The sequence below is a fragment of the Musca autumnalis genome, unplaced genomic scaffold (assembly GCF_047663935.1).
Source record: "Musca autumnalis isolate F117 unplaced genomic scaffold, ASM4766393v1 scaffold_3, whole genome shotgun sequence".
Lineage (NCBI taxonomy): Eukaryota > Metazoa > Arthropoda > Insecta > Diptera > Muscidae > Musca > Musca autumnalis.
The window spans coordinates 170,499,075-170,571,163 of NW_027411866.1; positions in this window are offsets into that span (position 1 = coordinate 170,499,075).

The following is a 72,089-nucleotide window of genomic DNA, read 5'->3' on the forward strand; positions in this document are numbered from 1 at the left end:
AATTTTATGGTTAGGTCCGGTTGAACTTAACGCCTTTGATTTGTGTTATTATACCCTCAGCCTTTAGGCTATGAAGGGTATATACACTTTCATACGGGCAAACTGTGCCTCATCGAAATAATGGTTTTAAACCCCAAGTATGTTTGGACGAAATGTGTTTCAGACAATTTGGAGTCGATTGAGCAATGTCCGTCCGTCTGTCTGTCTGTCTGTCTGGCTGGCTGGAGCGCACGATAACTCTCGAAGGGATGAACCGATTCGGTTCAAATTTTGGCTTTCGTAATATTTTGTCCAAACTTAGTTTAAGTTCGAAGATGAGCTATATCGGTCCACTCCTTCCGGTACCTCCCCCACAAAAGTTCGAAAATGTTCGGAAAATTTGTACGCACGATAACTCTTGAAGGGTGTAACCGATTTGGTCCATACTTTGCCCATCGTGGAGCGTGTACCAGACTTAGATCAGGTTTTAATATGGACTCAATCGGTCCACTGCGTCGGGTACCTCCCACACAAAATTTTGGAAAAGTTCAGTTTAGGAACATCTCTCGAATCGCTTTGATTTTTGCTTTAGCAACTTGTATTCACTGCCCTCCATACGACGGTATAAGTTTCATCAGGGGCAAGTCCATACTTCCTGAGAAAATAGCCTGAAAGTTGCAAAAAACCCCTATGACACCGTGTGAGGAGGTTGGAGGGCAAAATAACTCTCGAACAGGTCTGCCGATTCGGTCCAAAGTTTGTCCTTAGCAATATTTTGTCCAAACCTAGTTTAAGTTCGAAGATAAGCCATATTGGTCCCCTCCTTCAGGTACCTCCCCCACAAAAGTTCAAAAATGTTCGGAAAAATTGTGCGTACGATAACCCTTGAAGAGAGTGGCCGAATTGGTCCATACTTTACACATCCTAATATATCTACCAGATATAGATCAGGTTTAAATATGGACTATATTTGTCCACTCCATCCGGTACCTCCCACTCAAAATTTCGGATACATGTTCACTTTAAGACCTGCTTTCGAGTCACTTTGATTTTTGTTGAAGCAAATTGCATTGCTGCCTCAATTGCGATGGTAAAAGTTGTTTCAGGGGCAAGTTCATACTTCTTGAGCAAACATCCCTGAAGTTCTAAAAAACCGCTATGGTACCATATGTAGTGGCTGGAGATCCATTCTTTTTAGTATCTCCTCCGCAAAACTTTTGATATTAAATCCTAATCAACATTTTTGTCAGTTCAAACGCCCAAAATTCTTAAAACTCCCTAAATACATGCGTTTTTTGGAAAAAAAATTATTTCAATATACACAGGCTGAGGGTATATCTCTGTCGGCAAAGCCGACTGATACTTTTTTACTTGTTTTTGCTAACAATTACGTTTTATATTTGTTTGCTAATGTTCTGACTTATTTCTGAGATTACGCGTCTTCCGGAAAATCGTTGATCTCCTTACCATGAGTTTTTCATTTCAGCTCTATACTTTTACCCAAATTAATTGTACCAAATTCAATGACATTCAGCAATTTTCCTAGCACGCCATTACCTCAAACCTACATACAAACATAGATTCCACCTACGAATTTTTAAAACCTCGTCCTTACATAAATTTCACACAGCAGTGAAACTTATGCTAAATTCTATAATTGTGGCACTGTTCAATGATAACAAATACAGTGCTTTTCTTGTACTTATAAGACGGATTTTGAAACCACCATATAATTTGGACATTGGATAACTCAAAACCAAATGTTGTCAATAGTAGGTTATATTTATTTGGAATTGTTAGTTTATGGTATGTGTTTATTTACAAACCTTTTGCCTTTTTTATTTGTAAATAATAAGTAGGTATTTTATGTTTTCAAATTTCAAGTGTTTAGTTTTATTTAGTGTGGTAATTCAATGGATGTTATGTGTGAGTGTGTATGTACAATGTGTGTTGATTTTAGCTAGGCTTTATAATGCAATTTAGGTTTTTAACTAGCACAATGTAAGGTAAGTTTAAATTCACAATTTTTAGGTTATTTTAAGTAGATGTAAGTTTTAGTTAATTTTAGGCAAATTTTACACAGTGCAATATTAGGTTTAAGTAGCAAAATTCTAATTATTTATTTAATTGTATTTATTGTTTTGTGTATATTTTAACATCAATGTTTAACTTTGTGTTTGTTAATATAACAAAATGTAACTTGTTTGTTTTTTTGTATGTAACTATTTCTTCTTAGTTTTTAACAAAGTGTTTATGTTTCAAATTTTTAACTTGTAAGTATGTATGTAACTTGAGCGAGGAGATGCACGGTCGAACGCTTTAAAAGATCACTGACGAACTGAGCTGATGCTGCTCTTGGTACTGCTTTTAAAGTTGATCATTTCCAGGATTCATTGGAAGGAGAGCCATAGGTTAATAGCTAGCGGCCGCAGGTTATTTGTATGTGTGTAAATATGTACAAATGTACATACTACGGACCGCTAGCCCAAAATTCATCAAAACAAAGCTACAGTGCTTGCAATAAGTATGGTCCTAGACCATACAGTATGAGTTTCAAAAACTTCTAATGAACGTTGTGGCACTTGTATCATATTTCTGCTTTATTCGTTCACCCAATATCAGTGGTATCACTTTTCGTATACTTATAATACGAATGCATTACTAAAGAACTTCCTTATATAAAAAAAAAAACATTTTTATACCCTCAGCCTTTAGGCTAAAGAGGGTATTTACACTTTGATACGGCCAAAAATGTGCCTCATCGAAATAATGGTTTTAGACCCCAAGTATGTTTGTACGATATCCGTTTCAGACAATTTTGAGTCGATCTAGCAATGTCCGTCCGTCTGTCTGTCTGTCTGGCTGGCTGGTGCGCACGATAACTCTCGAACGGATCAATCGATTCTGTTCAAATTTTGGGTATCAAAATATTTTGTCCAGATTTGATTTAAGTTCGAAGATGGGCCATATCGGTCCACTCCTTCAGGTACCTCCCCCACAAAAGTTCAAAAATGTTCGGAAAAATTGTCCTCACGATAACTCTTGAAGGGAGTAACCGAATTAGTCCATACTTTGCACATCGTGACATTTCTACCAGACATAGATGAGGTTCCAATATGGACCCTATTGGTTCACTCTTTCGGGTACCTCGCACACAAAATTTTGCTTAAGTGCAGTTTAAGGCCTGCTCTCGAATCGCTTTGATTTTTGTTGCAGCCACTTGTATTCACTACCCCCATTACGACGATATAATTTTTTTCAGGAGCAAGTCCATATATCCTCAGAAATCAGCACGAAAACTGCAAACAACCCATATAATACCATGTGTCGTAGTTGGAGTGCACGATAACTCATGAACGGATCAACATATTTGGTTAAAATTTTGGGTCTTTCAATATTTTTTCCAAACTTAGTTTAAATTCGAAGATAGACCATATCGGTCCACTCCTTCCGGTACCTCCCCCACAAAGGTTCACAAATTTTCGCCAAGATTGTGGGCATGATAACTCTAGTAGGGAATAACCGAATTGAGCCAAACTTTGCTATTGGTAATATTACTTTCAGGCATAGATCGAGTTCTAATATGGACTATATCGGTCCACTCATTTGAGTACCTCCCACACAATATTTGGAAAAAGTATAGTTTAACAACTCCTCTCTGATCTTATTAATTTGTGACGCAGCAGGTTGCACTTGCGGCCGCTGTTACGACGTTGTAATTTTGTTCGTGGGAAAGTCCATACTTCCTGAGATAATGATCCAAAAAGGTCCAGAAAATCCTACCGGCACCATCTAAACTGGCTAATGTGTAAAATAACCCTTTAAAAGAGAAATCGATTTAGCTCAAACTTTGTAAATTGAAAAGTAAAATTGTAATATATTTAAATTCAGAAAATTAAGTACAACATATTTAATTATATAGTCTGTAAGGAAAATATCCATAGACTAATAAAGAAAAAAAATATTTCCTACAGATTTGTATTAGATCCGAATACGTACTACATCGGATCACTCCTATGGGTACACCCTACCCAAAGTTTGGAAAAAATGCACTCGTCTTGGATCATTCTTAATTTTGTTGCAACATGTAGTTTTTGCGGCCCTTTCCATCCTGGAAAATTTTCCCAACAGCTAAAAAAACCTACAGAAGTATTGTATTAACTTTTTTTCTTCGGGTTCGTGGCTGAGGGTATATCTCTGTCGGCTCAGCTGACTGATACTTTCTTACTTGTTATGGATTAAACTTTATGTACGTAAACATTAAAATCAAAGTTGCTGGAAACATCATCTCTGATCTCCACTTTCTACTATCATAAATCAATATTTTATTTACTTTTTGCCACATTCCCTTTTTATACCCTCAGCATTTATGCTAACGAGGGTATATACACTTTCATACGGGCAAAATGTGCCTCATCGAAATAATGGTTTTAGACCCCAAGTATGTTTGCACGAAATGTGTTTCAGACAATTTGGAGTCGATTGAGCAATGTCCGTCTGTCTGTCTTTCTGGCTGGCTGGAGCGCACGATAACTCTCGAACGGATGAACCGATTTGGTTCAAATTTTGGTATTCGTAATATTTTGGCCAGACTTAGTTTAAGTTCGAAGATGGGTTATATCGGTCCACTCCTTCTGGTACCTCCCCCACAAAAGTTCGAAAATGTTCGGAAAATTTGTGCGCACGATAACTCTTGCAGGGAGTAACCGATTTGGACCATACTTTGCCCATCGTGAAATGTGCACCAGACTTAGATAAGCTTTCAATATGAACACAATCAGTCCACTCCTTCGGGTACCTTCCACAAAAAATTTCTGAAAAGTTCAGTTTAGGGCCATCTCTCGAATCGCTTTGATTTTTGTTGTAGCAACTTTTATTCACCGCCCCCATACGACTGTACAAGTTTCATCAGGGGCAAGTCCATACTTCCTGAGAAAATAGCCTGAAAGTTGCAAAAAACCTCTATGACACCGTGTGAGGTGGTTGGAGCGCAAAATAACTCTCTAACGGATCTGCCGCTTCGGTCTAAAATTTGGCCTTTGTAATATTTTGTCCAAACATAGTTTGTTTTGGGAAGATAAGCCATATCTGTCCACTCCTTCAGGTACCTCCCTCACAAAAGTTAAAAAATTTTCGGAAAATTGTTCGTACGGTACCTCTTTATGGTAGTGGCCGAATTGGTCCATACTTTACACATCCTAATATATCTACCAGATATAGATCAGGTTAAAATATGGACTATATTTGTCCACTCCATCCGGTACCTCCCACACAAAATTTCGGATAAGTTCACTTTAAGACCTGCTATCGAATCACTTTGATTTTTGTTGAAGCAACTTGCATTCGCTCCCTCAATTACGATGGCAAACGTTTTTTCATTGGCAAGTTCATACTTTTTGAGCAAACATCCCGAAGGGTGTAAAAACCCCCTATGGCACCATATGTAGTGGCTGGAGATCTACTTCCATAATGGTCAATGTAGATCCATTCCTTTTAGTATTTCCTTCGCAAAATTTTTATCTCTAATCCTAATGAACATTTTTGTCGGTTCAAATGCCCAAAATTTTTAAAAACCCCTAAATATATATGTTTTTTTGGGAAAAAATTATTTCAATATACACAGGCTGAGGGTATATCTCTGTTGACAAGGCCGACTGATACTTTTTTACTTGTTCTTTGGGAGTTTTACTATGGTCCCTTTTGTCCACGCTACTGGTAGTTGTTCTAATCAGGGCTTCGGAGTCGGAGTTGGAGTTGGAGTCGGAGTCTAGCAAATTTTGCTGGAGTCGGAGTCGTGAAAAAAAGCTCGACTCCGACTCCGAGCAACAATCTGCTCTACATTTATCAAAATTTGTCAAATCAATTTAATTTATTTGAATGACCATAGTTAAAAAAAAAACTCTTAATCTCTATTTTGACTACAAAATGCATATCGGAGGCATTTTTGGGTCAATTGATTGGAATAATGTTTGCATGCTCCAAATATACTTGGGTAAGATCTTTTAGAAGATTTACAGGCAGAAACAATATTTTCTTTAGCCTTATTTCGATAGGACTTACCGTTTTCAAGCAAAATCATGAAAACATAAAAAAACCTAAAAATGTGAACTTGAAGTAACCTTAACCACGAAAGTGTGTGTTAAGGGGAAATAGGCTATTTTGGTCTTCTATCACGATGCGGTGGTAAAATTTCGTTAATTTTCCATAATTCAAAAAATTACAAAGAGTGTTACCGGACAGTAATTATGGTAATTTGATATTTCGAGTCTCATTGGGTACCTACATAGTCAAATTCGGAAAATTGTAAATATACTCGTATGTTGGTGTTTAGGTAGAGAAACCTTGTAACGATACCGTCCGATTGCAGTTGCTTTGAAGGGGTTTGCTACATGTTCTGAAGTGTGATGTATACTGAAGTGCTTGTTACTTTGTATGTAGCATACAACCTACGGAGTAGAAACCGATTGATATTATTGAAGCGAGCGCACGTACTTTGGCCGGCCTGTCAGCTCGTCGGAGGGGCAGGTTCTTGCTTCATGACACTTTTTCCCGCTACATTGTAGTTATTTTATTTCATACGTGCTGCTTTATAAAGACATTAGGAAGTGGAAGATAAAAGCGGCAAATCTGTCACTGACATTCTTCATTAAGATAGACCAAGAGATGTTGAATAGCCTATCATGCCCACCCAACCAGGTCAGAAGTCTCATAAATCCCATGAATATACTTCACCTACTGACCCCCCATATTCTGATGACAAATTTAACTTGGCTTAACTAAAACCAAACAGGCATACAAACTGTATTAAACGAAATCCATAATTTATTCGATAATAATTCACAATTCATGTTTTCAGGACGTATGTCCACAATTTTAGTAACACTAGCAACATGCTAATATCATGAAAAAAAAAATAATCTAATATAATCTAGCTTATTAATAAAATTTACGTACTCTATATAGCCTAACTATTCAGATCAAATTCGCCAAATAGGCATATATGATAGATGCAGATCAAATAATTAAAAGATAATGCGACCCGCCTTAAGGCAGGTTGATTGTATTGCAATAGCAGCAGATAGAAAATACTTTGCATTCGATATCACACAAAAGATACTGAGACCGAAATATCAGAGAGAACAGAAATAAATAAAAAAATAAATAAATAAATAATGAGAATAATATCATGTACTCACAAATGTGTTTCTCCAAACGTCAAATCATACTCCACCGGCGAAAGATCTTTCGAGAGAGATGATGATGTTGTTTAACATTGGGGAGAAAATAACATTTAGTATAACACTTGTTCTACAAAACATTTGCTGCTGGATTTGGGGTTTGCGTTAGATCGTCGACTTGCCTAGAAATGAGACCATAACAATGCAAGATGCTTCAGGTAAACGGTGGGGGGAGATTATTACAAAAAAACTGTACCGTTCAATGTTTGATGTTGGTATGTAATGAATATTTATATTAATTGCATTGTGTATGGTAGTTTGTCTCTAGCCAAGTCGATATCATATTTTGCTTCTGTTTAGGCACCAAATTTAAGAAGTTACACTCACGAAAAGAAGCAAGTTTTAAATCTAGGCTTCGTTGAATCAAAACGTAAGTTTCGCACAAAGCTTAACTTAGTTAATTATGATTTAAATTTAATTATATTCTTTGAACCAGATCCAACTCGGCGTAAAGTAAAAACACACTTCCGAGAATAAACGAATTCACTTAGGTTTTGATTCACTTCTTGCCCACATATATAACTTAGAGATTGTGTAAACTAGAAATTATTGGTGTCTTTCTATTATATGCGATGTTCTGACGTCATCACTTCATATCACATTTGACGTTGATGTTCGTGGATTTTTTTTGCGAAAGCAAGTTCTTTGAATTATTTGGCGAGTAATGTCTCTACGATCCTGGACTTACTCGGACCTTCGGTAATTAAGATGATGAATATTTTACGACAAGTTATATTCTTTACAAACACATTTTCTGATCTTCTCTTTGGTAAAAAGGCAAAATTTCATATCACTGGTATTCCCACTCCGTATTGCAAAAATTCCGTTAGTTAATTCAATCATCAAATCACATGGCAATTGTTTCTTTCTTTGGCTTCGATCAACTGAAAGGTAGTAAAGGAACTGATGATAGCTTGCAGTCGTCTTGTGTGCTTGGCGATCTTCTGATTTGCACTAGGCATGCAAACCTGTTTGAGAGCAGGAATGGCAAAGTAAAACAGGCGAACAATTAGATCTCCCAGTATTTTTATGACTGCCTTTGCTTTGTCGATCCAAATTAAATGATTGAATTTGGGTGCCAATCCTAACAAAAATCAAAACCGCAAACATTATTTCTGCGTTTACACGCATTCACAAATGAAAGAACAACCACTCACCGCTTTCAACGAATTGCACCCAGGCTTAATGATTTAAGGTTATCTAATGACAAAGGCAATAACGAAGCTTAGATAATATTTCGGAAATATCCTTAATGGTCAAGTCAATGAACAGGGAATCCAGTAGTCCAATTCTAATAAAGGAATAGGTTTTCCTTTAATAAAAACTATTGACTGAAGGGACTATTTCGCTTTAACTCTCCAAGGAATATTTGCAAAAATTGTATATAGGAAAAAGTGTTAAGTAACAAAGCAAAAGTACTATATTGTACATTAAGTTTAAACTTGTTCGTAAACTGATGACTGGCAAAATGGCCGAGCTAATTGCAAATTAAAAGAAAGAAGCCTAGGATGAGCTGAACTCAAAGCCCAAATTTCCAGACGGTTCGCAAGAAGAATAAAATAGATTAAAAACAAAACACTCAGAAGTAGGAAAAATAACCAGACACTTTTCACTGAAACTTGAAGTCCATAGGGCGCATATTACTAATCTTTGAAATTCAAATTAATGTTCGAAACAGTTAAAGATGAAATACAAAAGATATGAGATGAAAAAAATAACAGATACATGATAACAGATATCCTGGCAAGTGCACCTCTACATGTATTCTGCATTGTCAACGAAAAAAAAAAACGAACAACTATGTTTTTGTATTCTCCCAATGTAATGTATCTTGAAGGTTCAAACTGAAATGACTGTAATTTGTGAATTTTATTTTATCTATTTTCGGAGTCGACTCCGGAGTTGGAGTCGGAGTCGAGAAAAAAATTGGACTGGAGTCGGAGTCTGCCCAAAAATGGCTCTACTCCGTAGCCTTGGTTCTAATAACCATGCTTTTTGTATATGCGGCGCTAGTATTTCTGCCGATGCTTGAGAGTTTGTTTGTAAGAGTTCAGGTAGAATGCCGTCTTCTCCAGGAGCTTTGTTTGCTTTTAATTTGTCGATTGCGCTTTTTATTTCAGTTATGATGGGCTCTTTAACGTTTATGTTGAGGTTTATTGATTCATTTCCGTGGCTGTTCGTAGTTGTCGTCTTCAACATCGTTTACGTCTGTGATAAGCTGGTTTTTTGTATATATTTTGGTTTGCTATTTGACCAATTATTTTGTGGAGCTCTCTCATATTATTCGCTCCTGCTGCAGTCTCCGCCTCGTTTGCCAAGTAACGTAGATACCTTGTATCAGCTCTTGCTGAGCTCTTTACATCTTTCGCAGTCTCTTTGTATTGGGATATGAAGTCCGAGTTGTTATTTTGAAACCGAGCCCGAGCTCTATGGACGGATTGCGTGTCAACACCATCAAATTGATCTTCTCGCCCATTACCACCAGACCCACTTTATCAGATTCTCCTTCGACCTTCTCTTCTTTTACTGATCGTAGATTTTAACGTTAGCCTCTCGTATGGCCTTTTCCAGCAGTATATTGAAGAGATCACACGAAAGGCTGTCTCCTTTTCTGAAACCTCTTTTGGTAAAAAACTGTTCGGAGAATTTATTTCCTATTTTAACTAAGGATCGAATGCCAGTTAAAGTAATTTTACAAAGCCGTATGAGCTTTGCGGGGATACCAAAAACAGGCACAGCTTGGAATACTTTTGAATGTAGGAGTATGCCGAAGGCTGCTTTATAATCGACAAAAAAAATGGTAGGTGTCTATCGACATCTGCTGGGTCTTCTCTAGGATTTGCCGAAGTGTAAATATCTGGACAATGTTGGACTTGCCAGGTCTAAAGGTTCACCATAGGCTTTAGTAGTTCGCACAATGTCCCTGACACTATCTTGTAGGCAATAGGGAGAAGACTTATGCCCCTATAGTTGGAGCATACAGTCTTATCTCCTTTCTTGTGGACGGGACACAGGATACTCAGGTTCCAATCGTCGAGTACGCGTTCTTCCTGTCAGATGGTGCTAACTAGCTGATGCACCTTATCAGCGTGTCGCCTCCGGTATTGAATAGTTATGCTAGTAGGCCATCGGCTCCTACTGCCTAATTACCCTTCAGCAGGTTTATTGCTGTATTTACCTCATCTTGGCCGAGTGGTATCTTCGTCGTCTTCAGTACTATTGGATACCAACTGTTTGGAAAAGTGCTCTTTCCATAACCTTAGCATGTTTGATGTTTCACTCTTTGCTAGAATTTACGGTCTCGTTTTTTTAACACTCCCGCTTTTGCATCTCTCTTTTTTTCTGTTGAAAAACGTTTCTCCTCTCTTCTTTTCTCCCAATACCTCTCTCGTGCGCCACGCGTTGCAGCTGATTGTAGAGTAGCCCTATATGTCACATTTTTCTCTTCAGCAGCAGCACGACACTCCTGTTCATACCAAGGGTTCCTTAGTGGAGGTCTCTGGAATTTAAGTATGGATTTTGTGGTTGTTTGCATGGAGTGGACAATAAATTGCCATTGTGCTGATATGTTATCGGGACAAGAAGTGCTTTAATTAAGCAATCGAGCTAGTTGAGTGCTGTGGTTATCTGTTGTGATTGCAACTTACCGATGTCCAATTTCCGAGTTGTGTGTGTTCGTACCTTATTTGCTACGTTTAATCTGGTACGCACCTTTGCTGCAACAATGTGGTGGTCCGAGTCTATGTTGGCTCCTCCATCTATCACAACGTGATCAATTTTATTTCTTGTTTTTTGATCTGGAGACAACCAGGTGCACTTATGAATATTGGTACTGCTAACTACCATTTTTTTGCCGTTGCGAAGTATATCAGCCTCATTCCATTGCTCGGCGTTTCACTATGGAGACTGAATTTCCCGGCTGTTGGGCAAAATATATTCTCTTTTCTAATTTTGGCATTAAAATCGCCTAGAAAAATTTTAACGTCATGGGCCGCGCAGCGGTCATATGTATGTATCTTCTAAGCGTAAAATACATCTTTGGTCTGTTCGTCCTTGTCTTCGGTTGGAGCATGAGCTTAGATAAGCTCATGCTTTGTGTCATGGCAGCCATAATACACTACGTCACCTTTAGGTGTTGTTGTGACACCAAGCGGTTTGGTCAAGGAATATGGCAATAATTGTGAAAAATGATCGCGAGTAAAATTGACCATTGTGGGAAAAATATTAAATTTAATTTTTGGTCCCAATCCAAATTCTGGTGGCATATTCCGAGAAATTACGAACACTGAATTTGAAAACCATCTTGAATTTATGTTAATAACAAATGATGCAAAAATATCAATTAATTATATCAATAAAATAACTTGTTGAAATTTGCTACTGTTGCTACTGCAACAGTCTTTTCTTCAAGGAGCAAGTATAAATGCGTGAGTGTAGCTGGTGGGCGAGTGTGTTGTAATTAAGATCGCGAACTAAAACTGTCAGTGAAATAAAGTGTAAATCTAAGTAAAGAGTAAAGCTGTGTGCTTAGTAAAAAAGTAGTCTTGTGTGAAGTAACGTTATTAAGGCATTTTTGAATGGTAATGTAAACGAACCCTCGTTTTGTTTGGCACAAATCATATGGGGGAATAAAAGAATTCTATACGGAGTTAAGTTAAACCTAATTCTGTAACAATAGTGATATCAACATATCAATACTAAGGTAGCCAACATATACAGTAAAAATATTTGAAGTGATGGATGTGGTATGGTATCACCTGACGTGTCGTACAACTACCGAAGTGGACAATGCGGCGCATAGGGCAACTCTAAAAGCAGTAACAACGCGTAACGAACGAGATAGTTATCGGAGAAAAGCAGAAACGTTTTTCCCACAAGAAGAAGTGAAATTTAAAATCGGGAGTGTGAAAAATCGATATGTGCAGGAGCCAGAGAGAAGTCCGAAAATTCTTCCAAGCAGTGAAACATGATGGTACAGGTACATACTCTTGTGGAGACCAGCAAGGTAATCTGGTAATAGATACAGAAAGGGTGCTAGGAGCCTATGGCATACCAGGCGAGCTGTTTAAGTACGCAGTTTAATCGGCTTTGGATTAAGTAAGCAGAAAAATTCTTCGATAGTTCAGTGAAAATAGACATACGTATAAGGGGGAAATACCCAAAAAGATGAATTTTGGTGGAAAGTTAGGGTTTGCCATTAGAAGTAACGTCTTGAAAGTCCCCAGCGATCCCATGTGCGCAAACGAAGTTATTCAGGGTCAAAGGTAATTTTTTGGAGGCCTTATAAAGTTGTTATTTTTTATTTTTTCTCAAAAATGGTTAGACTTACCAGAAATGGGCCAAAGTAAAAGTTGTAGGCTTAACAATTGTCTACAAGAATGAAGTTTATGATCATTTTTTAAGGCTTTTCGATTAAAATTGATCGAGTTATAGCAAAATCGGGGCATGATATATGGGGGCTATATCCAAATCTGAACCGGTTTTTGTCACAGTTTATTATTATTATTATTATTATTATTATTATTATTATTATTATTATTATTATTATTATTATTATTATTATTATTATTATAATTATTATTATTATTATTATTATTATTATTATTATTATTATTATTATTATTATTATTATTATTATTATTATTATTATTATTATTATTATTATTCAACCAGACTTTTGAATACTCTAGACTTTACCATTCCATGACAATGTCCCTAATATATAACATTTTCTGAAAGTCTTGAATGTACACAATAAAATCAAAGACATAAATACAACAAGATAAGACATTTTTTGCTATCATTCTTCAGAGAATGGCTTTTGAATTTAACATAATGTAATTTTACAATACGGTAAAATAAAATTTTTTTTATACATTTTGTACGTATTTGACCGAATTTAACGATCCAATTGACATGGAATTCTTCTGGAATAGATGCTTGAATTCATAAATTTCGTTTCTGATATTATTACATCCTAGATTGCGATTTTAAATTACACATTGTTTCATAAACATTTTTTGTTGCATAAATTTTGTCTAGTCTTATTTCTTCCATGTTTTTCATAAAATAAAATGTTTTTCGAAACACTATATATGTAAGTATAAACTTATATAACTTTAATAAGATCACATTAAGGGAATTGCTTTGGTTGCTAGTGCTTTTTAAATATAATTTTAATGTAATTTATACCAATAAAAATGTTTCCAATAAATAAATATTCCACGTTTTTTATTTTAGTTTATATCTAACAAATTAAAGAGGAATAATATTGTTGTGGGCTGATATACGAAGCCCAAAGAATTATTATTCCTTATCAAAGCAATGTAAGTGACAGCAAGAATTGGTCCTATGTGTTAATCAAGCAGATGACAAATGAAATGCATTTTCAAAAATGTGTTTTTTCCCCTCTACAGATTCCACTTGAATGAATTGACTTCTTGCTAAATTTTTTTCTGTTTAGCAAAGATGTCACATGACCTCCAGAGTATACGTTTCAGTTTGATTACGGTCGACATATCAAACGAATGGCAAGTGAACAATGACAAATAGTGTAGCTGTAAATTGAGAAGTATCTGAGTTCATGTATGTACATCAAGCGCACCTTTGCGAATGCTTGTTTTTAGAATACAACAAAACGCAACGAGTCAAAAATGGAATTCAAATGCAACACCTTTCAGTGTTTCATTTTCTTTTATTTAAGATTTGTTGACTGTTTTCTTTAGGTTTTAAAGAGTTGAACATTATAAGAAACAAATGTAAAAAATTGTGATTTTTCTCTGTTTATTCTTCTATTGTTCGAAAGTCATAAACTTTCTTAAAATACTCATTTTGTTTTTAATTACTGTTGTCCATATTACTGCACCATCAATCTTTCTCTTCATTCTTCAATTAAAAAAAAAACATAGGAATAAAATGAAAATCTTTGATATGAAAATTTTGCTAGGTTTTTATTTTGATTAAAAAGGGTTATAACAAAGCAAGCGTAAAGTTCATTGTAATGTAAATGTTGAATTTTTAAACATAAAATTTACTATGTTTTATATAAAAACAAAAAACTTGTAATACAATTTAAAGGGTACATGTTATTATTGAGAATAATAAGAAGAATCAGTGCACAAAAAACAATAAGAGGTACCCAAATGTAAAAAGAGAAAGAATTTTCGTATCTTCTATACGAGTAAACTGTATAATGAACATTTATAGCTTTGGCCCGCGAATGAACCTTTAAAAATACACCTGATGAAGTGTCACCTTGTCTTAAATATATATTTATATATATTAGGGTGGGGCGATTTGAACACCACCACGGGCGCCTGGATTTTCTGATTATTGGGATTGTACTGAGCAAAAAAGTCCACTAGACCATATGTCTACTGTGAAAATCGAGCCCCCGGATTTTGACTTGATTTTTTTTTTCAAGGTTTTTAGGATATTTTGGCATATATGTAACAGCCAAACCACTGAGATTTTCGATCCAACACAAAGACAAAAATTGTAGCCAAGACAATAATTAAGAACTCTCTAGTACACAACAAAAGCATTTTAACGCTCCTTCAGGCAGTTATGGCCCCGTGAATGTGCACATTTTTCGGAAAATATCGATAAATTACACTGTGCTACAAAATTTGACTCGAAGTCAGTGGGTGGAAATTTCCTTTTGGAGATGAAAGCCCTTGGTGAGTGTACTAGGAACGCAAAAGGAAATTTTCAGGATATGTCAAATTTCTGAGATATGGTTTGGCCAAAATATCCTTGAAAAAAATTTCAAGTCAAAATCCGGGGGCTCGATTTTCACCGTAGACATATGGTCTAGCGGACTTTTTTGCTCAGTACAATCCCAAGAATCAGAAACTCCAGGCGCCCACTATCACTTTTTTCCTTCCATACAAATCGCCCCGGAGAGGCTTGTATAAGTTAGAAAATATTATTTTATAGGATTGGACCATGATACAACTTCAGTTTTATGGTGATTTTTTAGAATAAAAACCGCTGTAGTTTTTTTATCTTGTCGTTCCCTACTTGCCTTACATATGTATTTATATACTCATAGCTCACATCCCATTATATATTTATTCTTTTAAACTCCTATAAAGAGCATAGGGCTATTTCAATTCCAATGTTCACCAAAATGCTCATAGTTAAGTAGCGGAGAAACTACGAGAGTAACTAGAAAACTTTCTGACCTAGGCAACACTAAGTGTCACCAGGCGTCATTTGATATTTTTTTTCTCAGAATAGTTTGACATACGACCATGTGTTGGGTTATTTACAGTGACTTGAAAAAATCACTTTACCAAAAAAATAGAATTAATTTGTAAACATTTTCGTCCAAAAATTTTTTTCACAATTTTCGATGTTGATAATCACGGCAAGAGTGCATCGATCACTCTTGTATGTCGTGGCCGACACTCGCCAAAAAAAAACAAAGGTCGTGAGGGTCGCCAAAATCGTTGTGCCAGAAAAAATAAAGCCGTGCGTGAACGGATAATGCAAGATCGCCATGTTATATACCGTGAGATAGAGGCACCCTTGGGCATTTCTTCCACTAACTAAGATTTGATTTTGCATGAACACCTATCCGCAAAATGAATTTTTCTCGTTAGATCCAGCAAAATTGGACAATCGCTCAAAAAAGGCTCTTGTGGATTGGTGCTAGGAAATTGTGAATAAAAACATTCGCGGTGCTTCAAACGACGTTTATAATATCATCACAGACGACGAATTTTGGATCTATGCTTATGAGCCCGAAACAAAACACCAATCGAACGTGGGGTCTTCGTAAATGTGCCAAATTTAACGAAAGTTGTTTATGGAAGAAAAACTTCGAAGCAAATTACCGCCTGTTTCTTCGGCAAAACTGACAGTGTGGCGACTACACGGCTTGAGAAATGTAAGATGGTTAATTCTGAGCGTTAAATTACAATATGTTTGCCTGAAGTCTCCTAAGAAATTCGAAAAACGAATAAGAGAAGACGAATCGTTCTGCATCATGACAATGCGAGCTCACACACATCGACTCAAATCAGCGCCTGTTTGACCGGATAAAACGTGGAATTGATGGGTCATGCGCCGTACAGCCCTAACTGGGGATCCAGTGATCCAACCGAACACATGGTCGTGTGTTAAACTTTCCTGAGTACGCTCAGGCTAAAAGCTGTCAATGTTTCAAAACCAAAAAAAGATGTCATAGGACGCCTGGCGACACTGCGTGTTGCCTAGGCCAGATATTATTTAGTGCCCCTCGTATTATTTAAACTAAAAAAGAAACATTCTTCCATACCTTTTTGTCACAATTATCAATGACTTTAGTTCTTTATGTTCTCAGTTTAAATGGGCTTTATTTCTCGTTGGCAATTTGAAGTGTCTTTAAGAATAATATCAATATCCTATCAAACAACAACAAAAAGATAGCATAAAATTGCTTTCTACACAATTGTAAACATTTTTCAACAGTTGTTCAAACACGGCAAAATTGTATCGTTTCTTTAGCAGAACAGAACTTTGTTGAAGGGCTTCACTTCTTTTTACATAAAACGTTTCACAAAGTAGAAATATTGTTGGTTTAAACCACATTTTACCGGAACATGGATAATGGTGTACCTCAAAATGGTAAAAAAACACTCAAAAAGAAATGCAAAAATATATTTGTAAAGTTTTTGTTTCAATCTTAAAGTATCAAGGTTTTCTATACATAACACTGAAGATATCGATCAAAACGAGTAATATGGGTTGCAATCTGTAATAAATAATAGCGTAATGTTTACTAAATTAAATGATCTGAAAATGTGAAACTGATTGCTTTGACTCTAATACATAATTAAGACGTCAGAACATCACATTTGAAAATCTGTACTAAAATTTCTTTCAACAGCTGAAGTGGCAAAATCATGTTGGCATAGAAGGGAGGTAAATATTAAGTAGGTTTCTGGTACAATCGATTTACATATATTTTATACTAGTAGACATGGATCCGCGTTGCTGCTTTATCGGATATTTTCACCCACTGATGCCGTTTAGGATTTATTACCTACGGACATATACTGATAATTCTCTTTTGGAATATTTATAGCTCCATGGAAGACTAAATAACCAATTTCAGTTTTTCGGTGGGACATTGACGGTGTGATAATAAAATAACATCTTCAAAATACCGAAAATGGTGGTACCGTTCTATGGGGGCTATATGAAAGCGTGGACCTATACCGGGTAAGGCGTGGGCATGGAACCGACAAGTTTCTGAAGGAAAGTTTTATACCTTCAAAGAAGACTTAATACCAAATTTCAGCAATTACTGAGGAATATTGAGGCCACAACCTTCAATACACCGAAAATCGAAGGTACGTTCTATGGGGGCTATATGAAGGCGTGGTCCTATACCGACAAATTTTTTCTCCCCAACGAAGACTAAGTACCAAATTTCAGCCATTTCGGAGTGATATTGAGGCTAAAACCTTCAAAAACCGAAAATCGGTTGGTACTGTTCTATAGGGCCAATATAAAAACGTGGACCGATATAACCCATTTGCAATACCAAACATCCTAGGAGTAATAGAAACTGCTATACCAAATTACAAAGCTCTATCTTAGAAATTGCAAGGTGCATCCTGATTGCAACAGACGGACAGGCGGACATGGTTATATCGACTTAGAATTTGACCCTGATCAAGAATATACACACTTCATAGGGTCTCTGATGAATATTTCGATATGTTACAAACGGAATGACACATTTAATTATACCCTCTATATTATGGTGGAGGGTATAAGAAAGGGTAAAGTCGAATTCTTCCGTTTACTGAGACTTAAATGTCTTTAGTTTTTCATGGCTTGATTGATGGATTGACCATTGAACATCACCATTTAAGGAAATTTGTTAATATATCGTTTTTCGCTTGTTTTCGAGATATAACGTACTTAAAAAGTGGTCGGCACTTTGAACACCAAGAAAGAGCATTTCATTGGAGGCGCAACCAACGTTGTCCCGAAAATTATTTTGCCATCCGATGTACTCATAAGTTTAACAATTATAGCGATTGTAAAACAATAGGCTCCCGAAATTCGTCTACATTTTGTGAAAATTGCATGAAATTAGGTTCAGAAGTTTTCAAAAATAATGTATTGAAATGTGTGGGCGTGGTCATTAGTTACCAATATATAACATATTTAAAAAAAGGCGTGGTCCGGCAATTCGGTACCTAGTATACACACAACCCCATTGTCTCCGAAAATTTATGTTATAAATGATTTAATCATAGGTTTTACTTATACATATAGCGTTTAAAAGAAAGTCGTAGGGAAGGTAAACCACCTCCTCCGAAGTTCATAAAATTTACATAACAATGGCAAAAATTTAGCTTTTTCTGCAAATTTGATGGAAATCGGTTCAGTAGTATTGTAGATATAACATTTAAAAAAACAGGTGTGGTCGGGTCTTTAGGCCCCAAAGAAATACTACATTGTAAATTAAATTTTTAAACCGATGCATGAGTAATTTTTGCAAATATAGCGTTTTTTAAAAATATCGCATAGGGGAGGTACCCCGCCCCCCTCTGGAATCCAATAAAATGTGTAGCCTGTTTTCGGGGCCATCCCTGTACATTTCCTGACAATTTTAGGAAAATCGGAAATGAAAATTTAAAAAAAGTGGGCGAGGTAAAATTTTCTTTCCATAAAAACCAAAGATCGATTTTGACGAGATTTTATTTTTATTCGTAAAGATATCGGGTTTTTTAATATGGTAAAGGCAAGTACCCCGCTCCCGTCGAAATTCAAGAGAATATGCATCCTATTTCCACCGTAGGCTATACCTGTACATTCCCTGAAAATTTCAAAAAAATCGGTTCAGTAGTTTTTGTCTCGCAAATTAATTCCCAAACTGATACATTCGTAATTATTTAAAATATGGGATTTAAAAAAATAGGGCATAGGAGAAGTTCCCCGCCCCCTCCGAAACTAAATTTGTAGCCTATTTTGACCGGGGGCCATAACTGAACATTCCCTGACAATTTCAGGAAAATAAGTTTAGTAGTTTTTGTAGAAAATATAAAAATTTAAAATTTAAAAAAGTGGACGTAAAAGTGGACTTGTCAAATTTTCTTTGCAAATAAACCTAAGTCGGGTTATGGCAAACTTTTTACAAATAATCCAAATCGGTCCAGTCGTTCTCAACTGATGCCACCCAGCAAAAAATCGGATCCATTAGTCATTACGTAACCCATTACAAAATAATGTAAACAAGCTTCTTTTCCCATTACAAGTAATCTGAAAAGTAATGGGATACTTCTTAAGAAAATTACAAGGCAAACCTACTTACTTTGCTCCTCACTAAGTAATAAGGACGGAGGCACAGTGAGTGTGTGTCCGACTATAAATCCTAGGGTTGTGTGTTCAACGCTTACTGTCGGCACGCGAGTTTTTTAATTAAAAAATAACAGTTCGTGGTGCACATGTGTACTGCACATTTAAGTTCTTAAGCAACCCTTAATATTCGTGTGCGTGGCATAGTGTGTAGTGTCTTTGGCTAGAAATCAGAGGGTTCGTGTGTTCAACTCGCACAGCGAGCGAAATAAAATAAAGTAAATTAAAAGTAAGAAGTGTGATGAAATTAAAAAAAATCTCTACATTAACTGTTCTAAAAATAAAATTTTTTTTCAACTTACTTTTTAACTTCTAGTGGCCACAGAATAACTAGTTATTCTAGTGGTCATAAAATAACTACAAACTGAGTGCGACATGCCCTTGTAAAAATAATGGGGAACAAAGGGGGTTTGCGAGTAGTTACGGCTGCCAAAAATCCCTTACAAAACCCATGATTTTGGGAGGACTTTTTTTTGCTGGACACAGTTTAAAAATTTTTCTCACTTTTAGACTTTCCAAAATAAAAGGAAATGATTTGAATCATATAAAAAATGATATTGTTACGAATGTAACTGATAGGTTTAAGTTAATTTAGTTTAATTTCCGTTAATTTAAAAATTTGAATTGTAACGTAACGTTTTATTACGCAGTTATTTTATTTAAGCAACAACAACTACCATGTAGAACTCTCTTCATCATTCTAGTCGTTACATTACCTTTTGTTAATGTTCTTTTGTTTGTTTTGCCAAAATCATGTAATTATCGTTTAGTTTGTTACTTCTTTTCTTGCATTTATTTGTTGTTGTAACTACGTCATTGATCATCCCCCATGTATGTGAGTCTGGTTGTTCGCTTAGTGCGAATGTGCGTCTGTGTGTTCGTTGTACATATTCGAGGAGTTGCCAGACATTTTCTAGAGGACTCTCGAACAGGGAGACTTTGGGATATAAATACAGGGGAACTGGCAATGACGAGTGTGTTGTGTTTTAAGCGTTGAACTGAACAGATCGGTTAAATAAGAGCTGCGTGCTAACTAGAGACTTGCTGTGTGCTTTGTAATTAAAGTCGGTTCTGAATAAGTGTAATAAAGTAAATAAAGCATTGTAGAAACGTAATCTAAAACGAACCCTGTTTTATTTGGTACAAATCGTATCGGGGAATAAAACAACGTCTACACGGAGATTAGTTAAATCTAATTCCGTAACAATTGGTGTCAGCAGTGAGATTACGATCATCCTACAATGAAGTTTAAGGATCTACGAGTGGAAGACTTGAAGAAGGAGCTAAGTAAGTTGGAGTTGTGTTCTACTGGCAACAAGGCCGAACTACAAAAACGCTTGTTGGAAGAGTTCGAGCGCCGTGGAATGAACATCGATGAATATGAGTTTGACGGTAAGGAGGAAGTCGAGTTATCGGCAAAGGACGAATCCAGCGTTGAGGAAGTTTCGTCGGTAGCTGCCAGGGGAGACGATTTGAAATCAATGCTGGCTATGATGATGGTGGAAATTAGGAAAATAGAAGGAAGCTCCATGGAAATGAATAAGAAAAGCGAAGAAACTTCCAGACTTATGATGGAAATGAAGGCAGAAAATTGTAGAATGATGGAAGAAAATTCCAGAAAATTAGAGGAAAAATTAGAAGAGAACTCTAGAAAAATCTCTAAGGGCATGGAAGAGAAACTAGAGGTAAATTCTAGAACAATTAACGAGAAACTCGAGAACATCACGATGGTGATTGAAAAGAGAGTAGAAGACGTGGAGGTACAAATTAAAGAGTTGGATAAAAAGATTTTGTCTGTTGACGAGAAATTTCTGGCTCAAGATGAGAAGATTCTTGGCATAGAAAAGAAAATGTCGGAACTGGAAATTAAAGGCGGTCCAGTGAGAGCTATTCATAACACGATAAAAATCAAGCCTCCAGTGTTCGACGGCTCTACCTCTTTAGATGTGTTCAAATTACAGTTCGAGACATTGGCTGCTAGAGATTCTTGGAACGACAACGACAAGGCGGTATCACTCCTTATGGCATTGAAGGGTGATGCTGCTGACATATTACAGAGTATTCCCGCCGCTTCTAGGAACAACTATGGAGATATAATGGCTGCTCTTGAACGTAAGTACGGTAGTGAACACAAGCAAGAGATCTACCGAATGGAACTGAGGGGAAGAGTCCAGAAGCCAAATGAGACCTTACAAGACTTTGCGGCTGATATAGAGCGATTGGCGCAGTTGGCATATCCAGGAAAGACACATCCATTGGTGGACCGCATAAAGATTGAGACATTTGCAAGTGGTATTCGTGATCCAGAGATAAAATTTGCGACGTATGCGGCACCGATAGGAACATTTGAAGAAACCGTGTCATTTGCCCTGGCCCAAGAAACCGCGAGGATGCTGGTGAAACCTAAAGCTTACAACGTGAGGAGGCTGCAAGTTGAGGACAACAATTCCCAGACCGTTGTCGATCCGCTAAAGGATGCACTAATGCGTGTGAAACGAGGGGCTGGTAAAACGAGAAAGACTTGCTACAACTGTCGTAAAGCTGGACACATTGCACGAGAATGCATATTGCAACGACCAAGGCTCAGATCCACCTCACCGCCTTCAAAAAGCGACGACCAACCGGTGGCCAAGAATCTGGAAAAAGAGACATCAGGTGAATCAAATAAAATGAATTCCGTCAATCACGAGACGCCGCTGGCAGAGGATGAAAATGATGGTCCCACAATCTCTATAGCCATAGTCCAGCAGAGGAATCACAACTTAACGGTTAAAGGCTTCGTCAATGGTGTATTGCGTACCTTGACATTGGACACCGGTGCAACAAAGTCCATTATTAGACCGGATTTGGTAAAAGGGAAGGTATTGCCATTAAATGGAGTCAAATTGCGGACGGCCACAGGCGAGACTACAACGGTGCATGGAAAGGCCTACCAAAGGCTAAGTATGGGTAGGAAATCGGTAAATTTCGATTTTATAGTGGCCGATATTGTGGACGAAGTTATACTTGGTGTAGACTTCATGATTGCCTTCGATATCAACCTGGACATAAAGCACCGTGTGATGACATGGTCCAATGTGGAAATACCGATAAGTGTGGGCTACAACGAGAAAAGCAAACATCGCCCTAAGGCAGAATCCGGCGAGATCGCTGTCGATGTCCGTACGCTGAAGGTGGAAGCCGCCGACAAATGGCCCGCAGGAAAGTGGAAAAATCTCGCAACGAGGAGGAAAAAGCGAAGATGTACGTCGAGGAAAGGTCCATCGAAAAACGGCCGTACGACAAGGAAGGACAAGTCCGAGGAAGACCAGGTGGCACTTAGGAGGGTGACCGAGAAAGAAGATATAACGTCACGATACCTGGAGAGAAAAGAGCGAAAGTCCAAAGCTAATGGCGTAGAGGGTACATCTAAATCAGTTGCTACCACTACGGAAAAAGAACTGTGTCTAGTCCAGAGGAACAGGCTTAAGCGGGAGGCAGTGTTACCAATGCCCATACCACAGAGAGGGAAATGTGCCTATTCGGGACGAACAGGCTTAAGCGGGAGGCAATGTTACGAATGTAACTGATAGGTTTAAGTTAATTTAGTTTAATTTCCGTTAATTTAAAAATTTGAATTGTAACGTAACGTTTTATTACGCAGTTATTTTATTTAAGCAACAACAACTACCATGTAGAACTCTCTTCATCATTCTAGTCGTTACATTACCTTTTGTTAATGTTCTTTTGTTTGTTTTGCCAAAATCATGTAATTATCGTTTAGTTTGTTACTTCTTTTCTTGCATTTATTTGTTGTTGTAACTACGTCATTGATCATCCCCCATGTATGTGAGTCTGGTTGTTCGCTTAGTGCGAATGTGCGTCTGTGTGTTCGTTGTACATATTCGAGGAGTTGCCAGACATTTTCTAGAGGACTCTCGAACAGGGAGACTTTGGGATATAAATACAGGGGAACTGGCAATGACGAGTGTGTTGTGTTTTAAGCGTTGAACTGAACAGATCGGTTAAATAAGAGCTGCGTGCTAACTAGAGACTTGCTGTGTGCTTTGTAATTAAAGTCGGTTCTGAATAAGTGTAATAAAGTAAATAAAGCATTGTAGAAACGTAATCTAAAACGAACCCTGTTTTATTTGGTACAAATCGTATCGGGGAATAAAACAACGTCTACACGGAGATTAGTTAAATCTAATTCCGTAACAATATTTTACAAAATATTGAAGATTTTTGGATGCGATTTGGTTCAGTTGCATATGTTTTGACCATTAAATTGTAAGGCGTGTTATGTACTTTAAATTTTTTTCAAAATTTTCCGTTTTCTTATTTTTGAAAAATTAAACAATAAATAATTGCAAAGAATACCTAATTTCTTTTTCAAAAGAATAATTTAGAGACATATTTCTAAAACGTGCAATGTTGTTTCGAATGTATTGGTCACCACTGTATATAGCATAGCGTGTTTGGCCTGTGGTTAAATTATAACACTGTAGTCGTTTATTTTAGTTTATTATAGTTTCTTCGGTTTATTCTTTTTGTTAGTTTTTATTTCTTATTCTTAGCGAGGGGGTACGGTCGTTAGTGAACTGATAATGCCCACACATCAACGCAACCAACTGGTTTTTTAATTGCTGAGTATTTGGAGACTAGGTATGTTTACACTTTCTTATATATAGACTGTGGAATTTTATGCAACCCCTATTTTTGGGCTGATTCATGTCAAATTTGGGGACTGGGCAAATTTTTGGCTTCTGATTAAATTGCAATCCAAACATATCACATATGCAATATTATGCAACATAATAGGTACAAAAATGTTTGTGTGTACAATTTTTCTGTTTAAACTCCTTTTCTGACAAGTCAATAAAATAGAGAAATGTATAACCACAGCCTCAACCTTCAAAATACCAAAATCGGGAGGAATCGTTCTATGGGGGCTATATGAAGGCCTGAACCTAAACCGACAAATTTTAAATGGAAAGTTGTTTACCCCCAAGAAAGGCTTAATACCAAATTTCAGCGATTTTGGCGGGATATTGAGGCCACAAACTTCAAAATACCGGAAATCGGGATGTACCGTACTATGGGGGCTATATGAAGACGTGGACCTATACCGAGAAATTTCAGGTGGAAAGTTTTATACCCCCAAGGGAGACTTATTACCAAATTTCACCCATTTCGGAGGGATATCGATGACACAACCTTCTAAATACCAGAAATCCGGAGGTACCGTTCTATGGGGGCTATATAAAGGAGTGGACCTACACCGACAAATGTCATCTGGAAAGTTTTATACCTCCAAGGAAGACTAAATACCAATTTTCAGCCATTTCGGAAGGATATTGAGGCCACAACCCTCAAAATACCAGAAATCCGGAGGTACCGTTCAATGGGGGCTATATGAAGTCATGGGCATATATCGAGAAATTTTAGGTTAAAAGTTTTATACCCCTTACGAAGACCTAATAACACATTTCAGGAATTTCGGTGGGATTTTTAGACCACAAATCCTTGTATATAATTTTGCATATGCTCATTTATGCAAATATGAAAAAATATGTCAAATATGCACGATATGCTAAAATTTCTGGGCCTAATTCGTTTTATTTTGTGATAAAACGAGTTTCTGTCTAATCAGATTTTCTCTACGACCACCCTAACCATATGTGCATTTGCATAGGATTCCGCTGTCTACTTATATACTATGTATGTTTACTAGGGTTATGACTTTTTGACATTTTTTCTCAAAAATGATTTTCTGTAGCAGGGATGAATGAACTTTTGCCTAATAATCACTATGATATTGTTTATTCCATTGAAATATAAAAAAAGTTCACGCACAAATCGATTTTAAAAATGTAATTTTTTGAAAAAGTGTATGAAATGAAAAAACATTTTTTTTTTTCAAAAATTATTTTTTGTTGCACGAATGAATAAATACAAGACTACTAATAACTATAATAATGTTTATTTCATTCAAATATTGAAAAAGGTCATGCATAAACCACTTAGATAAAAATTTTATTTTTTGTTTTTTGTTAAAAAATTAAATCTTTAAATAAAAGCGTTTACGACACTTTTACGATTCTCAGAATTGAAGAAAAATAGTGAGAAAACTCATAACTTCAAAGCAGCGCAAAAAAAAGCGTTTGTCGTGAAGAAAATACATTTCTGTGGCCAAGTATCCGCTTAAATGTATAAAACACATTTGTATTTGAAAAAATATAAGTTCTAGGACAGAGAAGCCATTACATAGTCGATACGTCCGAAGATTTGCTTTACCACCAATGAAACCAGGTAACGTAATTTGGTGACTATGTGGGTTCGAGTCCTTGGCTTTCCTTTTTCACTTGCAAATAATTTCCGATCATCAAGCTTAACTCTAAACGAGAAAATTAATAAAAAAAATCATTAAAAATGATCTTCGCCCTAACAGGCAAAATTTCAAAAAATAAAAAACAGGCTGAGCCCGGCTGGGATTTGAACCCACGTCCTTGAAAACATATCAAAAAAATTTTGTCACGGCGTGTTAGCGTTCAAAGCCAAAACTCATAACTTCAAAGGCAGCGCAAAAAAAGCGTTTATCATGAAGAAAATACATTTCTGTGGCCAAGTATCTGCGTAAATGTATAAAACACATTTGCATTTGAAAAACGATAAGTTCTAGGACAGAGAAGCCATTACATAGTCGATACGTCCGAAGATTTGCTTTACCACCAATGAAACCAGGTAACGTAATTTGGTGACTATGTGCGTTCGAGTCCTTGGCTTTCCGTTTTCACTTGCAAATAATTTCCGATCATCAAGCTTAACTCTAAACGAGAAAATTAATAAAAAAAATCATTAAAAATGATCTTCGCCCTAACAGGCAAAATTTCAAAAAATGTTATGTCAGTTTAATTTTCTCATGTGACTCTAAAGTTTATTTTCAATTGTATATCTGCTTACAGTGACTTCAAAAAATTGTCCATAATTTTGATAAATTCAAATTTTAAAATCATTTTGTGCGTGAGGTTTTTTCACCGAATCACCTTATAATTATGATTTTATGTAATCTTATGGCAAAACTCATCACGCTATGATACAGGGATATGAGGTTGTAAACAAGTCATAACCCTAATGTTTACACTATCTTATAGACTAAAGAGTAATGATGTAATGACTTTGTGCCTTTGTATGTCCCTTATATCTACTTATTTATCCTTTTCCACCGTTGGACTTTAACAATGTGCCACAATCCTTTAAATCCTTTTCAAAAATTAAGACAATTAACATAATGTTGCTCCATCCTATCTGTTTCGTGTCTTTGGCCAAAAAGGATTTTGGCTGTTGGAAAAGTTTGTTTCCTTGCATTAACTTAAAGATCAGGAAATCTTGTTTATTTATTTCCACAACAGTTAGTTTGGAAAAAATTCATACCCAACAGCAATTTATTGCCCTTTTTACGGTAACACTATGCCACTTCTATATTATTATCTCTTTGTGAAATGAGTCAGTCAGTACTTTTATTAATTAAAAATGTACACAATTCCTGTATGGGTCAACTTTATACCCATTACTTTTAATTTTAATGTTTCGCCATATTAATTACTTTATTTGTTGCAAAGTTTTATTCAAATTAAAATGTTGAAATGGTTACTTTTCCACTTTTTGACCGTTCTTTTAAAGCAATTATTGTACCCGAAGAGAGATATTACTATGAAAATTTATATACATGGACAAAATGAATGAATAAATGAGTTTAACCAATCTTACACCTTAGGACAATAGTTCAAATATTACGAAACTATATTCATAAAGTGCAATGAAAGAAATTTGAAGTACAAGGGTTAGCATCCTAGCCGAATTTAACTTTTTGATGTAGATGGCATTTTCGATAATCATAATGTAGTGACAATGTTTTACATAACAAGCGTTTTATGCACTAATAGTCCATAAATACATATTTTTAGAAATCTTCGTAAATATTATTTATATAGACATTTATGTTACTTATTAAATTACACTGTACAACAAAATCGAACTTTTTTAAAATTATAATAAACCCCGCACAGATTATGAAAGAAGGTCGAAAAAAAGAAGACACGTGTATCGGCGTTTTTAAAGTTTACTTCGGGATGTAACCTAAATAGGCATGGCAAGTGTCGCCCATTTCTACAGGTTTTGAAATATTCGATATCAGATTCCTTGGAATCCTTGAATTTTAGGTATAAAGTGTCTTTGGCAATATTGCTGACAACAATGCGGGGTATCTTTTTGTGAAAAATATTAACCCTCATGCAAGTCAGTAAAGGGGTCTTTTTAGTCCATTGTTTCAACATAGTTTAAAAACTCCTTTAAACTGTGATGGTATCAGACCAAAATATTCTACAAAATTATTTGTCATAAAATTTTACTATAGGTCCCCGAATACACCAAAGCTCTAAATCGTACCTAAACGCCAGGAATCTGCCAAAAGTAAAATCACGTTTTAGGGTTAATGTTGTACTTTATCTGAGTTTGTTAGCTTTTGTCCCATAAAACGTCATTCTAGATGAAAGACGTCAAAGACAAAAATTATCTCCATCAAATTTCAATATAAGTCGCCGAGTAAACGAAATATGTATTTGCAATATATATCAAGAAAATATATACATCAAATTTGCCAAGAAAACACCCAAATATTTATACCCTACACCACTATGTGGGGAGGGTATTATAAGTTGGTTTTGGCCAAAAAGTTTGTAACGCATCGAAATAATGGTCGTAAACCCATACTTATATATATCAAAATGAATGTCTCGATGAGCTGAGTCGATCTGGCTATGTGTGTCCGTCCGTCCGTCTGTCCATCTAAACCTTGTAATCACGCTACAGGGGAAGAAGCCTATTGATTTTGGTGATGGTCGGATAATATTTAGGGGTCGGAATAGGCAAAAAACTTATGTGGATAAAAACACAACGTTTTTTTCCAAAGCTAATATCTCAGCTTCTATATTGGGTATACCAAAAGCAAAACCTGACAATGAAAGTAGAAAATATCACCTTTCTAACGATTTAAAGTAGGTTCTCGTGGGTGATCAAACAACGAAGATATCACAATAGTCGCAAATTAAACCCAAATTTTCATTTTTGCGATTTTAGTTATAATGACGAATATCACAGCTTTGGTTGGATACTTTCCAAAAGCAAAGCCTGATTATGAAAGTAGAAGATTCCACCTTTACAATGATGCAAACTAGGTCGGCGTAGGTGACCAAATAGCGGAGATATCACAATAGTCGATAATTCATCCCAATTTTCCATTTTTCTGGAAATCGCGCTAAAGGCCGCAATTTTGATCGGATCGTCACGAAATTTTGAGAGTTAATGGGGATCTCAAGGAGGAAGAAGCATATTGATTTTGGTGAGGGTCGAATAATATTTAGGGGTCGGAATGAGCAAAAACTTTATTTGGAGAAAAAGTCTACATTTTATTCCAAAGCAAATATCTCAGCGTCTATAAGGGGTCTACAAAAGCAAAACCTGGCAATTAAATTATAAAATATCACCTTTACAACAATGTAACGTAGGTTGTCGTAGTTGGTCTAACAACGAAGATATCGCAATAGTCGCTAATAAAACCCAACTTCTCATTTTTGCGATTTTAATAATAATGACGGATATCACACCTTTGGTTGGGGACCTTCTAAAAGCAAAGCGTGACTAAGAAAGTAGAAAATCCCATCTTTGAAATTATGCAAAGTAGGTTGGCGTAGGTAGTCAAATAATAGAGATCTCGCAATAGTCGTTAATGCATCATTTTTTTTTCCACTTTTTCTGCAATCAAACTACAGGTCGGAATTTTGATCGGATCATCACGAAATTTTCTCACAGAGATAGAAGCCTATTGATGTTGGTGATGTCGACAGTAGTCAAATATAAAATTAAATATTAATTATTTTGGTTCAGTTCGCCTTAAGTCATTTGGTATAAAAGCCAGATAGGTGAAAACTTTCGTATCTCCATAAAAGAAATGTTTTCGAGTGAAAAGATTATTCACAGAGTTAGTGGTGTAGGGTATCACATAGTCGGCCCCGTACCGACTATAGCCTTTTCTCACTTGTTTTTGAATAAATTTGTTTTGTTCTTTTTTCGAGTTGATGCATGAAAGTAACATGAAATTTAGTTCTAGACGAAAGGTGTTAAAAGAGGAAACATTCTGCGTACAATTTCATTGTAACACCTAGAACAAACTAGATATCTGAGTAAAATACTTTGTTAAGAAAATGACGTTACAAAATTAGATATTATATGTAGAAATTACTTGTTAAACTTTTAGACTCTTAATTAAAATTTATTCCATACTGAGTCAAATTCTCCTAAAATACCTTACTTTTTGGGGGTTGTGTCAAAAGAAGAAATGTTCCAAATCAAATATAATTATGAGTCTCTGAATAAAAGAAATTTTTAGCTATAATATTTAAAATCTCCAGAACCTTTAGCTTTTTATATATGATTTAGGACCATGTTCTACCGGTTTTATTCACATTATCGTTATTTGCGGTCACAAAATATATTTTATTGAAGTTTTTTGATAATAAATTCTTTCAGAAGATTATGTGTGCTCGATCCAAACTGTTTTTGAAATATCTATGGTGAATATATATAGGGAAAATATTGATAACCCAGATCGGACATTGAAAAATTACTTATTTTAGCACTATAAACTAATATTACGTCATCAGGATAAGTCATAGGTTCGTGATATTGTGTGTGAAAATGCGGGGATAGTCTACGGCTATTGTCCAGTGAACATGCGTTTCTTTTGTGTGCAAACAGGTATATCAATTGCGTCAAAGAAACAACACATACACATTCACGGATATGTGTGGGTATATATCAAACTAAAACCGGGCATTGCATGTCATTATTCATTTTAATCAGGGTTTTTTTTACGGCTGAACTAAGCATACGAGTATATGCACACATACCGTCGGTGTCATTCTTAAGTGTTCTATACGCCATTTTTGACTTTTTAAGATATAGGTGGTTTCTAGGGTTTTCGCGTATGATCCTTTTGAATTTTTAGTCAGCTTTCTCCTATCTGGTCTAGTTTCCGTTTCCAAACGGGGAAATTGTGTATGGAACTCTTAAGCATAAAACCGACGATACAACTAATAAAAACATGAGTATGCATTTCAAAAGTCATAATAGACTATAATTTATTGTTTTCTTTTTCAAAAGAGTGCAAAAATACAATTCCACTTCAGTATATTGATAGAAATATGTGATATGCAATTTAAATTATGTTCTGTGCATTCTTATTTGATATTCAAGTGAAATGTGATAAATTACACTGTGCAGCAAAATGGAGCTCAAAGTCTGGGGTGTGGAAAATTCCTTTTGGGGATGAAAACCCTTGGTGAGTACATACAGAACCATGAAGGACAGATCCGCCGTGAGTCGAACTTCTGATTTATGGCGTGATGAATATTTTTCTGGAGACCCTATGAGCCGTCGGGAACCAGCGTTCTATCTTTGTTCGTTGCTGTTTAAGGTTATTTTTAGATGACATGTCTTCAGTCAAATCAAATAAGGATTTTTTTTCGTAGAGCATTTCGACCTTCTAACTCGCTTCCTTCAATGTCCTTTTCGTCCTATATTTCAAGAACCGCAATAAAAGTACCACCAGATGCCATTTTACAGCTAGGGAATGTTCTGCAAAAATATCGCTCGGAAGATTTTAGGTACGGTTCCTAAAAACATGAAATCGATACCATCTTGTTTAAGCGGTCCTTTTTCACTTTTATCCGAATCTGGCTAAGATAACCTCATATCCTATATACAGATCCGGATATCCGAACCGGTTATTTGGATACTAAAATCGAATTTTTATTATTTTTTTATGAACCGATTAACCGTATATGTATATCATTAGAAAGCTATTAAAATTGTCAATCAGATACGATTAACATGCGTCATACATATTACGCGGTTAGGGTGCTGGAAAAAGAAATCCGTATTGTTGAAACGCATAGGAAGTAAATTTTCACTACGCAAAAAATTATGATCAAGGGTCTGGGGGGTGAACAATTGCTTTTGAGATTCAGAGATAATCTTGAGTATTTTTAGAAACCCGGAGGGCAGATCCGCAGTGAGTCCAACTTTTGAATTATGACGGGTTGAAATTGAGTTATATAACTTTTTACACTTACAATAAAGGGTCACAAGCCCAGAATTAACTCGCCATAATTCAAAAGTTCGACTCACGGCGGATCTGCCCTTCGAGTTTCTAAATAAAGGTTCTTGAAATAAAGCACGAAAAGGACATTGAAGGAAGCGAGTTAGAAGGTCGAAATGCTCTACGAAAAAATCCTTATTTGATTTGACTGAAGACATGTCATCTTAAAAATAAGCTTAAACAGCAGCGAACAAAGATATAATGCTGGTTCCAGACGGCTCATAGGGTCTTCAGCAAAATATTCATCCCGCCATAACTCAGAACTTCGACTCACGGCGGATCTGTCCATCAGGGCTCTGTATGTACTCACCAAGGGCTTTCATCCCAAAAGGAATTTTCCATCCCCAAAATTTCGGTTCACAGTGTTGTTCGTGTGACAAATATCTTGTTATTCATGTTAATTATACCATAAATACGACCAATAATAATTGCCACATCGTAAAATTAAGATTCTGAAATTGGAAAGATGAGTCATATGTGTAATATACGACATCATTTAGTGTTTTGTGTACCCTTCAAAGGACTAAATGATGTGTCTTTGTATTTAGCGAATTCTAAAAAAATGCAATTAAAGATGTATTAATTTTTAAAGTTTAACTAATAATTATAATTGAAAGTATTATAAAATGTTATGTTTTCACTATTAACATATTACATATCATTTAACTAGTTTAGATATAAATGTAGTAATTAAATAATAATAACATATATTATTTCATGTACATTTGTCTTGCATTACATTTATTGCTGGACAATAGAATATGTTAATATTTACATTATCTACATGTCATTGTATTAAAATATGTACTCTTCTAATTGTTTCTATAAATGTTTAAAGGCTGGATTTCGCACATGAAACATAAACGTACAACTGGCAATTGTTGAAAACTTATAAGTAGACATCGGATTTTGCATATTTGCATATTTTTTAATAATAGAGATACGAAGATTCTGATTGGACCAAAATTCGTTTCAAAGAAATCTAAATTCAATGGCAGGGTCATATTTGGTATTTATTTTGCATATTTGCATATTTTGCATATGCACAAAATATGCAAAATATGCAAAAAATATGCAAAACATGCAAAATATGCAAAATATGCAAAAAATATGCAGAATATGCAAAAAATATGCAAAATATGCAAACAGTTTTTGGCCGAAAATCGTCATAAAAGTCGTAAAATTGACAATTAAAGTTGGGAAAAATCATCAAAGTGTCCTAAATTAAAATTGTTGACCGTTTAACGTCGCTTTTTTAGCAGATTATTATGCTATTGAGACCCCTTACCACAGTGTGGATATAAAAATATGGTTATATGTATATTGTAATACCATTTTTTTTATACCCTCCACCATAGTATGGAGGGTATATTAAGTTTGTTTTTCCGTTTGTAACGCATTGAAATACTCATTTGCGACCCTATAAAGTATATATATTCTTGATCAGGGTAAAATTCTAAGTCGATCTGAGCACGTCCGTCCGTCCGTCCGTCCGTCCGTCCGTCCGTCCGTCCGTCCGTCTGTGGTAATCACTCTAGCATCCACAAAAATGGAGATAGGACGCTGAAATTTTGGGAAAATGCGTCTTTTGTTTGCAGGCAGGTCAAGTTCGATGATGGGCTATATCGGTCCACGTTTTGGTATAGCCCCCATATAACGGTACCCCCCGATTTACGGTATTTTGACGTTTTTAGCTACATTTTCAGACCGATTTGGCTATAATTTGACATTTAGGGTTCTTAAGTGTCAATAAACATATATAACAAAATTTGTGGACATAGGTCCACGGTTTGGTATAGCCCCCATATAACGGTACCCCCCGATTTGCGGTATTTTGACGTTTTTAGCTACATTTTTAGACCGATTTAGCTATAATTTGACGTTTAGGGTTCTTAAGTATCAATAAACTTATATAACAAAATTTGTGGACATAGGTCCACGTTTTGGTATAGCCCCCATATAACGGTACCGCCCGATATACGGTATTTTGATGTTTTTAGCTACATTATCAGACCGATGTAGCTATAATTTGTCATTTAGGGTTCTTAAGTGTTAATAAACTTATATATTAGAAGTTGTGAACATAGGTCCACGTTTTGGTATAGCCCCCATATAACGGTACCCCCGATTTGCGGTATTTTGGCGTTTTTAGCTATATTTTTAGACCGATTTAGCTATAATTTGACATTTAGGGTTCTTAAGTATCAATAAACTTATATAACAAAAGTTGTGGACATAGGTCCACGTTTTGGTGTAGCCCCCATATAACGGTACCCCCCGATATACGGTATTTTGACGTTTTTAGCTACATTATCAGACCGATGTAGCTATAATCTGACATTTAAGGTTCTTAAGTGTTAAGAAACTTATATATTAGAAGTTGTGGACATAGGTCCACGGTTTGGTATAGCCCCCATATAACGGTACCCCCCGATTTGCGGTATTTCGACGTTTTTAGCTACATTTTCAGACCGATGTAGCTATAATTTAAAATTTAGGGTTCTTAAATGTCAGTAAACTTATATAACAAAAGTTGTGGACATAGGTCCACGTTTTGGTATAGCCCCCATATAACGGTACCCCCCGATTTACGGTATTTTGATGGTTTTAGCTACATTTTCAGACCGACTTAGCTATATTTTGACATTTAGGGTTCTTAAGTGTCATTAAACTTATTTAACAAAACTTGTGGACATAGGTCCACGTTTTGGTATAGCCCCCATATAACGGTACCCCCCGATTTACGGTATTTTGACGGTTTTAGCTACATTTTCAGACCGACTTAGCTATATTTTGACATTTAGGGTTCTTAAGTGTCATTAAACTTATTTAACAAAACTTGTGGACATAGGTCCACGTTTTGGTATAGCCCCCATATAACGGTACCCCCCGATTTGCGGTATTTTGACTTTTGTAGCTACATTGTCAGACCGATTTAGCTATAATTTGACATTTAGGGTTCTAAGTGTCAATAAACTTATATAACAAAATTTGTGGACATAGGTCCACGTTTTGGTATAGCCCCCATATAACGGTAGCCCATTTGGCAATTTTAGCTACAATTTTTAACAGAACTAACTGTAATTTGACATTTGAAGGTTGTAGTGGTCACCACACATCTGCATCAACAATTTTCAACATAGCCCCAATATAACGATACTTCCCGATTTTCGGTACTTTGAGGATTTTACTTATAATGTTTAACCGAACGTAGGTCCATGTTTTTGTATATCCCCAAAACAAACCTCCCGATTTTCCGTACCTTAGCTTTATTTTTGGGGCGAACTTTCTGTAATCAACAAAAATTCTGCAACAAAAATTGTTCATTTAAGTTCATATTTTCGTATAGCCCAGATACCTCCGAACTTGCTGTTAATGACATTTGAAGTTCCCACGTTATGTACCGATTTTCGATATTTTGAGGATTCTAGCTAAATTTTTTAACCGAATTAGGAGTTATTTGACATTAAAGGCTCCCATCAAAAACTGTCAACATAGGCCCATGTTTTATTTTAACCCCTATATAACAGTACCTCCCAATTTCTACCCCACCAAAAATTGTCAACAGTTAGATATAGGCACCATAAAAAAGGGCCTCCCGAATGAAGCATTTTATGTACATTATCTGACATTTTAACGTACTACCTTAAAGTTGGGGACAGGAATGAATATTTTATGGTGGAGGGTATGAAAAGTTCGGCCCGGCCGAACTTAATGCTTTTTTACTTGTTATTATTAACCTATTAAAAAATATAAAATTTGATAAATTGTCAAATATTTTATTTAAAATTCAATATTTTCTTTGTCTTAATTTGTTGCATTAGTCTGGTTTTAACTCAAAGGGAAAATATCGATGTCGGATTTTTTATGCGCCACTCCCCTAAAGTATTTAGTTTGGTTAGATTTTAAGATTGTTAAAGTTTGAGCACAAATGGAATATGTTAACATATGCCACTGGGTCCTCGTAGTTATGAAAATCTCGACTTTTTGGCTATTTGAGGACTTCAGCTACCCATATCTATGAAACGGTTAAAACTATTTGCCCGTGTTATGCATTAAATTAAATGCCATACTATTCTTAATATTTCTTGTCCAACAACAAAATACGTAAGTAATACTGAATTCAAGATAATAAAGCCAATGTCCCGAAAACGCCTTATGGTGAAAATGGAGTCTATTGTAAAAAAAACCTTTTTACAGTGTTTAATTTAACTTGCTTTTGTGTCTGTTTAGTTCAAATCTAGTAACTTATTTTCCACACAAGTTGACCAATCGAACTAAAACTTTTCACTTTTCAGACTTGGATGACAATACATGAATATGAAACCAAAACCAATATGGGTACATTTTTTTCTTAGAGCCCCCATATAGCGGTACCACCCGATTTAAAGTATTTTAAGGATTCTGGTTAAATTTTTAGGCCGAATTGGCTATAACTTGGCGTTTGGGGTTCCCAATGATACAGAAACTTCCTCACTAAAAATGTTGGACTCAGGTCAAGGTTTTGGTATAGCCCCTATATAACGCTACAACACGATTTCAGGTATTTTAAAGTTTTTATCTACATTTTCGGCCTAAATTGGCTATAATTTTGTTATGAGGTTCGCAGTGGTCAAAAAAATTAAATGCTGAAAATTTGAAAATAAAAAAATAGTTAAAAAAATAAGTTACAGTGTTTTATTTACAAATGCACTTAAAACTAGAAAATATTTTTTAATCATTAAGTCTCTCAAATAAAACGCTTGCATTTGAATTAAAAATTGTGGCAATATTAAACGGCCACCAGCGTTTTATTTGAGAGAATCCATCATTAAAAATTATGTTCTAGTTTTAAGTGCTTTTATAAATAAAACATTGTAATTTCATTTTTTAAATTATTTTTTATTTCTTCCCATATTATCAATTTTTGGGAATGAAAACAAATGTCTTTTACATTTTGTTCATAATTAAATTTATTTAAGGGGCTGATATAATGCGATTTTGGAGACATCTGGGTAAATAGGACTACTTGGTGATGAACTCGACTCCTTGCTCTGCTATGTCGTTCACAACTTTCAAGTTGTTTAACATCCTTTACCCTTCCTGGTAATTGATGTTCTGCGGTCAAGTTACAGGATCTTTTTCAAGAAATTCGGAGTTAATGCTTAACCTCTTGAACAACAAGTAAGTATACCCTGTAATTACGCCTGGTAGACTTTGGAAATTTCGGCAGTTGTTCTTTTGTTATACCCCGGTTACACTTAGCCGGATTAACCGAGTGGGTTTGGATTTCAAATGTCAATTCCATAGCGCAAACGTTAAATCCTCTCGAAGTGGGTTAACCCGGCAAAAAAACTCTAGTGTACCCGTACTATTAGTTTGGTTTTTTTCATCTTCTTCTGCTTGCTTTGTTAAGATTTTTGTCGCATTTGGCTCTTTACGGTGGTTTGAACTATCAGATCAGGCCAACAAGTTCAGGACTAAGATACCACAGATGATATATCATTTTGTTATTTCCTTTATCTGATATTTGTTTCATATTTCAATAAATCTTCAATGCGGTTTAGGTCTTTTTTCGACCTAAAAAATATTTCTGAATTTCGCTTTCACTATTTGTTGTATTAAACTCAATCTATTGTCTCTAATCCTTTTCAACCTATTGATTATGTTTACCCAATCCATCCAATATTATATCTACATAAGCATTATCTTGTTCATTATAGGTTTTGTAAAATCAATAACCCACACTCTCATTTATAACACTCAGTTGTTGTCCTTTGATACAAAATAAATAAACAAAATAAGAAACGTTCTGGGCGCGTTAAACCGGGCTCGAAAGATGAAAACACAAAGTGCTTCTACAAACTCTTGTTCTTGGGAAGTCAGCTGGGAAGTAGTTTTAAAACATTCTCGCCCACATCGAACTTGGATTTGTCAATCGCAGACTATTCTTATAGAAATCGCGTGAATATGTTTGTTTGATGTCCGGATGTGCTGCCAAACTTGCAGTCAAAAATCCCTCTCAACAATACTTCTTATAAATCTGTACGCAGGTACAGAAGCTCTCGACTTAACATCTGCTCAAGCTGGTATGACCCCATTATTCTAGGCATTAGTACACTGCTAAGTCTAGTTTCTCCTCTGAGCTACTGTCAGTTTCCGGAACGCCCAGGAGTTGTTCTTTACCCCCATACCAGATGATACCAGAACAGCAACCCTTTCTTTCTGCACTGGTTTGGGAATACCTGGTAATAGTTTGCCATGCCAGTGCACGCAAATAGCCTCGTTTTGGGGTATCTTCCTTGAAGTTGTTGCTAGTATTTTTCACAGGACACTTTACAGTGATCTATCGGCAATGACAATTTCATGGTTAGGAGTTTTTCTTGAAGCTGCGCTTGATTATTTTCGGGACAGATGGTTCTTCAGATTCTACGAAGCGTTTAGCATCAAATGAAGACCTAGACCTCATTGAAAATCTATTGAAATACGAAAACATAGACAGAAAAAGGAAATAAAAAATGATAAATCACCTGTGGTATCTTAGTCCTGAACTTGTTGGCTTGGCATTGTTTGATCCGACAGTGCAAAACACCGTAAAGGGTCAAATGGCGAAAAAAATCTTAACAAAGCGAAGATGGAAACATCTCCGGAAATATTCGACCCAAACTTACAAAAGAACAACTGTTCGAAATTCATAAAAAAGTCACATTAACTCCGAGTTGAGCTCACCACAGATTACAACCAATTAATTACAAAGGACGAACAACTAAAACAATGCGTTCTCCAAGTAGTCGGCTATACCTAGATAGGCTCCATTTTCGCCCTAAGGCGTACGTAGTCACGTTAATCGGGACACTGGCTTTCTATCTCGAATTCAGTAATATTTACGCATTTTGTTTTTGAATATAAAATAAACAGAATGGCGTTTAATTTAATGCATAATACGGGCAAATAGTTTTAACCGTTCCACAGATATGGGTCGCCGAAAGAGACGAGGCTCCAGTAGCACGTGTTAACTTATTCCAATGGTGCTCAATTGGCAATCTTTGTCTTAAATCTATGTAAAATCTAATCTAAGTAAACAGTTTAGAAGGCACCCCGCCTAAAAAAATCCGACATCGATTTCTTCCCTTTGAGTTAAAACCAGCCTAAAGTTACAAATTAAGACAAAGAAAATATTAAATTTACATAAAATGATTGATATTTGATCAAATTTTATATTTTTGCATAGTTTAACAATAAAAATAGTATTACAATACCATATACCCTACACCACACCGTCGTAAGAGGTATCAATAACACAATAATCTGCTAAAAAATCAACGTTAAATGGCCAACAGTCTTACTTTAGGACACTTTAAAGTTTTTTTGATGATTTTTTTCCAACTTTAATTGTAAATTTTACGACTTTTCTGACGATTTTCGACCAAAAACTGTTTGCATATTTTGAATATTTTTTGCATATTCTGCATATTTTTTTGCATATTTTGCATATTTTTTTGCATATTTTGCATATTTTTTGCGTATTTTGCATATTTTTTGCATATTTTTGATATGACCCCAAATATCGAAAAATTGACCCTCAAAACGCCTATATCCAAAATTTGAGTCCAATCGGATGAGAAATAAAAAACATGCAAAAATCCGATGTCTACTTATAAGTTAATTTAAACCTACATCTATGAAGTACACATTTATGCACAGGAGAAAAGAGGTTTATTGTGGAAATAGTTTTTTTATGTGAAGTAGATGGTAAATCTAATTACAATTAGAATATTGTATTGAGGAAACCAATCAGAAATGTATAAAAGACATCTCACTGTGCGCCTAGACCAACTTTAAACGAAAGGAGCTTAAACCTGGAAAGTTTTTGCAGATTCTGAAACTACAATGTTCATAGGTGAGAAAAAATTGACGGAGGGCTTTTTTAATAAACTGCGGTAAAAATTCACATTTGAGTGTTTTTTAGGTTTTCACGATTTTGCTTGGAAACAGCAAATCCTATCGAAATAGGGTTAGAAAAAATGTTGTAGTTACTAAAATTCTCTACATGATTGACCTTTTTGACTTTTCCCTTTTTTTGTAGTGGAACCCAGCAGATGCTATTCATTTATGGATCCAAAGCATGTCATTTACACCAATGCTTTGGTATGCCATTTCCACCAATGCTTTGACATGTCATTTTCACCAACCCTTTGCAATGACATTATCATTACGAAGAGAGTTTTAACAAGGTTGGTTGTGATTTCGAGTCTCCGACAATCAAGCCTACTGTAAATGATTAATCTATATATAAAAGAGCAGTGAGGTGAGGTATTCACTGACTGACTGATTCATCAGCGCCCAGACGAAACCGCTGAAGCTAGAAGTTGAAATTTTGGATGTAGGTTGCTGTTAGTGTGTAGGGGTGAGATAAGGCTAGCTTTTAGATATTCGACCTAGACGTGTTTGCTTAAAGCTCCAAACAATTATTAAATAATTCGAATTTAAAAAGTCTATTACACAAAATACAAACTAAATAATATTTAAACTTTACACCATGTGTTAAATCTATATATATAAAAGAGCTTGGTGATGAGTGAGTGAGTGAGTGAGTGACTGACAGATCATCGCCCAGACGAAACGGCTGAAGCTAGAAGCTTGAAATTTTGGGTGTGGCTTGCTGTTGGTGTGTAGGGGTGAGATAAGGCTGGGTTTTTGAAAATTCGAACTGGAAGGGTACGAAAAGTACTAAAAGGTACTAAATATGGTACCCTTTGTATTAGGCAAACGGGAAGAGCTAGAATTCTGAAATTTGGAATGAGGGTCACTGATGGAAAGTTAGAAAGATGTACTAAAGAGTTTTTGAAAATTCGACATCTAAGCGTACTAAAAGTTACCAAATTTAGTACCAATTGTATATTTTGATCGGGTGTAGCTAAAATCTTGAAATTTGGTATGGAAAACAAGGTTGGAAAGTGTTGTTTAAAAACGGAAATGGTTTGGGGAATACGCACTCGTACGAAAAGTACTAAATGGTACTAAATTTAGTACAATTTGTATTTGGGTGAACGGATAGAGCTGGAAACCTGAAATTTGGAATTCAGATTACTGTTGAAAACGAAATGAGGTTCGTTTTGGAAAATCGTACTTATGTGTACGAAAAGTACTAAATGGTACTAAATTTGGTACAATTTGGATTTTGGTGAAAGGATAGAGCTGGAAATCTGAAATTTGGATTTAAGATTACTGATGGAGTATAGGATTTAGATATAGGGGTAGTTTTTGGAAATTCGTACTTATGTGTACGAAAAGTACTAAATTTAGTACAACTTAGATTTGGATGAACGGAAAGAGCTAGAAACCTTAATTCCAAATTATTAAGATTACTGACGGAGTATAGGATTGCGATATGGGGGTAGTTTTCGAAATTTGTGCTTATGTGTAGGACAAGTTCTAAATGGTACTAAATTTTGTACAACTTGGATTTGGGTGAACGGATAGAGCTGGAAACTTGAAATTTCGAATTAAGATAACTGTTGAAGTGTACGATTGACATGTGGGGTAGTTTTAGTACTTATGTTTACGAAAAGTACTAAATGGTACTAAATTTGGTACAATTTAGATTTGGGTGAACGAATAGCAATTTCGTACTTATTTCGTACTAAATATGGTATCCATGGTATTAGGCAAACGGGAAGAGATAGAATTCTGAAATTTGAAACAAGGGTCACTGATGTAGAGTTATAGAGAGAACCCTTTGGTATGGTTTTTGGAAATTCCACCTATAAGTTTACGAAAAGTACTGAAAGTTACTAAATTTGGTACCAATTATATATTTTGAGCGGATATAGCTACAATCTTCAAATTTGGTATGGAAATCAAGGTTGGGAAGTGGTGTTGACATAAGGAAATGATTTTGGAAGTTCGTACTTATGTGTACGAGAAGTAATAAATGGTACTAAATTTGGTACAATTTGGATTTGGGTGAACGGATAGAGCTGAAAACCTGAAATTTGGAATTTAGATTACAGTCGAAGTGAAATATGGGGGTAGTTTTGGAAACTCATACTTATGTGTACGAAAAGTACTTAATGGTACTAAATTTGGTAAAATTTAGATAGACTTTGAAAACTGAGATTTGGAATTAAGATTACTGACGGAGTGAAGGACTGAGGTAGTTTTGGAAATTCGTACCTATGGGTACGAAAAGTGCTAAACGATACGAAATTTGGTGCAAATTGGATTTGGGTGAACGGATAGAGCTGGAATCCTGCAATTTTGCATTTATTTACTTTTGGAGTGTAGGATTGAGGTAATTTTGGAAATTCGCACTTATGTGTACGAAAAGGTGTAAATGGTACTAAATTTGGTACAATTTGGATTTGGGCTGGAATCCTGAAATTTGGAATTAAGATTACTTTTGGAGTGTAGTTTTTTAAATTCGTACTTATGGGTACGGAAAGTACTAAATGGTACTCAATTTGGATTTGGGTGCACGGATAGAGCTGGAATCCTGAAATCTGGAATTAAGGTTACTGATGGAGTGAAGGATTGAGGTAGTTTTGGAAATTCATACTTATGGATACGGAAAGTACTAAATGTACTAAATTTGGTACAATTTGGGTGATCAGATAGAGCTGGCATCCTGAAATTTATAATTAAGGTTACTTATGGGATGTAAGATTGAGGTAGTTTTGGAAATTCGTACTTATGGGTACGGAAAGTACTAAAAGGTACTAAATTTGGTACAATTTAAATTTAGGTCGACCGATAGAGCTGGAATCCTGAAATTTTGAATTAAGATTACTTATGGAGTGTAGGATTGAGGTAGTTTCGGAAGTTCGTACTTATGGGTACGGGAAGTACTAAATGGTACTCAGTTTGGTACATTTTGGATTTGGGTGAACGGATAGAGCAGGAATCCTGAAATTTCGAGTTAAGGTTATTGTTGGAGTGTCGGGTTAAGGAAGTTTTGGAAATTCGTACTTATGGGTACGAAAAGTACTAAATGGTACTAAATTTGGTTCAATTTGGATTTGGGTGAACGGAGAGAGCTGGAATCCTGAAATTTAGATTACTGTTGGAGTGTAGGACTGAGATAGTTTTGGAAGTTGGTACTTATGGTTACTAAATGGTACTAAATTTGGTACAATTTAGTTTTGGGTGGACGGATAGGGTGGAATCCTGAAATTTAGAATTACTGTTGGAGAAAGTTATTGAAATTCGTACGTTCATACGAAAAGTATTAATGGTATTATTGAATAGAGATGCAATTCGGAAATTTGGTATTACAGACCCTCTTGATGTGTAGGGTTGAGATATGGTTATGATTGTGGATATACGTATAATAAGTGTACGAAAATTACAAATAAGTAGAGCTGAAATTGTGAAATTCGGTATTATGTATACGTACTTATTATGTATGTATACGAAAAATACCAAATTGAGGTTTTTAACTTATATATATTATAAGTACTGAATTTGGTACCAGTTTGGCGTTACTTGAAGGGATAAAGGTGGAATTTCGAATTGTTGTATGAGGGATGGTGTTGGTGTTTAGATAAGGATTTTTTTGAACTGCAAGCAAATTCTGAAATTAGGCTGAGGGCTGGCTGACATATTGAGAAATACGAAATGTACTAAATGCTATTAAATTTGACGTGTAGCAATGAAGCTGGGTAATTAGTGTGTGAAAAGTACAAAATTGCAATAAATTTGGTATTGGGCTAAGGAATAGAAGTGGAATTCGGGTATATTTTTTATTTGTCAGGTTCATTGTTAGAAGTGGTCGTACAATAAATGTACTAGAAGTATTAAGTAATACTAAATATTGAAGCACTGGTATTGAGTGAATCGATAAATGAAATTTGTTGTGAGGATCACTGTTGAGATTGGATCAGAATGTTTATTAAAATCCACCTTTAAATATATGAAATGTTTCTACATGTAATATCATTGGCATTGGGTGAACAAGTAGAGCTAAAACTGTAACATATGAGCTAAGGTTGTGGATTCTAAAAATAATGTACTATTGTTTCTATGTTAACACGAATTCGGTTTCTAAATAATGTAATAATTGTTCCACAAACATCCCAGACGGGACAAGGGAGACTTCTCTCATATCAATGAGTGCACCCCGATTCATATTAGCTCAATGATATGGGACTTACTGTTTATCGCCGAGTCCGAACGCCGTGCCTTACGACGCCACTTGTAGAGAAGTTTTACATGGCTGAAATACTCAGGAAATGTCGCCAACATGGTATTTTGCCACCGTTGAAAATTTGATGTTGCCTGACCGGGGAATCGATCGGTTTTCTACATTTTGATATCATAAATTCCAAAATTCGGTTGGAAAATGTGGATAAAAGTTTTAAAATACGCATACCGTTCTAATAAAACATGGACTGAAATTTTAAATATAGGCCGCTGTTGAAGTGTAGAGGTCTTTTTTTTGAGAATCGAACAAAACGTGTACGAACAGTACTTGAAAGAAACTTAATATCAATTCAAATAGGTATTAGTACATAAAAATTTTCAGTGTTCACCATATTAAATATTTTTTATTTGAATATTCCCTTTTCCGCATACGAAGTAGCGGGCATTTTGCTAGTAATAATAATAAAAAGCTTTGTGAGAAAAGTTAAAATTTAAAATTTCACAATTTAGTTTTGTCAAAATAGACATTCACAAAACAAAAACATTCAACACAAGAATTGTGGTCATACATTAACAACAACAACAACTGAAATCATCGAGAAAGATCATAAACAACCTAAACGAAAGAGCACAAGATAAAACACTCTCCGTTCAATACAAATTGTCAAACAACTAAACATTTATTTTGCTGTCATCCGTATAAAGCGCTGCCAACCCTTTACTGTGCGAGAACTACAGAATCTGTAAGCCCTTTTAATCTTACTGATTTTAATAAACAACACTAGTACTGTTAAAAAGCTTTGGCAGTTGTATTTGGTAGCACCTAAAAGTATACTATACTTTCTGTCGTTAGAAAAAATAAACCTGATTCCCTATCGTTATTCTTCACCCTGTGTGTAGTCGTTTATAAGGCCCTATTTCATTATCAAACATGTTTGCACAAAATGAATGTGACATCACGCATATGAATCTCAGAGTAGAGGTTGACCTGGAAAAAGATTCGCGAGCACCCAAACGTGACCGGGAAAGCATAATCCAGCGCTCCTCTAGAAACCCGTGTAAAACTCCACGGCTATCTGATTCTCCATTTCGCTTAATGCAGCTACTAGATGAACGTCTCTCTAAGCAGAGTGAACGTCTAATGAAACAATTCAAACAAATGTTGAGAGAGACAGAAAATCGAATGATAAATGAGTTTGATAAAAAATTGTGCGATTTAAGATCTGAATTAAATGATTTACACGAAAGAGTTGAAAAACTGGAAAAAGTACCCTACGATTGCACTAATTATGAATCCGAAGTAGAAGACATAAGGATTCAGCTCCTAAAACAGGAAAATGCTCCTGTAGCTAGTGACATTAGAATAAATGGGATACCATATGACAAAAATGAAAACCTAATGGACATTTTTTTAAACATCAGCAGCTCTATGAATATTCCTCCACCACGTATCAAGGCAATTTATAGACTACAAAACAGAAACAATACAAAAAATCTTAACTCGCCAGATGGAGTAATCATTGCTAAGTTTATGTCGCCCTACGACAAAAACTTTTTCTTAAGCTGTTATTGAGTACAATTGGCTTTGCATCAAACTCTCTTTTCTACATCAATGAAAATCTCTCCGATACTAACTATCGTTTCCTGCAAGAAGCCCTACATTTGAGAAAAAAAGGTCTGATCCAAACTGCTTATACCTTTCGTGGCCTTGTTTATGTCAAGCGCCACAACAGTAATGAACCCATCTGCATATATAACACCAAAATTATTGATGAATTTCGGAGCGGAAAAGGAACGAGCACAGAAACAACTAACCAACCAGAACATCGTGATTAAACCCCTGTTGAATTATTTTATTTATTTCTTGTCACTTTATTTTTTTATCAGACTATCTTCCATTTCTTTATTAGGGATAACTCATAAACCTTTAATCAAGTATTACTTTATTAATTACTACTTACATTTTTTGACTGCTATAATAATGTTCATTAACAAGTAAAAAAGTATCAGTCGGCTTTGCCGACAGAGATATACCCTCAGCCTGTGCAAATTGAAACACTTTTTTTCACAGTAAACTTATGTATTTAGGGGGTTTCAAAATTTTGGTCTCGTATGAACCCACAAAAATGTTGATTAGGATTAAAGCTCAAAAATTTTGCTGAAAAGGTACTTAAAGGAATGGATCGACATAGACCATGGGGGTGCCATAGGGGTTTTTACACCCTTCGGGCTGTTTTCTCAAGAAGTATGGACTTGCCCCTGAAACAACTTTTACCATCGTAATTGAGGCAGCGAATGTAAGTTGCTTCAACAGAAATCAAAGTGATTCAATAGCAGGTCTTAAAGTGAACCTATCCAAAATTTTGTGTGGGAGGTACAGGATGGAGTGGACAAATATAGTCCATATTCGAACCTGATCTATATCTGGTAGATATTATGAGAATGTGTAAAGTATGGACCAAATCGGTCACTCCCATCAAGAGTTATCGTGCCCACAATTTTTCCGAATATTTTTGAACTTTTGTGGCGTAGGTACCTGAAGGTACCTGAAGGAGTGGACCGATACGGCTTATCTACGAACTTAAACTAAGTTTGGAAACAATATTACGAAGGCCAAATTTTGGCCGGAACCGGCATTTCCGTTCGAGAATTATCTTGCGCTTCCACCCATAAACATGGTGTCATAGGGTTTGTTTTTCAACTTTCAGTATATTTTTTCAGGAAGTATGGACTTGCCCCTAAGGAAACTTGTTACTTCGTATAGGGGACAGTGAATACAAGATGGTACAACAAAAACCAAGGCGATTCGAGAGCAGGTCCTAAACTGAACTTTTCCGAAATTTTGTGTGGGAGGTACTCGAAGGAGTTTACCGATTGAGTCCATATTGGAACCTCATCTAAGTCTGGTAGAAATTTCATAATGTGCAAAGTATGGGCCAAATCGGTTACTCCCTTCAAGAGTTATCGTACGCACAAATTTTCCGAAAATTTTCGAACTTCTGTGAGGGAGGTACCGGAAGGAGTGGACCGATATAATCCATCTTTGAACTTGAACTAAATTTGGACAAAATATTACGAAAGCCAAATATTGGATCGAATCAGTAGATCCGTTCGATAGTTATCTTGCGCTGCAACCACTACACACGGTGTCATAGGGTTTTTTGTAACTTTCAGGCTATTTGCTCAGGAAGTATGGACTTGCCCCTAATGAAACTTACAGCGTCGTATAGAGGACAGCGAATACAACTTGCGTTAACAAAAATCAAAGCGATTCGAGACCAGGTCCTAAACTGAACTTTTCCGAAATTTTGTGTGGGAGGTACCCGGAGGAGTGGACCGCTTGAGTCCATATTGGAACCTAATCTAAGTTTGGTAGAAATTACACGATGTGCAAAGTATGGGCCAAATCGGTTATTCCCTACAAGAGTTATCGTGCGCACAAGTTTTGCGACAATTTTTGAACATTTGTGGGGGAGATACCTGAAGGAGTTGACCTATATGGCCCATCTTCGAACTTAAATCGAATCTGGACAAAATATTTCGATACCCAAAATTTGAACCGAATCGATTGATCCGTTCGAGAGTTATCGTGCGCACCAGCCAGCCAGACAGACAGACAGACCGACAGACAGACAGACAGACGGACGGACATTGCTAGATCTACTCAAAATTGTCTGAAACGGATATCGTACAAACATACTTGGGGTCTAAAACCATTATTTCGATGAAGCACATTTTTGGTCGTATCAAAGTGTAAATACCCTCTTTAGCCTAAAGGCTGAGGGTATAAAAACGGAATTGTACCTTTAATCATCAACTATTTTGCTGTTGCCTTAATACGTACTATTCAATTCAGACATGAATCACCTTCATAGTGCTGACAGAGGTTCCATAGACGTCACAACAAACCTAGTTAAAATACTGTCCAAACAAAAGAAAGGCTTAAGTATCTGCCACATAAATGCTCAAAGCATTATAAACAAAACTGATGAATTCAAATACATATTTCAAAACTCCGGGATTGACATAATATGCATCTCCGAGACATGGCTAACTTCGAACATTCCAGATGCTTTAATTAACATGTTTGGGTATACTGTATTTAGATGTGATAGGGAGCGTCGTGGAGGAGGGGTGGCGATCTATGCAAAAAATAACTTAAATGCTAAACTCCGCCTTACATCTAATATAGGAGATAAAATTGAATACATTTTCATCGACATAAAATGCAATTATGAAAAAATGCTCATTGGGTGTATATATCGCCCCCAAAACAATATTATTCTAGAACCACTCTTAGATGTTCTTGAAAATGTCATGCTTGGCTATAATGAAATCATAATTACAGGTGACTTTAATGCAAATATACTTACCGATTATTCACTGGCTAACAAGATGCTTTGCTTAGGCTTACATTTCACAAATAGTACTAACCCCACACATTTTTCTCCTACGGTTAACACTCTTCTCGATCTATTTTTTGTCAGTAATCCCTCGAACACACTTCTCTATGACCAGATTTCGGCACCGAGCTTTTCTAGACACGATTTGATTTTCATGGCTTATAATTTTAATATCAATTCAGAACAACAATCTTACATGTTTCGAGACTTTAGAAATTTAAATAATGTTGACATAGAGGATACATTTTATCAAATGAATTGGAGTGAAATATACAATATAATTTCAGTGGATCAGCAGTTACAATTCCTCCAAAATAACGTCCTTCTTCTGTATGATGCTACTGTTCCCCTTAGAATTAAAAAACTCAGATCAAAAACTAATACCTGGTTTAATTCCACCATAAAATCGTATATTGCTGAGAGAGACAAGGCTTACTCTAGGTGGAAGAGATACAACACACCTGAACTTTATGACCAGTTTAGAGAGGCTCGAAAAAAAGTAAATGACTGCATTAGATCCGCTAAGACTGAACACTATTTTAGACGTTTCAGTACCGCCTTGAATTCAAAGAGTAAATGGAAAGTCATTCGTGATATCGGTGTTGGGAAAGCAATGAATCATGGAACTTGTGTTGCCGATGCGGATTATCTTAACAAAACGTTTGTCACCATACCGACTATTCAAGCAGATACTTCCCAATATGATACTGGTATGGATAACGTCGGCGAAGGTGTGTTCGAGTTTAGATGTGTCAGGCAAAATGAAGTACTTATGTGCCTCAAAGATGTCAAATCGAACGCCATTGGTCCGGACGGTATAGATCCTAAATTCATACGCATTCTGATTCCTTACCTGCTGCCGTTTCTAACATTTGTGTTTAACAATATATTGACCTCTAGTGTGTACCCCACTTCATGGAAACACGCAAAGATTATTCCGGTTCCCAAAACAAACACAGAATATCGCCCAATTGCAATTTTACCCTTTCTGTCTAAAGTGTTTGAGAAGATTATACACAAACAAATTTCGGAATATCTTGAAAGTAATTCATTATTAACCGACCGACAGTCTGGTTTCCGTCCGGGCCATAGCTGCGTTAGTGCCCTGTTGGAAGTTTCAGAGTCGATTAGGAGTGACATTGATGAGAACAAGGTGTGTTTTCTTGTCCTCCTAGATCACTCTAAAGCTTTCGACACGGTAGACCATCATAACTTGTGTTGTAAATTGCGTCATCTTTTCAATTTCAGGGATACCTCCACACGACTTATTAAATCTTATTTAACAGGCCGCTCTCAAACAGTTTTTTCGGGAAGTAAAACATCTAAGCCCCTGGCAGTAACTAAAGGTGTTCCTCAGGGATCCATTATAGGCCCACTTCTTTTTACAATGTATTCTAACGACCTTCCACGGCAGTTAATTCATAGTAGGATTCACATGTACGCTGATGATGTCCAAATTTATCAAAGTAGTGCAATAGATAATATAAGTGACTGCATCAATAAAATTAATAGCGACCTCAACCGAGTTTCTAAGTGGGCAAATTCTAATGGTCTGTTGCTTAATCCCCATAAGTCGAAATGTCTACTAATTCACAAAAATAAAAGATTTTCGATAGAAAACGTAGAGATCCTAATTAATCAGGAAAAATTAAAATTAGTCTCTAGTGCAAAAAACCTAGGAGTAGTTTTTGATTCAACACTAAGCTGGTCAGAACACGTAAATCAAGTCGTTGGTCAAACATATGCAAAATTACGTACCCTATGGTTAACGCACGCTTTTACCCCACCCCACATACGACAACTCCTTGCAAAAACTTATTTGATACCCGGCCTAATATATGGATGCGAAATTTTCGCAAACTGTGGATCACTGACCCGTCGGAAGTTGAATGTGGCATTCAACAATATTATTCGTTATGTTTATGGCCTGAGAAGAACTCAGCGTGTGTCTCGTTACACTAGTTCCCTGTATGGTATAAGTTTCGATTCTCTAGTTAACCTTAAAGCCTTGGTATTCTTGCACAAAATTATTTATAAACAAAGACCAAAATATTTATTATTTAATAAACTTAAGTTTGGAAGATCAAATAGAGGAAAGAAAATTACCCCTCTACGGAGACGGAGTTTGGTATCGGAATTTCAATTTTTTGTCCGTACAACACGTCTCTGGAATACTCTCCCACATGAAATACAAGGCAACAGCAACATATTTTCCTTTCAGAAAAAGCTCCTACAGCATTTCCGCAATTTATAGCAGTCATTAATGTAAAACTTAAACATTTTACTTATTCTCCTTTTATTTTTGTTACTCTTCAAGTTTATTTTTTTTATAATAAATGTATATGTAGTTTAGTTTTTTTTGCTAATCAATTCATGTTTGTCACCTAAATTTGTAATTGCAATAGATTAAGACGGATATGTTTTTATAATATGAATCCTACACTGTAATTTATAAGATTTTTATCTTGTTGTGTAGGATGTAACAAACATTTAAATAAATAAATAAAATAAATAAATAGAAGTGTACGAAAAGTACTAAAAGGTACTAAAAATGGTACCCTTTGTATTAGGCAAACGGTAAGAGCTAGAATTCTGAAATTTGGAATGAGGGTCACTGATGGAGAGTTAGAAAGATGTACCAAAGGGTTATTGGAAATTCGAACTATAAGTGTACGAAAAGTACCAAAATTTACAAAATTTAGTACCAATTGTATATTTTGAACGGATATAGCTAGAACCATGGAATTTGGTATGGAAATCAAGGTTGGGAAGTGGTGTTGATGTAATTAAATGGTTTTGGAAAATCGTACTAATGTGTACGAAAAGTACTAAATGGTACAAAATTAGGTACAACTTGGATTTGGGTGAACGGATAGAGCTGGAATCCTGAAATTTGGAATGAGGGCCACTGACGAAGAGTAACAATGAATGGTATTTGGAAATTCGAACTATTAGGGTACGAAAAGTACGAAATGGTACTAAATTTAGTACAATTAGAAATTGGGTGCACGGATTGAGTTGGAATCCTGAAATTTGGAATGAGGGTCACTAATGGAAAGTAACAAAGAAAATTTTTTGGAAATTCGAACTATAAGTGTACGAAAAATAATAAATGGTACTAAATTTAGTACAAATTGAATTTGGGTGAACGGATAGAGCTGGAAACCCGAAATTTGGAATGAGGGTCACTGATGAAAAGCAACTATGAAAGGTTTTTAGAAATTCGAACTATAAGTACACGAAAAGTAGTAAATGGTACCAAATTTAGTACAATTTGGATTTGGGTGAACGGATAGAGCTGGAATCCTGAAATTTTGAATGAGGGCCACTGATGAAGAGTAACAATGAAAGGGTTTTGGAAATTCGAACTATAAGGCTACGAAATGGTACTAAATTTAGTACAATTTTAATTTGGGTGAACGGATTGGGTTGGAATCCTGAAATTTGGAAAGAGGGTCACTAATGGAAAGTAACAAAGAAAAGTTTTTGGAAATTCGAACTATATGTGTACAAAAATAATAAATGGTACTAAATTTAGTACAAATTGGATTTGGGTGAACAGATGGAGCTGTTATCCCGAAATTTGGAATGAGGGTTACTGATGAAAAGTAACAATGAAAGGTTTTTGGAAATTCGAACTATAAGGGTACGAAATGGTACTAAATTTAGTACAGTTTGAAATTGGGTGAACGGATTGAGTTGGAATCCAGAAATTTGGAATGAGGGTCACAAATGGAAAGTAAAAAAGAAAAGTTTTTGGAAATTCTAACTATAAGTACACGAAACGTACTAAATTTAGTACACTTTGGATTTGGGTGAACGGATAGAACTGGAATCCTGAAATTTGGAATTAAGATTACTGTTGGAATCTTGAATTGAGATATGGAGGTAGCTTTGGAAAATCGTACTAATGTGCACGAAGCAGTGCTAAATGGTACTAAATTCGATACAATTTATATTTGCGTGAACAGATTACTGTTGGAGTGTAGGATTGAGGTAGTTTTGGAAATGCGTACTTATGGAAAAGCGCTAAATTGAACTACATTACAGATATATGAAAGTAGTTATTTGAAAGTCGTGTACGAAAAGTGCTAAGTGGTACAAAATTTGGTACATTTTGGTATAGCAAATACCATGGTACAGAATTTTGTTCAATTTGTGATTTTGTAAAGCGGTGGAACTGGAATTTTGAAATTCGGTATTAGATTAGAAGTTGGTGTGTAGAGAGGAGGTAGAAAGGAGGTTTTGAAAATGCTTACTTATTTATACAAAAAGTACTAAATAGTATTATAATTGGTTTCAGAGGAACAGATAAAGCTGAAAAAGTGAATTGCGGTTGGTATTTATGTTGAATATTAGAAGTAATTTTTGAAACGTTTACCTACATATGTGTACGAAAAATTTGGTAACATGTTGGTACCAAAACCATTTTGGTATTGTGTAAACTGTGAAAGTGAGAAATACATACTATAGGGGAACGAAAAGTACTAAATGGTACTAAATTTGGGTTGGGTGTAGGAACAAAGCTTAGATTATATAATTTGGACAAAAACTACGAAATGGAAAAATATTTGTTAAGAAGATCATTCTGATATTTGAGATAAAGTTCGGAGTTTGAAAAATTGTACTGAATATTGTCCTAATGTACTGGAAGTATGTATGTAGTTAAACGTGAACTATCTTTTCTTTTTTGTTTTTTTTTTTTGTTTTTATGTTAATTTGAAAACGTGGTTTAATGCGACAATTTTGTTAACTAGAAGGTTATTATCCCCTGATAATAAAAAGGGTTAAAAAATGTACCGTTATAGACGGTTAACATATCCGTGCACATTAAGTAAAATTTTTTGTAAAATAGTTTTTTTTTCTAACCTTTCATGCCACAAATTCCGAATTTCGGTCGGAAAATGTGCATAAAATCTTCAAAATACTCTAAGTCTTCTAAATATCTCTTCTAATAAAAGTGGATTGAAGTAGACATTTTTTGAATGAAACTTTTGTATCCCCTGAGTATACAAGGTCCAAATTTAAAGAAAATTTGGCAATATAGATTTGTTCTATTTTTAAAATACACAAAGTCGAGGGGTACCGTTATATGGTGATATACGAATTTTTATGGCCATTTTGAATTCCGAAAATTAGGTTCGTAGAATTTTCGGCATTCGTAGAATTTTCGGGTTCTTGGCGAAACCGCTGAAGCTAGAACCTTGAATTGTTGTGAAAGGGTGAGATAAAGTTTAGTGTTTGGAAACTCGTACTGGGAGGGAATGCTGTGTTAGCGAAGGGGTAAAACCAGAAGTCAAGTCTGAAATTAGCAATAAGATTCGTTGTTGGTCTCTGTCTGTGATATGAGGTCGTAGTTTTGGTAATTCGAAATAAAAAATATAGTAGGGGTGCGATACAGCAGATTTTTTTTTGGAAATTCTAACTACAGTATACAGTATTAAAGGGAATTAAATCAATTAAATGTTGATATTAAAAATAGGTTTTAGTACAACAGAATCGCCAGTGATCACCTCTTCCATATTAAATATTGTTCATATATATTTCATTCCCTTTCCACATACGAAGTAGCGGGCATTTGCTAGTCTATCTATCTATATATATAAAAGAGTAGTGAGGTGAGTGACTGACTGACTGATTCATCAGCGCCCAGACGAAACCGCTGAAGCTAGAAAGTTGAAATTTTGGGTGTAGGTTGCTGTTGGTGTGTAGGGGTGAGATAAGGCTGGGTTTTTTGAAATTCGACCTACAAGTGTACGAAAAGTACTAAAAGGTACTAAATATGGTACCCTTTGTATTAGCCAAACGGTAAGAGCTAGAATTCCGAAATTTGGAATGAGGGTAACTGATGGAGAGCTAAAAAGATGTACCAAAGGGTTTTTGAAAATTCGAACTATAAGTGTACGAAAAGTACAAAAGGGTACTAAATTTAGTACAATTCAGATTTGGGTGAACAGATAGAGCAGGAATCCTGAAATTTGGAATGAAGGTCACTGATGAAGAGTAACGATGAAAGGTTTTTGGAAATTCGAACTATAAGGGTACGAAAAGTACTAAATGGTACTAAATTTAGTACAATTTGGATTTGGGTGAACGGATAGAGCTGGAATCCTGAAATTTGAAATGGGAGTTACTAATGGAGAGTAACAAAGAAAGTTTTTTGGAAATTCTACCTATTAGTGTACGAAAAGTACTAAATGGTACTCAATTTAGTACTATTTGGATTTAGGTGAACGAATAGAGCTGGAATCTTGAAATTTGGAATGAGGGTCACTGATGAAGAGAAGCGATGAAAGGTTTTTGGAAATTCGAACTATAAGGGTACGAAAAGTACTAAATGGTACTAAATTTAGTACAGTTTGGATTTCGGTGAACGGATTGAGCTGAAATCCTGAAATTTTGAATGAGCGCCACTGATGGCGAGCAACAAAGAAAAGTTTTTGGAAATTCGAACTGTATGTGCACGAAAATTACTAAATTTAGTACAATTTGGATTTGGGTGAATGGATAAAGGTGGAATCCTGATATTTGAAATAAGAGTCGCTGATGAAGAGTAACGATGAAAGGTTTTTGGAAATTCGAACTATAAGGGTACGAAAAGTACTAAATGGTACTAAATTTAGTACAGTTTGGATTTCGGTGAACGGATTGAGCTGAAATCCTGAAATTTTGAATGAGCGCCACTGATGGAGAGTAACAAAGAAAAGTTTTTGGAAATTCGAACTGTATGTGCACGAAAATTACTAAATTTAGTACAGTTTGGATTTGGGTGAATGGATAGAGGTGGAATCCTGAAATTTGAAATAAGAGTCGCTGATGAAGAGTAACGATGAAAGGTTTTTGGAAATTCGAACTATAAGGGTACGAAAAGTACTAAATGGTACTAAATTTAGTACAATTTAGATGTGGGTGAACGGATTGAGCTGGAATCCTGAAATTTGGAATGAGGGTCACTGGTGTAGAGTAACAATGAAAAGTTTTTGGAAATTCGAACTGTAAGTGCACGAAAAGTATTACATTTAGTACAATTTGGATTTGGGTGAACGGATAGAGCTGGAATACTGAAATTTGGAATGAAGGTCACTGATGAAAAGTAACAATAAAAGGTTTTTGGAAAGTCGACCTATTAGTGTACGAAAAGAACTATATGGTACTAAATTTAGTACAATTTAGATTTGGTTGAACGGATTGAGCTTGAATCCTGAAATTTGGAATGAGTGTCACTGGTGGAGAGTAACAAAGAAAAGTTTTTGGAAATTCGAACTGTAAGTGCACGAAAAGTACTACATTTAGTACAATTTGGATTTGGGTGAACGGATTGAGCTGGAATCCTGAAATTTGGAATGAGGGGTCACTGATGGAGATTAACAAAAGTACTAAATTTAGTACAATTTTGATTCGGGTGAACGGATAGAGTTGGAATACTGAAATTTGGTGAGGGGTTACTGATGGAGAGTAACAAAGAAAGGTTTTTGGAAATTCGAACTATAAGCGTACGAAAAGTACTAAATGGTACTAAATTTATTACAATTTGAATTTGGGTGAACGGATAGAGCAGGAATCTTGGAATTTTGAATAAGAGTCACTAATGGAGAGTAACAAAGACAGGTTTTTTGGAAATTCGAACAAAAGTGTACGAAAAGTACTAAATATGGTACACTTTGGATTTGAATTAACGAATAGCGCTGAAATTTGGAATAAGGGTCACTGATAAAGAGTAAGAAAGATGTACCAATGTTCGAAAAGTCCTAAATGGTAGTGAGTTTAGTATGATTTGGATTTGGGTGAAGATACAGCTGGAATCGTGAAACTTGGAATTAAGATTACTGTTAGAATGTAGAATTGAGATATGGAGGTAACTTTAGAAAATCATACTAATGTGCACGAAACAGTACTAAATAATACTAAATTCGATACAATTTGTATTTGCGTTAACAGATTACTGTTGAAGTGTAGGATTGCGGTTTCTTTGGAAATTCGTACTTATGAACAAGTAAGAAAAGCGTTAAGTTCGGTCGGGCTGAACTTTTTATACCCTCCACCACAAATTTCAGCCGTTTTGGTGGATTAATGTGGCCACCACCTTCAAAATACCGAAATTCGGAAGGTACCGTTCCATGGGGGCTATATGATGGCGTGGACCTATACCTACAAATTTCTGGGGGAAAGTTTTATACGCCTAAAGAAGACTAAATACCAAATTTCAGCCATATCGGTGTGATAATGAGGCTAAAACGTTCAAAATATCGAAAATCGGGATATATTGTATTATGGGGGCTATATCAACACGTGGACCTATATAAACATTTTATGTTAGAAATGTTTCTTAGCCTCTGGAAACACAAAATACAAAGTTACAACCGATTCTTTGGTCAAATGGGTCTAATACATTCAAAATATATTAAAATGACGCGTACTTTATATGGGGCCTTATATGGGGGCTATACCAAAACGTGGACCTATATAACCCAACTTTGGTAGGAATATTTTGTGGCCTCTGGAGACACAAAATACAAAGTTACAACCGATTCTGTGGTCAAATGGGTCTAATACATTCAAAATATATTAAAATGACGCGTACTTTATATGGGGCCTTATATGGGGGCTATACCAAAACGTGGACCTATATAACCCAACTTTGGTAGGAATATTTTGTGGCCCCTGGAGACACAAAGTACCAAATTACAACCAATTTGGTGGTAAAATGGGCCAAATATCTTAAAAATTCCTTAAAACGACGACGCGTCACGCGTCATTTTGTATGGGGGCTATACGAAAGCGTGGACCTACATAGCCCGCTTTCAATACCAAAAGTCCTACGTAAATATAACATATTTTCCCAAAATTTCATCAACCTACGTCAATCCGTTCGGACGCTAGAGTGATTTCCACAGACGGACAGACGGACAGACGGACGGACATGGCTATATCGATGTAGAATTGCACGCTGATCAAGAATATATATACTTTGTGGGGTCTACAATGATTATTTCGAGTAGTTACAAACGTAGTGACAAACTTAATATACCCCCATCCTATGGTGGAGGGTATAAAAAGTGATAAATGAAAGTACATTGGCTATAATTTGGATTTAGGTGAACCAAAGAACTGAGTTATGCAAGTAGTTTTTGGAAAGTCGTGTACGATAAGGAATTTTTAAATTTGATATGCCGTATTAGATTAGCAATTGTTGTTTAGAGTGGAGGTAGGGATGAAGTTTTGAAAATTCGCACTTATTTATACAAAAAGTACTAAATAGTAATATAATTGCTTTCAGCGGAACATATAAAGCTGGAAAAGTGAATTGCGGTCGGGATATATGTTGAGTATAAGGAAGTAAGCTTTGAAACGTTTAATTATGGATACGAAAAGTTTGGTAACATGATGGTACCAAAACCATTTTGGTATTGTGTAAACGGTTAATGTGAGAAACAGAATCGTCAGTGTTCACCACTTCCACATTATATATTGTTCACATATATTTTATGCCCTTTCCGCATACGAAGTAGCGGGCATTTGCTAGTCCTATATATTTAGAAAAAATGTGTATAAATGAAGACACAAAATTCATCTCTATTGGATCGATGGAATGGGTTCAAATGCTGATGAAAAGATCGGAACTTTCACGACATCCTTTGCATGGGTGCAAATGCTAATGAAAATATCGGATCCTTCAAGACTTCCTTTGCATTAGTTCAAATGCTAATGAAAAGATCGGATATTTCATGACTTCATTTCAACCACTGCAAAAGATGTGCAGAGTTGAAGAGTTTGGATGGAGTACTATCAGGTTTTCCAGACAAAAGCTTATAATGTGAGGAAGTGGCTATTAACTTCTTCAAGTTTAATTATCTTTTCTTTAAAATTTTATTTTTTTTTTATCTAAACCATGTCCATATTTTCCGTTAATATTAAATTTGTGTCTTTCATTTCCATGCAGTGAGATTTTGTTGCAGTTATCACGTAAGTTCTAAAGTCAAAGCTTGTGGTTTCATAAAATTTAACGTAACAACATAAAACACAGAGCAATTTGTCGTAAGAATGTTGTCTGAACAAATTTTGTTAGGGTTTGAATGTGGTTACAAAACATATATAGTAAATACAAACACGTTGTGACATTGTCTTTGGCTGTAACTTTAGGAAATGTGCCATTCAGGCCGGTTGGTTTTTCTAAAGCAGTTGTTGAGCACAGATGATATATAGCCACGGGATGCTTGCACATCATTGTGTATAAAACAGCCTGTTTATGTATGTCGATACCAAAATGTATGTGAATGAACATATCCAAACTTTAGTTTTCAAAACCAAAAACAAATTTGAAAAACACACACTGTTTTCAAAGAAATCTGCAAAAACTTTTGTTCTATACCCTATTTTTTCTCTATCAGGCCAATGCCGTTAAAGACTAGTCTAATATGGGGCACGCCTGGCTGATACAGGACTTTCCGTATATCGTTAAATCGTTTGTACATACTGTACACATAACCGTTAATGTTTTTTCACAGTAGTTTTTTGGTAAATAATTTCAAAAACTAGAAATTTCTACTCAAATTGCCTAAAAAGGGACAATAACTACGATTATGCCAAAATTACGTCAGGAACATTATTCCAATTATTCCACCATTCTGATTACTAAAATGGCATAAAAAGCCAACAATTTGGAAATCGTTAATCGATTATTGTGGTGCATCATTTGCTCAATGCTCAATTTAAAAATGCCCATTTTTTGTTTTCCTATAAAAGTTTAGTATAACGGCACTGTAAATGAAATATTTTTCTATACCATGTTAAAGACAACTTTTCAGCCTACAAAATTTAATTCTTATAAAATCTCAACTCGCTTCGAAGTTTTTAACAATTATCCTTAGGTCATGAAAAGCTCAATTAATTCAATTAAATAATTATATTTTTTATTTCATGTTGCATAATTTTCAGTGACAGTCACTGCACATAAACAGGCTGTAAGTTTTCGATAGGTTAATGCATTTTTTTTTTTTTTTTTTTTTTTTGATCGGACATGCAATATTCCCGTTTCAAGCATTGTGTATACGTACCTGTTGGGTGGTGGTAAGTAACTGATGCAAGGAATGTGCGACAGTGTGTTGGCTCCGGTCTTGAAGTTTGAAAATCATCTGCTACTTGGGGCTGGCTTATGGGATAGTTCAATGTTTGCTGCATAATGATCTCGTGTCCTACGTTGTACTGATTGTAGCAGCACGACAACCTGGTTCTACATTGAGTTCCTTGGTTGAGGCTTTTATTTTTGTACGAATTTTGTATTGGTCTACCACTGTTGTTTTTGGGATGAGGAATGTTTTGATCGTCGATTTCCCATGTGTAAATTCTGTGATGTGTCTGTTCGCACTTTATTAGTTATGTTTATTCGGGTGCGTACCTTTCCAGCAATATGGTACTGATCTAACTCGATGTTTGCTCCTCCAACAAACTCGATGATGTCTTCCACTTATAAAAACGTGACCAATTTGGCTTCTCTTCTTTATCTGGTGACGTCCTCGGCATCATTACCTCGTCAGATGCTTCATTATACCCTACACCACTATGTGGAGAGGGTATTATAAGTTTGTTTTTCGAAAAATGCATGTAACACCTCGAAATATTGCTCGTTGACTCCCAGTGGTATATCAAAGTTCATATCTCGACGAGATAAAGCGATTTTTAGATGTGTAAAGTTGTAATCAAACTACAGGTCGCAATCTTCACGATTGGGTTCCGACCAGAATAGAAACGATTACTTTTTGGCGATGATCGTGAGAAATAGATAAGACCAAAAACCTAAATTTTAACCGATTTTGTAGCGGCTCTTTATGCCGCGATGATACTCTGATCGGCGTGAAATTTAATGCAAGGTTTGGGTTTACGACGTAGTTTGCATTTGTACGTGATGAACAGATAATATTTAACGGGTTAAATGGACCAACATTTTTGTGTGAAAATTGGTTATATTTTTAGCATAACGATTATATATTTTTAATGGTGGGAAGTGTAAACATATTCAATTTAGATGTCGCAATTTGCGCATTCTGAAACAGCAATGTTCATAGATGAGAAAAATCCAAAAACAAGACAAAATACCTGGAGGGATTTTTAAATAAATCGCGGTCAAAGTTCAGATATTACATGGTCGGCTTCGTCCGACTATAGCATTCTCTTACTTGTTTTCGTTGCTACTGAATTTCGTTACTGAATTCGTTGCCAGTTGGCCAAAGAAACGCTGCTTCCTGATTTTACTAAAATCCCTTAGAATAGTTTGAATTTCATGGAAATGTTATCGGAAATATTTCCCAAGCGTTCGTAAAAGATATCCTTGGTCCAGTTATCCTTTTCCTTGTCGATACATGAGTTCAGATAAAACTCGTGCTTAAGAATTTAGCTTTCAATAGAATTGTTTCAAGTCATTTCTTCCCTGGATGTGAGACTGAATCAGATGGTTTAACGCCATAGTCTCATGTTATTGTTGGTTACCAACTCAGTTAGATGAGCTGATACCATTATGTTTTGGATGCTTTCATACACTGTTTTTATACCCTACACCACACTGTGATAAGGGGTATTATGTGTTAGGGCATTTGTATGTAACATAGAATCACCTTCTGAGTCGATTTATGCATGTCCGTCCGTCCGTTCGCAACGTACAGGTCGCATTTATTGTCCGATTTGGATGAAAATTGGGAAAGATCATTTTTTAGCCGTCGCACGTTGGGGCAAGATTGAAAAAAACGGGTCTTAATTGAAAAATTGAAACACAAATTTTTGATAATCTGTCTTGACAGGGTTAACGAGTAAAAAAATTCTACCTCTCTAGCCAAAATAGCAAAGTCGTATGTTGTTTACTTTTCGTGTAGCACAGTGTTAAAGTTGAACATATTTTTAAAATTTAAGAAACAGGTGAAAAGTATTAAATTTTGCTGCTTTTAAATCGCCATAACGTAGTTTCTGCTACATAAACTTGGCTTTTTCAAAATAGATATTTCAAGCAGAGGTAATTCTTAATATTTTAGGAAAAAATTGTACTGAAAAAGTCTTGTAGAAATGTGTTTAAAAAATTCCTCAAAATGTGTCCAGATTTTGCATAATTTTGAAATGTATTGGAGTATAACAAAAAAGAGTGTCGAGAAGGTCGTGAGAATTTTTTTTGTATTTTTCTCTTGATTGTTTTCTTTGATATTGCGCAAACAAAACTTGCTCCCTTTTTGCTCATTTTGAGTTATGTCAAAAATGGTGAAAATAGCTGTGGGTCAAATGTTTGCATTTTGGGGTTTTTGTCTTCATTTTCCCTGTTATTGTTGTACAGTATGTCGTGTTTTGGTTTGATGTCTGTGGTCACCCTACATAAGACAATGTGTGCAGGTCCACCATTATGTTATAGTGCACTATATATAATGATTTATATAAAATGATGGCGATGCACAAGGGGTGAAATAGCAAAAAATGGAAATTAATTAAAATAAATTAAATTCGGTTTTTGGTATAACTGTTGTTACATGGTAATATGGTGCAAAATTGCAAGTCTTTAACCAAAATGTCAAGATCATATATTGTTTACTTCTACAGTTACACTGTCATAAAGCTAAAGAATTTTTAATAATTTAAAGAGCACCATAAACAATTAAATTAAATTTTGGTATATAAAGAGTAATATTTTTTTACTCATCAAAATTGCCCCTTTTAGAATGGAATCGTCAACTTCAGTTAGGAATCTAAGTCTTAGAAAAACATATTTATGGCAAAAGAAGTTTAGAAGCATATTAAAATTTAATTTAAAATGTAGCAATTTTCCCTATTTTTGAAAAGTATTTAGAGTTAAAAAAGTAGCGGAATATTTTATATGGAGCTTATTCCAAAACGAGAATATATAAGGATGATGTTTGATAGAAATATTTTCAATCCCTTCAAAATGTACAATTCACAATTTGAACCAGTTTAGTTGCAATATATGCATATAATATTCGAAAACTCCCAAATTTGACTGCACCTCTATATGGGGCCTATACGAAAACATTGACCTATATTGTGGTCAATCAAATGTGGTCAAGACCCTCGAAATACATAAAATCGGGAGATACCGTTGTATGGGAGCTACAGTAAAATATTGACCTAACTTAATAATTTTTTGCCAAATATTAGCTTATATATAATTTATCATATTAGAAGATTTTGGATTCATCAAATAAGAAATGAAGGGAAAACCGTAAAAACACTTCATAGTTTTTATGGTACCCATTTATGAGGTCTTTGAATATACCTCTCCAATCCCTCAATTTGCACCAAAACTGTGTTCCGTTATATTGATTGAAGTGTAAACATTCGAAAAATATTAACATTAGTTAACTCAAATGCTTCCCTGAATTAATCTCCGTTTTTTGGAATCTTGCCCCAATGTGCGTCGGAAGAATGTTATTGCATTTGGTAAAAATCGGTTCAGATTTGGAGATAGCTCCCACATATATTTTCGCCCGATTTGAGGTATTTGATGCATCAAACACGCTATATCTGTCAAATTTTAATGAAATTTAGAATATGTGACGGAACTAGGTCTATAGATAAATGTGCCAAATTATATCGAAATAGGTTCAGAATTGGATATAGCTCCCATATATATTTGATGCACCAAACCCCTATATCTGTCCAATTTTAATGCAATTTGGAACGTGTGACGGAATTTGATCTTACTTATAGATTAATTATATCAATTATATCGAAATCGGTTCAGATTTGGATATAGCTCCCATGTATATTTTCAGCCGATTTGAGGTATACAAACACGCTGTATCTGTCCAATTTTGATGAAATTTGGAATGTGTGACGGAATTAAGTCTGTAGATAAATGTGCCAGATAAATGTGCCAGATTATATCGAAATCGGTTCAGATTTGGATATAGCTCCAATCTATATTTTCGCCCGATTTTAGGTATTCGGTGCAAAAATCTCTCCATGTATGTCCAATTTTAATGAAATTTTAAATGTGTGACGGAATTTGGACTAGAAATAAGTTCGCCAAAGTATTTTGAAAACGGTCCAAATTTGGATATAGCTCCCATATATGTTTGCCGGATTTCTTAGAGTTGACACACCAAATATTCTGATCAAATTTGGAAAATGTGAATCAATTTGGTCTAAAAAAGTTGGCCACGTTATATTGAAGGCGTGGTGGTGTAGGGTATCATATATTCGACCCGCCCGAATTTGATCCTTTTCTTACAGGTTGTATTTGTCATATTTCACGCGGTTGAAATTGTATATAAGGCTATGTTTTTATACTAAAATTATTGCAAAAAATCCCTCATTATCTTTTAGCATGCAAAAGTCAACAGCTCTCTCAACGATTTTTAAAATGTTGTTCTTTGGTTGCCTCTAAGGTTTTTATCAACATGCATTGATGAAAATTCTATTTTATCTTAGTTGACAGAATTGATTTGATTTCAACGTTAACGAGCGCTTTTGTCATGAAAACTATAAATTGTAGAGCCTGCAATAAGAACATGAAAGAGCTCTCCTTAACTTTAAATATTTGTGTTTGTGTATATGTCTTCTAGTCCAAATCACTACCGTAAAACCGTTAAGAAAAGTGTAAAAGTTTCGCTAACAAATTTGGGACATTGCACAGTGTGGCATATAGAAGGTTTAGTGGAACTTTAAGCAAATTTAAAGGTAAATAAAATAATAACATTTTTTATATATTTACATAGCTCTGCATATGCCTCATATTCAGTTTGGCAAAAAACACCGCGAAACAAGAAAATATTCACTTGACATCCTTTGTTTATTAATTTTTTTCTTAAAAAGACCTTCTCAATTCGTTTAAGTTAATTGAGTGGCGCATTTCAAAACTAACACAGTAAGCCAGACCTTGTTATTCATAACTTTTTATGCGATAATTATAATATTTTGACGTTAAAAAATGCACACACATTTTTCAAATACAAAATTTGATCAAAATCAAAATTTCAAAATATTAAAAATGTGATAAATTAGGACCTTTTGCATTGTAAAATTTACAATTAATGTGATATTTACGTACTTTGTTGGCCATCTGCAAAACATTTGTCCTATAAACCAAACCAAGAAAATATGCTGTATTAATCAGCATTTATTCTTAGGACATGTCCTAGCCAACGCAATCATTGCATAGTAGATACAGCTCGACGTCCATATTCACCGTCGACGGACTGTCGAAGGTTGCTTTATAATCGACAAAAGATGGTCGGTGTCGATCTGCATCACTTGGATCTTCTCCAGGATTTGCGCAGGATAAATATATGGTCAATACCAGGTCAAAAGCCACATTGGTAAGACCCAATTATTCATTGACTTTAGTCATCCGCACAATCTCCCTGACACTATGTTGTAAGCAATAGGGAGAAGACTTATGCCCCTATAGTCGAGTACGCGTTCTTCCTGCCAGATGGTGCTAACTAGCCGATGCATACAACTTATCAGCGTGTCGCCTCCGGTTTAGAACAACTCGGCTGGTAAGCCATCGACTCCCAATGCCTTGTTATTCTTCATCCGGTTTATTTCTGTCTTTACCTCATCTTGGCCGGGAGGCCAATTGCACCACCTGTGGTAACTTGGTCGTCTTTGCTACTATTGCATATAAACAGATTTGTAAAAATTCTCTTTCTATATCCTAAGCACGCTATATGCATCTGTTACCAAATCACTTTGTTGAGACATAGATCAGGTTAGAATATGGACTATACACGTCAAATTCTTCGGATACCTCCCACACCAAATTTCATGCATTGAATACAATTCAAAATTTAAAACACATACACAAGTGCATACTTTTATACACCCATTCTTAAAACATCTAGTAATTCCTAATGGAGCTTGTCTAAATCCATTACTGTTACGAGTACAATGGCTTCTTGATGATAACATCATTTTGTATTCTATTTCGAACGTCAAACACATTTTAAAGTGAGTTTGGTTAAATCGATATTGCTCGTTTTCTTGCGTTTTTGACACTTAATAGTTTTTTTATACCCTCAGCCTTTAGGCTAACGAGGGTATATACACTTTGATACGACCAAAAATGTGCCTCATCGAAATAACGGTTTTAGACCCTAAGAATGTTTGGACAAAATTAGTTTCAGACAATTTGTAGTAGATTTAGCCATGTCCGTCTGTCTGGCTGGCTGGTGCGCACGATAACTCTCGAACGGTTCAACTAAATTTTGCATTTCGTAATATTTTGCCCAACCTTAGTTTAAGTTCGAAGATGGACCATATCGGTCCACTTCTACAGGTACCTCCCGAAAAAAAGTTCGAAAACGTTGGGACAAATTGTGCGTACGATAAATCTTGAAGGGGGTAGCCGATTTGCATCTCTTCAAATTTCTACCAGAGTCAGATGAGGTTCCAATGTGGACTCAATCGGTCCACTCCTTCGGGTACCTCCCACACAAATTTTCGGAAAAGTTCAGTTTAGGACCTGATCTTGAATCGTTGTGATTTTTCTTGCAACAGGCTGCACTCAAGGCCCCTATTAAGATGTTACAAGTTTTGTGAGTGGCAAGTCCATACTTCTTAAGAAAAGGACACGAAAGCTGTAAAAACCCCTACGGCTGGTGCGCACGACAACTCTCGAACCGAATACTGCGTTGGTCCACACTTTGCATATCGTAATATATCTTCGAATAGGGTGGCACCGTGTTGCAATGGTATGCACACCCGCATTGCACTCTGAAGGTCGTGGGTTCGATTCCCCGGCCAAGCAACATCAAACAATTTTTTTCAACGGTGGCAAAATACCCCTCAGTAATGTTGGCGACGTTTCCTGAGTATTTCTGGCACGTAAAACTTCTCTACAAGTGGTGTCTTAAGACACGCCGTTCGGACTCGGCGATAAACAGTAGGTCCCATATCATTGAGCGAATATGAATCAGGGTGCACTCATTGATATGAGAGAAGTCTCCCTTGTCCCATCTGGGATGTTTGTGGAACAATTATTATTATAATATATCTTCGAATATTAGATGAAATTCGAAGATGGTGGTTATAGGTCCACTCCTTCCGGTACCTCTTACAAAAAATTTCAAAAATATCAGCTAAAGTGGTATTCGCGATATCTATAAGCGGAGAAACCGATTTGGTTAAAACTCTGGACCTCGAAATATTTTGTCCAAACTTAGTTTATGTACAAAAGTGGGCCTTATCGGTCTACTCCCTACGGTACCACCCACAAAAATGTTCAACATTTTTGTTTAAGTGTGATTAAGGGTCTCTCTGAGAATACTTTGGAAATTTTTAGCGAATATACTACTAGTGGCCATGTTTACAGCGATACTTTGTTCCGTGAAATCCATGTTTCCTGATATAATTGTCCAAAATTATATGGTGACCAACTGAAATGTCGCGATATCTATCGAGAGGCATGATTCCCAAAATAAGACCCACCAGTAAACTATGTTGGACCATTCCTTTAGGTATCTCCCCCGCAAAACTTTTGAGATTTAATCCAAATCCATATTTTTGTCAGCAAGTTCATACGCTCAAAATTCTGAACACCCCCTAAATACATACTATTTTTTGGGAAAAGGTGTTTCAATTTCTCTGCCGGCTGATACTTGTTTACTTGTTTTTCAGAGAATTTAATTAAAACTATTTTCAGGCTATACTACCAGCAAAATCAATGATAAACTTTTGAATTGTTGTAGCCTTCATTCCAGTTATCCAGTATTTAATACAATTTGCAGTTTACAGTAGTGAAACGTGTTCGATTACCCATGAGAACGACCACCACGATATTACCAGAAAATTGGATGTGATGATTTTACCTGATTCCAAACTTAATTTCATTTTGTTCAGATGTTGAAGTCAGACAGTACGTTAAATTAACATCAAATTGAAATGTTACAAAAACTCAACAAGGAGTTTTATATTGTAAAAAAAAATTACACATACCTGTCGGAAGTTTAAGATACTAAAATATGTTTTTATTTTTACAAACACTACAGTATGGACATATTTTCCAGCACTACTTCCTCTTGATGTATGTTACATATATGAATTTAAAATACGAACATTATTAATAATACAATGTCGAATAGAAAGCCGTATTTTATATAGAGTGCAGTAAACAACTTACATTATATTGGTTTGGCAATATATGTGCTATTAAAATAATGATATCTTAATTCTCTTAACTAAGGGATATATTTCCCAATTTCTATTTCAATTAAATGTGTAAAATAATACAATCTAACTAAAGCACAATTTGTGAGTTTTCTATTAGAAGTGAGATTGTGTAGATTATATTTTCAACACAGCAATCCAATTATATTGCAACTTTTAAACTAAAATCTCTATTTTCTAATTGTAGGATATTTATATACAGTTTATTTATGTGTTTGTGGAGTTCCTATGAATAACTTAATTACAGTATCAAAAGTTTAAATTGATGCATAGAACATTGTCATATACAGTGGATCCAAACGCAAATCTTATAGTTTAATATATTTACACCCTTAGCCTTAAGGCTAGAAAGGGTATATACACTTTCATACGGGCAAAATGTGCCTCATCGAAATAATGGTTTTAGACCCCAAGTATGTTTGGACGAAATGTGTTTCAAACAATTTGGAGTCGATTTAGCAATGTCCGTCCGTCTGTCTGTCTTGCTGGCTGGTGCGCACGGTAACACGGTCCAAAATTTGGCTATCGTAATATTTTGTCCAAACTTAATTTCAGTTCGAAGATGGCCCATATCGGTATAGTCCTTCAGGTACACAAAATTTAAAAAAATGTTCGGAAAAATTGTGCGCACGATAACTGTTTATGGGAGTGACCGATTTGGTCCATACTTTACACATCCTACTACATCTACCAGATATAGATCAGGTTCGAATGCGGACTATATTTGTCCACTCCTTCGGGTACCTCCCACACAAAGTTTTGGATAAATTCACTTTAAGACCTGCGCTCGAATCACTTTAGTTTTTGTTGAAGCAACTTTCATTCGCTGCCGCAATTAAGACAGTAACAGGGGCAGGTCCATAATTCTTGAGAAAAAAGGAAGTAAGTTGTAAAAACCCCCTATGACACCATATGTAGATGAAATTCGAAGGTGGAAGGAGTGAACGTTCCGATACCTCCCCCACAAAAGTTCGAAAATATTCGCTAAAATGGTACTCTAAATATTGTCGAAACTCAGTTTAAAAAAGCCCTATCTATCGATATCCCGCAATTTTTTGCGCTTTAATTCTATCCATAATGTTTTGAAAACCCCCCTAAATACGTAAGATTTTTTGGAAAAAAGCATTTCAAAAAAAGTATTTCAATCTTCATTGGGGTATACAACTTTCCACTAGAATTTTGTCGGTATGGGCCCACATCTTCATATAGCCCCCATAGAATGGTTCCTCCTAATTATCGGTATTTTGAAGTTTTTAGCCCCATTATAACACCGAAATGGCTGAAATTTTGTATTTCGTTTTTATAAGAGGTACAAAACTTTTCCCTTGAAAATTGTCGGTATAGATCGACATCTTCATATAGCCTCCATAGAAAGGCACCTCCCGATTTTTGGTATTTTGAAGGTTATGGCCTTAATATCCCACCGAAATGGCTGAAATTTAGTATTTAATTCTTCGTTGGGGGTATAAAACTTTCCACCAAAAATGTATCCGTATATGTCCTTATCTTCTTATAGGCCCCACAGAATGGATGTATAGATTAATGTATTTTGAAGACTGTGTTCTCTCGTGGTGCAATGGTATGCACGCCCGCCTTGCACACAGAAGGTCGGGGGTTCGATTCCCCGGCCAGGCAACATCAAACATTTTTCAACGGTGGCAAAATACCCCTCAGTAATGTTGGCGACATTTCCTGAGTATTTCAGCCTTGAAAAACTTCTCCACAAGTGGTGTCTGAAGACACATCGTTCGGACTCGGCGATAAACAGTAGGTCCCATATCATTGAGCTAAATATGAATCGGGGTGCACTCATTGATATGAGAGAAGTCTCCCTTGTCCCGTATGGGATGTTGTGGAACAATGTTTTTTTGTTTTGTTGTGCTCTCTCGGTGTTTTGAAAATTGTATCCACATTATTCAACGGGATTATTGAACTTTGGTAATTAGGGCTCGCTAGAGGAACATCACATTTATACAGGTACAAAACATCCCTTGCAACAAATCAGACATTTTTGGTCACATTTTGGTATAACCCGCATATAAGCGCAACCAAAATTAGCCCATTTAACCCACATGTGTAATCGAAAGCCAAACTGGAACGACCCCAACGAAAACTCTCCGATTTTTTTTGAAGTTTTGTCCGAAGGTAGGGTTTGTTGCGCTGATTACGGAAAAATATATTTTTCCGGTTCGCGGGTATTCGACCCAAAAGGCCAGATTTAAAAACCGGGTTAGACCCGGTTGTACTGAACCGATCAAAATGGATATCGTTTGAAAGATTATGGATATACCTAACACATAGTGTGGTTATTTTAACCGGTTCGCCTCATAATGTATTAACCGGCTAATTTTTAATTTGACATTTAGATCACGATATCTCGAAAATGGTAAGTCGTTCTTATAAGTCATAGAGAAAATTCTTGTAGACAACTGCTAAATCTACAACTTTTACTGTATCCGGCTTTTGCTAAGTCTTACCGTTTTTGAGAAAAATCGATCAGGACTTTTAGAACGTTGCTTTTAATGGTAAACTCTAGCTCTCCACCAAAATTCAGCTTTGTGGGAATTTTTGCTATTTCATGTCTATTTTGACTAGACTGGGCTTGGATCCACTGTACATTCTACTATGACATAAATGCAGGAAAGAGTTTTTGGAAAAGAAACAAAAAATCGTTTCTTGTATTTGAAATTTAATTTGTTTAATAGTTTTTCAAAAAGATCTCTCTTAAAGAAAATGTTTACAATTAAATTGCAATGCAACAGCAGAGCCTGCTGAGTTGCTATTTATCTGTAGACCCAATTGAAGTGAGGACAAATAACAAGAAAAATATATTAGGTCTGGAACGACAATTTATGTGAGTAAAATCCTATAGATACACTCCTGTGGTTTATAAAAGTGTATATTAGTATTCAGGCAGATAAAAAGTTGTTTTCCAAAAATCAAAAAAAAAAACTCATGGCCGACTATATAACACCATACATTATATTCGGGTCCAATAGTAGCATTCACATTAATATATTCAATTCCACTTAAAATTAATAAAAGGAATCGGACATCATTAACAGTGTCCAATTGCATTGCAATAACGATGTGTTAACTTAAGATATTCCCGCTCAATTTGCCAATATAGTTGGTAAATCGATTTATAAAGTGTTTTCAACAGTTTTTGTAGTTGTTAAAAATGTCCTTACAGAAATGTGTTTTTTTCAACATGATTGGGTGTGTGAAGTACATGGCTTTTAATGTCATTCGAATTGGTTGGCAATTGAATGTCATTGCTAACATGACATTCAATGTACCGAGTTTTCCTGTTAACGTTATAGTTGGCGTTATTTACTTTTACATTTAACAACTACTATGAGGATTAAACAAATACAAAAAGGCCAGGAGCAGTTTCATGTTGAAAAATTTTTGACATGGATGTCAGATGCAGGTAGGTTGATACGAATGTACATATGTATATGTACATATGTCACATTCAATTGCATTAAATTTTTGTAATTTAGATACGGATGTGTCAGGAAAACATGACATAACATGAAGTTAATTGATTCGAATGATTTAAATGCTTGGACTGTGCCAAATGTTAAAATATGATTATGGGCAGAAAAATATATAAATAGTTTTGACATTTATACTCTACACCACAATGTGAAAGCGTATTTATTATAAGTTGTTTTTGGCACAAAATCATGTAATACCGCGAAATATGCTCTGTATACCAATATTCATATCTCGAAGAGATAAAGCGATCAACAAACATTATAAATTGTATACTCCAGGCCGCAATTATGAAGCGAACGTCACGAACATTTTTTGGACGTCGGGGTCAGACCTGTACGACCAGCTATTATTATTATAAAATTATTGTAATATATTTAGCGGGTGAAATGGACAAAAACCGCAATTTTTATCCGATTTTGTAGCTGCTTTTTAGGTCGTAAAAATAGTCCTATGACGCAAATTTTTAAACAAGGTAAGAGTATAGGTTATAACATTTAGCGGAACAATGAAACAAAACTACAGCCTTTGTCTTTATTACACTGTGCGACAAACTAAATACAAGGAAAAGTAGAATATGAACGTAGAGCTAAAACAAGTAAAAAACTATCAGTCGGCTTTGCCAACAGAGATATGCCCTCAGCCAGTGTGGATTAAAATATTTTTTTCCCAAAAAAATCATATGCATTTAGGGGGTTTTCAAAATGTTGGGTGTATGAACTTTTGTCGGTTCATACATATAGATAGGATTAAAGCTCAAAAATTTGCGGGGACATCGATAGATAGAGCTTTTTTGTCACACTAGCCTACGAAAAACATAATATCGCTGTAAACAGGGCCACTAGGAAAACATTCGGTAAAATGTCCAAAGGATCCTCGAACAGACCCTTAACCACACCAAAATGTTGAAAATTTTTGTGGGTGGTACCACAAGGGTTGGACAGATAGGGCCCAAATTTGAACATAAACTAAGTTTCGACCATATTTAGAGATCCAAAGTTTGTACCAAATCGGTTGCTACGTCTATGAGAAATCGTGCATACCATAAATAATTTCGAATTTTTTGGTGGAGGTACCGGAAGGAGTGGACCTATAAGCACCACCTTCGATTTCATTTAATATTCGAAGAAATAT